We start from the raw sequence: 72,089 nt of genomic DNA, 5'->3' as shown, positions 1-72,089 counted from the left end.
TTAGGGCAGAATCAAAAGTTCATCCATATTCCTTATCACGAAGTACCTCAGTTTTGAGAAATTTAACCTACGGAAATGTTGCGTATGGTGTAACATAATCATTAACAATGTGTATTTTTTTTTTTTATATTGTAATTTTAAAGTTCTTCAAATGCATTTTTAAACAATACTCATTCTAAGTATTATATTTTTTCTTCTGTACCACCTCAGATGCGAGATGTCTTTACTTATCAACAGATTTCTTGTTATAGTTTTACTAAATGTGATTTCTTTCACCATAACACATGTTCCATGTTTTCAAAATAATGAGTGATTCGCAATGACTTTTGAGTCCATTTGTGGAACTCTCATATTTAGCGATTTCGACAAAATGTTTTTATACAGCCAGAAATTACATATAAAGTTAAAATCAACACGTCAGACACATCTCACGTCGACGCTCCAACAACCCGATATTTTTAAGGCCCATCCTAGACAATACATCTGCATATATGGGGAACTAAGTACTATTTATAATATCATCTTACGACTTTGTATTTCCTTTTCCTAATAATATATATCTGATGACCAATGCATAATGAATTTTCTCGTATTATGGATAATGATATCACACGAAACGTCATACTGCGAAAAATTGTTTCTTAAATTTGATCAAAAAGCGTAAGAAGCCACTTAAATGCCCTAGTTATGGATATAAAAAGAATATGTTCTATCTTTAATTTCAAGTTTTTTATGTTTGTTCAGTAAAAACAAAACTCTTTTAACTTACACCCCCTGAATGCCATCCTTCTTTACCAGTGAGTCATTCAGAGTTCTTACTTTTTTCTTTTTTTTTTAAGGAATTTCTTCACCCTCAGAAATGTTTTTGATTTCCATATACAATTGGGTGTGTTTCTCAGCTGATTTAAAGTACAATTCATATTTGTTTTTTGACATGTTTTTTCAGGATAATTATAATAGTTCGATTTATTCCTAGAACGGATGCTCTAACCCAGACAACAACTGGACATTATCTGAAATTACCACTACAAATGAAGAAAGTCAGTGACGACCGTCTTTGTTTAGTAACAATCCGAACAATTTCCAGAATGTATGAGGAGCTAAGTATTGATTATAATTTGTATATCTCAATACGGCTATGTATTTACTTTTTCTTATAATTTGTATCTGATAACCAAAAACATTAAAAATGTTCTCGTAAATTATTTATTGCCCCTCAGTTTGATTTTACAAATTTAAATATGGATAATGATATCACACGAAACGTCATACTGCGAGATAGTCCATGTCTTTTTCTAAATTGGATCACGAGGGTCAAGACGCCACTTTATACAGAAAAAATATGCCTTTTGTCCCTGAATTTCCAATATTTTAAACGTCTCCATTAAAAAAAAAAGAACTTTAAGCTTACATGTCCTTACTTCTCCTTATTTAACCTTTTATGTTACCTCATTTTAACGATACTTTTATTTTTTAAGAATTTAGTCTGCCTCAGAAATGTTTTCTGATTTCTATAGACAATTGGGAATGTTTACCATATTATTTAGAGTACATTTGTTCAAGATGAATATTTTGTGTTTCTATGATCACTCAAGATTAATCTCTATCTATCTATCTATAGCCCGACGCCCTAATCCCGCAAAGGGTGGCCGCAGACAAAACGCCTCCAAGTCGCTCTGTCACCCACCATTTGACTACCCTCCCTCTAACTCACCCCCCCTCCCTCATATACCTCTCAATTCCATCCCTCCACCTCATCCTCGGTCTACCTCTCCCTCTCCCTCCCTCCACCTCACCTACATTCACGCTCTTAGTCTTTCATTCTCCATTCTCTTCACATGTCCAAACCACCTCAGTGTATTTCTCCTAATCTTCTCAACCACATCCACATCCACCCCACAGCGTTCCTTCACTTCTTCATTCGTCAACCTGTCCCTCCATGTCACTCCACATGCTCCTCTCAAGTAACTCATTTCCACTGCTCTCACTCTTGACTTGTTCCCCTTTTGTAAGGACCATGCCTCGCTTCCATACGTCAGGGTAGGGATCACAATGCTATCATGCAGTGACTTTTTAACTTCCATACTCACCTCCCTATTTCTCATCACTGCTTTCAGTGTACCAACAACCTTCCTTCCCTGCTGTACCCTTTCACGCACTTCATCCCACAAAGTTCCATCCTTACTCATCACACTACCCAAGTACTTGAATGCACTTACATTCTCCATATCCTCACCATCCAACCTCACTGCACACTCTGTGACTTCATTCCTCTCAAACACCATTACTTTTGTTTACATTAACTTTCATATTCCTCCTCCTACACAGTCCCAAATTCATTCACCAAACCTTGCAACTCCCATTCATCTTCACTCATCAGCAAACAGCAACACCGGAAGCTTCGAAATCTCACCCTCGTTCATTAGAGCCACCCCCACATCCACTGCCCTACCCTGCACCTCCTTTACAACCCCATCCATGTATATATTAAACAGCCATGGAGACATCACACAACCCTGTTTCAGTCCCACATTGAGATCAAAGAACTCAGCTCACCATCCACTCGCACCGTATCCCTAGCTCCCTCGTACATACTCTTCACAGCACTCAACAATTTTCCCTCCATATATTCTTAATACCTTTTACATACCTTGCCTATCTATTCTGTCATAAGCTTTCTCCAAGTCCATGAAGGCAGCATACACTTTCCTTCCCTTCTCTAGATACTTCTCCACTAAAGATCTTAGAACAAATATCTGCTCTACACACCCTTTTCCCTACTTTGAATTATTTCTAAACCGGATGGAATTACCAAAACAAAACATCTGGACCATTTGTTATCTTCAGTTACCACTGCAAATGAAAAAAAGTCACGAGCGACCGTATCCGGCAAGTATAAATCCAAATAATATCCAGACGACATTAATACAGTTCATTCATTGTTCCTTCAACCTGAACTTTTTGTAGTTGTCATGCACAATATATCCACAGACATTAGGAATTCATTATGTTTTTTACAAGAATAGTTTATTCTTTCCCCTATAAAGTTTTAGATGAGAGTCAGAAGTTCATAAATATCCTTCTCACGAGGAATCACAGTTTTTAGAAATTTTACCTAAGGAAATGTGGCTTATGGTGCAACACGTACTTTCTTAATGTACAAGTTTTCTTTATTTTTTTATTTTTTTTTTTTACATTGTCAGGCTGCTCATTGTAATTTTTAAGTGCGTCTACTGCAGATAATAAAGAATACTCAATCGATGTTACCCGTTTGTTTTGGAGACCCCCCAAATCTGTTAGAAATTATTGTTTTAAAAACATGAGATTCCAGCTCTCTTGACGTGTCAATCGATTTCTTATGTTTCCTAAAGGTAATTTTTTCACCCTTCAATAAGTCTTCTGAGTTTCTCAAATAATGTTTTTTTTTCCAATCATTTTTGAGTAAATTTGATGAAGCCCCATATGTAGCAATTTCGACAGTAAGTATGTTTATAGAACGATTCCTCCAGTAAAATAGACCTAATCTAATATTATGCTGAAGCTATCGGCCGTAAGTATTAAACATTTGGAAATACCTTTTATCAGTTGTTAGTGGAAAGATTAGTAAAGAAAAAAAAAAATTGACACCGGAAATGATCTATCTATCTATCTATCTATAGCCCGACGCCCTAATCCCGCAAAGGGTGGCCTCAGACAAAACGCCTCCAAGTCACTCTGTCACCCACCAATTGACTACCCTCCCCCCAACTCACTCCCCCCTCCCTCATATACCTCTCAACTCCATCCCTCCACCTCATCCTCGGTCTACCCCTCCCTCTCCCTCCCTCCACCTCACCTACATACACCCTCTTAGTCAGTCTTTCATTCTCCATTCTCTCCACATGTCCAAACCACCTCAGTGTATTTCTCCTAATCTTCTCAACCACATCCACATCTACCCCACAACGTTCCTTCACTTCTTCATTCGTCAACCTGTCCCTCCAGCGTTTATCACTTCCTAAGTCGATGCTATTAACGAAAAAAGAACAATTGGATTTTTTTTTTTTTTTTATGTATCCACTACAAATGAAGAAAGTCACAAACGACGCTCCTCGTAACGTAAAAATTCAACCTAATTCCAGACGTCGATAATACAGTTCACTCACTTTTGATTCAACCTGCGCTTTTTATAGCTGTCATGCACTGTCTACGAAGACGAGGAGTAAATGGTAATTCATTATATTTCTTGATATAAATTTTTAAGTGAAAGTTAAAGGTTCATCAGTATTTTTTATCACGAAGCACCTCAGTTTTGAGATATTTTACCTACGGATTTTTTTTTTTTTTTTTTATTCAATCATGACCCGTTCTGTAATTTTTAAGTGCTTCTAATGCATCAAAAAACAATACTCATCCGGTTTCTCGTTTTTCTTGGTGACCCCAATATTAAATAATTTATTATTCTAAACCACCTTAGATGCGAGAAGTCTTTACGTGTCAACCGGTTTCTGTAACTTTGATTTTTTTTCACCCTCAAACATGTCCCATGAGTTTTGGAAATAATATGGAGTGCTTCGCAATCACTTTTGATTACATTTGTGGAAGTCGAATATTTAACTATTTCGACCGAGAATATGTATAAACAGCCATTCCGCCAGCAAAATAGTTCTGAACTATCCATAAGCGGATGCTATCAGCAGTAACCAGTTAACAGTTAGAACTACCTTTTCCTCGTGGCGTGAGAAGTAAGATCTATCTATCTATCTATATACCTAGGCTGCTTCCCCCAAGGAAAGGGAGGTAGCCGAGACAGGACGACACACTCCCCGTTTACTCATCCATTCAAACACATTCATTCGTATCTTAGCCCCAAAGGGGAGAACGGACAGATCCTCACCGCACCATATCGCATAAGGGTCAACTGCGCAATGCAATCAGTGACATCCGCAGCAGGGCCCGACAGCAGAACTGGTTTACCCCTGCCACATCATAACAGACCCATCCCCTTACCCGCACCTGACCTGACTAGCTGATCAGACCAAATGCCGGAGAATATCCCCTCAGGGCTGCGTCATCATTTATTCATTCACAATTTCTTTACATTTATTTCTGTCACGCACAGCCACTCTTCCTTGGTCAACAGACATCCCTCTCGCATCCAGCGCTCTCTTCACACTGTCCATCCATCCTATTCGTGGTCTTCCTCTCAGTCTTACACCTCTCACATCAGATCTAGTTATCTTTTTCACTAATCGCTCATTATCCATCCTCTCTATATGCCCAAGCCATCGTAACCCTCTGCTCAACTCTACCAGCCATCTCCCGAACAACTCCAGTTCTCCTTCGCACTTCATCATTTCGCACCCGATCCATACGCGTCACTCCACACATACTCAGACACCTCATCTCCATTACATTCAAATTTTTCCTCTCTGCTACATCCATATTCCATGTTTCAGCCTCATATAACGCAGTCGGTACCACAACACCCTCATACAGCCTTCTCTTTACATCCATTCTAAGCGAACGACATTTAAACGCTTTTTTCATTCCTCCCAGCACCTTTCCTACTTCATTTATTCTAAACTTCACTTCTGCATCTATTCTTCCATCCACAGCAACATGTGACCCTAGATATTTAAAACAATCTACCTCCTCAAGCAACTCACCATTCAAAACTATATCCATCCCCCTACCATCTATCAACCTCGTACACTTCATCACTGTACTCTTATTCTCATTTACTTTCAATTTCCTCCTTTCACACACCCTTCCAAACTCCTCTACCAACTGTCTCAATCTCTCCTCTGAATCAGTCACCAGTGCAGTACCATCTGCAAACGGCAGCTGCTTCAGATTCCTTCAGATGGAAGGAAGTGGAAGTCAGGGTTAGAGAGAGGGCAGGTGAACGGACAACCGTGAGTGGTACTTTGGAACTGAGCTGCGAGGCGAAGAGTGAGAAACCTAATGACACTGGATTCGAAACATTTCCATGCTATTCACCTGCAAAACATTATGCGTTCGTAACATACATACCGTAACATATAACATAGACTACTGTGTTATCATGGTGTCCTGTGATACTGACCCACCCCATATGTGCATTATTTTCCTTCAGTCTCTGCCTCTTTTATTACTCTTACTTCCCGGTATCCTCTTACTGCGAGTCGCCATATTCCTTGGAGGGTTTCTTGTCGTCCGGTCCTATAACCCCTACTGTATTACATTATTGCTCGCATCATCACTCCCAAACAATCAACGTTAGCACAAGACGGCTGAATCTGTTAATACCATTATTGCCACTGCCACTACTATTCCCCCTTTCCCCATTGTGTCTACTGCAATTCCCCTCACAGTACTACTACTGCTACTCCTATTACTACTCCACTATAAATCTGTATAATAATAAATATGATTGTCCTTATGTCTGTGTATCTGTTAATCATAATTATTGTCCCTGTCCCACCGTCGACAACTCGTCACTGACCCGGCACCGCTACCCCAGTTCCCACCCACCATGGATTCTACTCCTCCCCCACTCCGACACCACATTACCCTTCACCTCATCCTTGGGCCAGAAGGCCTGTTGTTCACCCTTTACCGGTGAATATACGTGGCATCCATTAATAACAAAAAAGAGGGCATTTGAGAGCTAAACGGTAATCGCCCTCTAAAATATTCTGTTTGCCAAGTCCAAACTTTAGGCCATATTTTGATACCATGAAGGTTTTATGTTGATAGCTCAAGCCATTCATGAGATTTAATGGTGCTAAAGGCAGGCAATAAAAACTAGTTGACCTTTAGCAGTTAGTTTGGTGACCTTGACTCTGACCCTGAGTTGCCATTTTCGAACTCCTCCAAGATTTTGGTCATATCTTGATACGCTGAAGGCTTCATGTTGATAGCTCAAGCCGTTCATGAGATATAATAGGAACACACACACACACACACACACACACACACACACACACACACACACACACACACACACACACACACACACAGATGCAGTTAAAAACATGATTGCTCCGCCTTCTAAAGGTAGGCGATAATAATATAATAATAACAACAACATCGTAGATGTGTACTGTAGTGTTCCTAACATTACACTTAATAACTGCAGACCCAAACGTGCTTATATTACGGGGCACTGATATATTAACCACAAAACCGACCACAGACCGTTCTTATCATTACCACTGCACCTTCCCTATAGCACTTCACCATGGTAATACAACCCACTGTAGTCCTCTGTGAGATCGCTACATGTGTTTGGGAAAAATAACAGTGCACAACATGCCTACAAACCACTAAAACAAGCATATGATGTTTCACTGACATCCATCAAATAGCCTAGGAGAAGTTAGAGGACAAACAAACAAACGACTGGACACAGACAGACAGAAGCAGAATGTCTCGCATCGGTATGCAACGACCTGACAAAACTCTTGTGATCCTGCATTGCAGGTGTCATCACAGTAATAATAATAATAATAATAATAATTAATCACATGTTATTAGGCACGATACTGAGAAGGCCACACACCGGAATAGCATGCGTCGACGCAATGCAGAATCTGTTTGCCATGACAGAAGGATGGGTTGCGGTCAAACATTAATTTAGTATTACTATAACCCTACCATTACAGCATATTATGGCACTGTTTGATTTTATATGTCACAGCTGTTTTCACTTGTTTTATCAGGGAGATTATGGTGTTTGTCCTCCTCTGTATCATGGATATTAACATGTGATTGCTACTACTACTACTACGATTATTATTATTATTATTATTATTATTATTATTATTATTATTAATATTATTATTATAACTATGATGACACCTACAGAGCAGGATCGTAATAGTTTTGTCAGGTTGTCATATACCGATGCGAGACATTCGGCCTCAGTCTATGTCCAGCCGTGTGTTTGTTTGTCCGCTAACTTCTAGGCAATTTAATGGATGTCAGTGAACGTCACAGGTGTATTTTAATGTGTTGTAGGCATGTTGTGCGCTGTTATTTTTCCCAAACATGTGTAGTGATCCCACAAAGGACTGCAGTGGGTTGTATTACTATGGTGAAGTGCTACAGGTAAGGTCCAGTGGCAATGATAGGAACGGTCTGTGGTCGGTTCTGTGGTTAATATATCAGAGCTCCGTAATATAGGCACGTTTGGGTCTGCGACTTTTATAATTATGTAATGTTCGGAATACTAGAGATGTATGTTGTTGCAGTCAATTTTATAATTATTCTTATTAATGCATGCCACGTATATTCACCGGTAAAAGGTGAACAACAGGCCTGGTGGCCCAAGAAGGAGGTGAGGGGTAAAATGGTTCGTAGTGGGGGAGGAATAGAGCTCATGGCGGGTGGGAGAGAGGGGGGTGGGGTGCAACTGGGGTAGCGGTGCCGGGTCAGTGACGAGTTGTCGACGGTGGGACAGGGACAATATGATTAACAGATACACAGACATAAGGACAATCATATGCATTATTATACAGATTTATAGTGGAGTGGTAATAGGAGCAGCAGTAGTAGTACTGTGAGGGGAATTGCAGTAGACACAATGGGGAAAGGGGGAATAGTAGTGGCAGTGGCAATAATGGTATTAACAGATTCAGCCGTCTTGTGCTAACGTTGATTGTTTGGGAGTGATGATGCGAGCAATAATGTAATACAGTAGGGGTTATAGGACCGAACGACAAGAAACCCTCCAAGGAATATGACGACTCGCAGTAAGAGGATACCGGGAAGTAAGAGTATTAAAAGAGGCAGAGACTGAAGGAAAATAATGCACATATGAGGTGAAGCCACAGGTAAGGCCTGGATAACAAGGCGGAGCAGGATACCACAGCTGTGTCTTTGTTGTCTCATAATATTTTGTGTTGTTTGCACCTAATTTCATCTGGTTATAAATTATTGGCGAATGCTCTCCGCTGTCCATCACAATGTGGTTTAGTCGTCCACATAAAATAATTGCCACATTTATAACCATCCGCACAACTACTGTGAGAATCAACATTAAATTCACAATCATTCTATATTATAGCTATAGACAATCCAGGGATAACATCCACAAAAATTATAACTGCAGTTATAATGACAAGTTGCAACTTATATACAACTGGCTCGGTGCTTTATTTGTGTGATGAGGATTCGAAACAGATGGGTCAGTATCACAGGACACCATGATAACACAGTAGTCTATGTTATATGTTGCGGTATGTATGTTACGAACGCATAATGTTTTGCAGGTGAATAGCATGGAAATGTTTCGAATCCAGTGTCATTAGGTTTCTCACTATTCGCCTCGCAGCTCAGTTCCAAAGTACCACTCACGGTTGTCCGTTCACCTGCCCTCTCTCTAACCCTGACTTCCACTTCCTTCCATCGAGGGGGTTACCGAAACTTTGGTTCGCGGGTGTACTTAATTTTTCAAAATAATATATATATTGGATAACCAATACCTAAGCAGTTTTCTCGTAAACGATTTATTGCCTTTCGAAGTGATTTTACCTTGGCAAATATGGATAATGATCACACGAACCGTCATACTACGGGAATATTCCGTTTTTTAAATTTGATCATGAGGCTTAATATCCCACTTTAAAGCCCCAGTCATCCAGATAAAAATAATTTTCGTTTTATCTCAAAATATCCAAGATTTTTTAGTTTTCTAATCAAACAAAACTCTAAGGCCTTAACCCCCTGAATGCCAGCATTCTTTGCCAGTCAATCGATTCCATCCTACGTGTTACCTCATTAAGACTTGTTACTGATTTCTTTTTTTTTTTTTTTTAGATACGGAATTTTCTCACCATCAGAAAAGTTTTCTGATTTCTTGATGCAATTGAGAGTGTTTCCCAGCTAATTTAGAGTACATTTGTGGAAGTTGCATATTTGGTGTTTTCGCCCTCAATTATGCGTTTTTGAGGATCACTCAAGTATATTAACTTTGATTTATTTCTAAAGCGGATGCTATTACCGTAACAAAAAACCTGATCTCTTTTTTATCTTAAGTTACCAATACAAAGAAGAAAGTAAAGAATGATCCTCTTCGTAAAGTAAAAATTCAAAATATCTCTAGTGTTCATTCAGTGTTCCTTCAACCTAAACTTTGTACAGCTTTCATGCACTATATGCCTACGGAGATGAGGAGTATCACTGTATTACAATTGTTATACTTTCTCGTATAAAATTTTAGGTGAGTCAAAAGACCATCAATATTCCTTCTCAAAAGGTATCACAGTTTTGAGAGATTTTACCTAAGGAAATGTGGCTTATGGTGTGAAACGAACCTTCATAATGAGCAATTTTTTTCTTTTTACATTGAGTCATGAGGGTCCATGTAATTTATTGTGCCTCTATTACAGATAAAAAAAAAATGCTCGGAGTTTTTTGCTTCTTTCTGTGACACCCACATCAATTAAAGACCCAGTCACACTGCAGATACGACTTGTCGCAAACCTGAAAATCGCGAAACCAGTCCCCGACCACGGAGGTCTCCGAGCAGTCATGCCACCGATCGCCTACCGGTGGTCATCCAGTGTCCGTTCAGCGTCCGTCCAGTGGGCGACCGAACGGCCACCATGGCCAGGTACACACAGGTCAAGACACCGGCCGGTCGCCGGCAGGCCGCCGACAAACGGAGGCCGGTCCGCGCCCTGTTGCAGTTTAGAACGCGACCACTAGACCGACACCAGCTGCGGATTGGCAGGCGGCTGGTCTCGGTGCAGCCCACCACCTGTCGCTCGACCAATCGCCGCTGGACGGCGGCCAGACTTCAACCACCACCTCAGACAGGGGGCTTGTGGGCGGCGGCTGGCGCAGTCCAGTCGTCGCCTTGGCGGAGTGCAGACGGACACCGCACAGAGCGGGCGGTGACTGGCCTTCGGATGGCAACCAGCGCTTAAAAATCAGGTGTCGCCGACCAGTTGCAGTCTGTAAGCCGGCCAGACGCAGTCCAGCCGCCCACCGGGCGGCTTCCGTGCCACGACATCGGTGGTCGCGGGGAGGTTTTTCGTGCAGCACGAAAAACCTCGCGACGAGTTTTTGGTCGCCATGGTGGCCTGCAGCTAGACCGAGACATATGAAGGCCGGTCGTAAACCTCACCAAAACCACCCACGACTTGCAGGTCGCGGGTGGTTGGCAATAAGTCGTACCTGCAGTGTGACTGGGGCCTAAAACTTATTCTTAAACACATTAGATGTCAGCTCTTTTTACATGTCAACCAATTTCTTGTTATATGTTTCCTAGATGTGATTTTTTCACCTTTATAAATGTCTTCTGAGTTTTGGAAATACTTGGCAGGAGGTCTCAATCAGTTAGGAGTACATTTGTGAAAGTTGGATATTTAACCAAATTAAGTTTATACAGTTATCACTTAAGTAAAATAGTTCAGAACTACGCCAAAAACGGATGCTATTAGTCGACCCTAGTTCACCACTGGAATTACCTTTTATGCGTGAGATCACGGGTAAGAAGAGTAAAAGAAAAAAAAAGCGAATAAATGCCGTGTTGGTATTGTTGATCTTTAAGATGAACTTAATACCAACACGGCATGCACAACAGTTCAGACTGACGCTTCTGCAACCTGATGTTTTTGGACCCATCATGAACAGTAAAACTTTATAAATTGTATATCTGTACTGCTATGTATTTACTCTTTCGTAATAATATATATCGGATAACCAAACGATTTATTGCCTTTCGGAGTGATTTTTTCTTGGTAAATAGTGATAATTATATAACACGATCCGTCATACAGAGAAAATATTCTGTTTTTTAAACTTGACCAGGAGGTAACACATTTCTAATCAAACCAAACTCTTTGGGCTTAAACCCCCTGAATGCCAGCCTTCTTTGCCAGTGAATCGATTTCTTCGTACGTTTTGCCTCATTTAGACTTGATACTGGTTTTTGTTTTCAGATACGGACTTTTCTCACCCTCAGAAATGTTTCTGAATTCTAGATACAATTGCTTTTCCCTGCTAATTAAAAGCACATTTGTGGAAATTGCATGTCTGGTGTTTTCACCCTTAATGCGGCTTGTAGGATCACTCAAGTTTTGAATTATTCCTATACCTGATGTTATTAACCGTAACACAAAACCTGACCATTTTTTTTTATCTGAAGTTACCACTACAAATGAAGATAAACACAAATTACCCTTCTCATTACGTAGAAATCCAAACAATCTCCAGAGGACATTAATATAGTTCATTCAGTGTTCCGTCAACTTACACTTTCTGGAGCTCTCATGCAGTGTATGCTTACGGAGATGAGGAATAAAGTTATGAATGGTAATTGAATCTATACCTCGGTGTTGGAGTAGTTTATACTTTCTCGTAAAATTTTCAGGTGAGAGAAGCTAATCAATATTCCTTTTCACGAAGTATCACAGTTTTGAGAGATTTTACATAAGGAAATGTGGCGCATGGTGTAACACTAGCCTTCATAATGTGCAAATAAAAAAGAATAAATATTTGAAGTTTCTCGCTTGTTTCGGAGACCCACTTAATAATTCGATCTTATTGTTCTTAAACACCTCAAATACTAACTATCTAAGTATTGTTTGTAAATTCTGTATTTTAGTACGGCTCTGTATTTGCTTTTCCTAGCAATATATATCTGGTAACCAATACATAAACAATTTTCTCGTATACGATTTATTTTCATAGTGATTTTACCTTGGTAAATATGGATAATGACATCATACGAACCGTCGTAATGCGAGATTTTTTTTTTTTTTTTTTTTTGTGATCAGGAGACTCAAGATGACGCCTTACTGCCCTAGTTATGGAGATGAAAATAATATGCGTTTTATCCCTGAATTTCCATTTTTTTGTCTAATAAAAAAAAAAAATCTAGCTTGAAACCCCTGAGTGAGCCGAATTAGTCCTACGTGTTATCTCATTTACACGTTACCGATTTTTTTTTTTTTTTTGAAAAAGAATCTCCTCACCCTCAGAATTGTTTTTGATTTCTATACACTTGTAGAAGTTGCATATTTGGTGTTTTCGCCCTCAATCTGTATTTTTTAGGATCAATCAAGTATAATAGTTTCTAATTATTCCTAAAGCGGATGCAATTAACGTAACAGAACTGGACCATTTTTTAAAATCTGGTTACCACTAAAAATGAAGAAATTCACAAATGACCGTAATGTAAAAATCCAAACCATTTCCAGACGAGAATTATACAGTTCATTCAGTGTTCTTTCAACCTGAACTTTTTGTAGCTGTCATACACACTATGTCTATGGAGATGAGGAATAAAATTATAAATGGTAATTTTATATCTTGGTATAGCAATACTTTATACTTTCTCGTATAAATTTTTAAGTGATCAAAAGGTGATCAATATTCCTTACACTTCTCAAAGGTTTTACCTAAGGTAAACCTTCATAATGTTCAAATAATCTTTTATTTTTTTCCTTTTTGCGTTGTCAGGAGGCTCGATGTAATTTTAATGTCTTTTACTGCAGATAGTAAAGAATACTCGTTCGAAATTTCTCGTCCCACATCAATTAAAATTTATTATTCTCGAAGACCTCAGATGCCAGCTTTCTTGACGTGGCAATCGATTTCTTGTTATATATTTCATAAAAGTGATTTTTTCACCAGAAATTTCTTCTGAGTATTGTTTCTCAATCAGTTTTGAGCACATTTGTGGAAGTCGCATATTTAGCGATTTAGACCCAAAATATGTTTATACAGCCATCCCTCCAGTAAAATAGTTCTGAATTACCCATAAGCGGATATTATCACACGTAATGGATTCATAATTGGAACTACCTTTTATTCTTGAAGTCATGGGCAAGATGAAAAAAAAAAAAATATGGGAAATTAGAAATCAAGTCAATCTCAAGAGGAAAACACAACAGTTCCTATCCATGCTCCTGCAATCAATTTTTAACACCCATCCTGGACAATAAATCTGCGTATACGAGGATCTAAGGATTATTTATAATTTGCATGTTTTAGTATGGCCTTTCCTATTAACGTATATCTGATAAGCAATACATAAACAATTTTCTCGTAAATATGGATAATGATACCACACGAAGTCATACTGCGAAAATATTCCGTGTTTTAAATTTGATCAGGAGGCTCAACATGCCACTTTAATGCCCTGCTTACGGAGATAAAAATAATATGCGTTTTGTCTTTGAATTTCCAAGTATCTTACCCGGGTTCAATTAAAAAAAAATCATTTAGCTTACACCCCCTGAATGCCAGCCTTTTTTGCCAGAGAGTCGATTTAATTATACGTGTTACCTCATTCAAACTTTTTTTTTTTTTAAGGAATATCCTCACCCTAACGAACGTTTTCTGATTTCTATATACAATTGGGAGTGTTTCCCAACTATTTTCGAGTACTTTTAATATTTGGTGTTTTTGCCCTTAATTACGCGGTTTTTAGGATCACACAAGGATAATAGTTCGAATTATTCCTAAAGCACTTGCTATTACAGAAACAGAACAAATGAGCCTTTTTTTTTTTTAATCTGGTTTATCTACAAATGAATAAAGTCAAAAACGCCCGTCTTCGGAAAGTAAAAATCCAAAAATTTCCAGATGACATTAATACAGTTCATTGAGTGTTCCTTCAACCTGCACATTTTGTAGCTGTCATGCACTATATGTCTACGGAGATAAGGAATAAATTTAAAATGGTAATTAATTCTATGTCGTCGTATTGCAATAGTTTATTCTTTCTCGTAGAAATTTTAAGGTCAAAGTTAAAAGTTCATCAGTATTCCTTCTCACGAAGTATCACGATTTTGAGAAATTTTAACTAAGGAAATGTGTCATATGGTGTAAAACGAACATTAACAATGCGTAAATTTTCTTCTTTTTTTACATTCTTTCAGGACTCGCAATGTAATTTTACAGTGCTTATAATGCATATCAAAACAATACTCAATCGAAGTTTCTCGTTTCTCTCGGTTACCCCCACATCAACTCATATTGATTATTATAAAACACTTCAGAAGCCAGTTGTCTTTACGTGTCAATCGATTTGTTGTTATATGTTTCCTAAATGTTATTTATTCACCCTCAGAAATGACATCTGACTTTTGGAAATAATATGGACGCAACATTTCATGTCGACTTTGTATTTGCTTTTCCTAATAATGTATATTTGATTACCAGTACGTAAACAATGTTCTCGTAAATTATTTATTGCCCTTCATATTGATTTTACCATGGTAAATATAGATAATGATATCACAAGTACCGGCATACTGCGAAAAAATTCCGTTTCTTAAATTTGATCAGGGGACTCAAGATGCCACTTTGATGCCCTGTTTATGGACATAAAAATAATATGCGTTTTACTTTCTGAATTTCTATCTTTTTTACACCAATAAAAAGAAAAAACTTTTAGGTTACATATCCTGAATACGAGCCTTCTCCACCAATGAGTCGATTTCATAAGAGTTGTTCGTTTTTTTTTTTTTTTTAATGGAATTTCCTCTCCATTAGAAATGTTTTCTGATTTATATATAGTTCGGAATGATACCCAGCTAATTTAGCTGGGTATCATTCATTTGTTGAAGTTGCATATTTAATGTTCTTGCCCTCAATAATACAGCTTTTAGGATCACAATTAAAATAGTTCGAATTATTCCTAAAGTGGATGCTATTATCGAAACAGAACAACTGGACCATTTTTTTTTTTTTTTCTGGTTACCACTACAAATGAAGAAATTCACAAACGACCCTCTTCGTAAAGTAAAAATCCAAACAATATCCAGACGACATTAATGTAGATCATTGTGTCCCTTCAACCTGCACTTTTCGTAGCTGTCATACAGTATTTGTCTACGGAGATGAGGAATAAAGTTATAAATGGTAATTCATTATATGCCTTGGTATAGCAATAGTTTATACTTTCCCGTATAAATTTTTAGGTGTCAAAAGTTTATCAATATTCCTTCCATCGAGGTATCACAGTTTTGAGTTTTTAGCTAAGGAAATGTTCCTTATCTTGTAACACCAACATTAATAATTTGCAAATGTTTTCTTTTCTTTTCTTTTTTACATTCAGTCAGGAGGATTGATGTAATTTTAATGTGCTTCTACAGCAGTTAATAAACAATACTCATTCGAAGTTTCTCTCTGGTTTCTTTGACCACATCAATTAAAATTTAATATTCTAAAAGACCTCAGATGCCAGCTATATTGACGTGTCAATCAATTTCTTGTTATATGTTTACTAAATGGGATTTTTTCGCACTGAGAAAATTTTGAGCACATTTAGGGAAGTTGCATATTTAACAATATCGATCGATAATATGTTTATACAGCCGTCCGGCCAGAGAAGTAGCTCAGAACTACCCATAAGCGGATGGTATCAACAGTAATTAGTTCACAATTGAATCTATCTTTTATTCGTGAGGTCACTGGTATGATAGGTAAAGAAAAAAAGCCAAGATACTCATTGGAAAATGTAAATCGTTAAAATTAACACGGCGAACACAACATTCCACGTGGACGCTCCAGCAACCTGATATTTTTAAGACCCACCATGAACAATAAATCTACATATATGAGGAGCTAAGTATTTACTATAATTTGTACATCTTAGTACAGCTTCATATTTGTTTTTCCTAATAATTTGTATCTGATAACCAATGCATAAACAATTTTATCGTTAATTATATATTGCCTTTCATATTGATTTTACCATGGTAAATGTGGATAATGGTATCACACGAACCATCATACTGCGATAATATTCCGTTATTTAAAATTTTATTAGAAGGTTCAAGATGTCAAGAATGATTGTGAATTTATTGTTGATTTTCACAGTAGTTGTGCGGATGGTTATAAATGTGGCAATTATTTTATGTGGACGACTAAACCACATTGTGATGGACAGTGGAGAGCATTCGCCAATAATTTACTATAACCAGATGAAATTAGATGCAAACAACACAAAATATTATGAGACAACGAAGACACAGCTGTGGTATCCTGCTCCGCCTTGTTATCAAGGCCTTAACTGTGGCTTCACCTCATACGTGCATTATTTTCCTTCAGTCGCTGCCTCTTTTATTACTCTTACTTCCCGGTATCCTCTTACTGCGAATCGTCATATTCCTTGGAGGGTTTCTTGTCCTCCGGTCCTATAACCCCTACTGTATTACATTATTCCTCGCATCATCACTCCCAAACAAACAACGTTAGCCCAAGACTGCTGAATCTGCTAATACCATTATTGCCACTGCCACTACTACTGTAATCCCCCGTTTCCTATTGTGTCTAATTTCCCTCAAAGTACTACTACTGCTGCTCCTATTACTACTCCACTATAAATCTGTATAATAATACATATGATTGTCCTTATGTCTGTGTATCTGTTAATCATATTGTCCCTGTCCCACCGTCGACAACTCGTCACATACCCCGCACCGCTACCCCAGTTGCACCGCACCCCCCTCTCTCCCACCCGCCATGAGCTCTATTCCTCCCCCACTCCGAGCCATTTTACCCTTCACCTCCTTCTTGGGCCACCAGGCCTGTTGTTCATCTTTTACCGGTGAATATACGTGGCATGCATTAATAAGAATAATTATAAAACTGACAGCAACAACATACATCTCCAGTATTCCGAACATTACATAATTATAAAAGTCGCAGACCCAAACTTGCCTATATTATGAGCTCTGATATATTAACCACAGACCGTTCCTATCATTGCCACTGGACCTTACCTGTAGCACTTCACCATAGTAATACAACCCACTGAAGTCCTTTGTGGGATCACTACACATGTTTGGGAAAAATAACAGCGCACAACATGTCTACAACCCATTAAAATACACCTGTGACGTTTCACTGACATCCATTAAATTGCCTAGAAGTTAGCGGACAAACACATGGCTGGACATAGACTGAGGCCGAATGTCTCGCATCGGTATATGACAACCTGACAAAACTATTACGATCCTGCTTTGTAGGTGTCATCATAGTTATAATAATAATAATAATAATAATAATAATAATAATAATAATAATAATAATAATAATAATCGTAGTAGTAGTAGCAGTAGCAGTAATAGTAGTAGTAGTAGTGGTAATAATAGTAGTAGTAGTAGTAGTAGTAATCACATGTTATTATCCATGATACAGAGGAGGACAAACACCATAATCTCCCTGTTAAAACAAGTGAAAACAGCTGTGACATATAAAACCAAACATTGCCATAATATGCTGTAATGGTAGGGTTATAGTAACACTAAATTACTGTTTGACCGCAACTCAACCTTCTGTCATGGCAAACAGATTCTGCATTGCGTCGGCACATGCAATTCCAGTGTGTATCCTTCTCAGTACCGTGCCTAATAACATGTGATTAATTATTATTATTATTATTATTATTATTATTATTATTATTATTATTATTATTATTATTATTATTATTATTATTATTATTATTATTATTACTGTGATGACACCTGCAATGCAGGATCACAAAAGTTTTGTCAGGTCGTTACATACCGATGCGAGACATTCTGCTTCTGTCTGTCTGTGTCCAGTCGTTTGTTTGATTGTCCACTAACTTCTCCTAGGCTACTTGATGGATGTCAGTGAAACATCATATGCTTATTTTAGTGGTTTGTAGGCATGTTGTGCAGTGTTCTTTTTCCCAAACACGTGTAGCGATCTCACAGAGGACTACAGTGGGTAGTATTACCATGGTGATGTGCTATAGGGAAGGTGCAGTGGTAATGATAAGAACGGTCTGTGGTCGGTTTTTTGGTTAATATATCGGTGCTCCGTAATATAAGCACGTTTGGGTCTGCAGTTATTAAGTGTAATGTTAGGAACACTACAGTACACATCTACGATGTTGTGGTTATTATAATATTATTATCGCCTACCTTTAGAAGGCGGAGCGATCTTGTTTTTAACTGCATCTGTGTGTGTGTGTGTGTGTGTGTGTGTGTGTGTGTGTGTGTGTGTGTGTGTGTGTGTGTGTGTGTGTGTGTGTGTGTGTGTGTGTGTGTGTGTGTGTGTGTGTGTGTGTGTGTGTGTGTGTGTGTGTGTGTGTGTGTGTGTGTGTGTGTGTGTGTGTGTGTGTGTTCCTATTATATCTCATGAACGGCTTGAGCTATCAACATAAAACCTTCATGGTATCAAAATATGGCCTAAAGTTTGGACTTGGCAAACAGAATATTTTAGAGGCCGATTACCGTTTAGCTCTTAAATGCCTTCTTTTCTATCATTAATGCATGCCAAGTATATTCACCGGTAAAGGGTGAACAACAGGCCTTCTGGCCCAAGGATGAGGTGAAGGGTAATGTGGTGTCGGAGTGGGGGAGGAGTAGAATCCATGGTGGGTGGGAACTGGAGTAGCGGTGCCGGGTCAGTGACGAGTTGTCGACGGTGGGACAGGGACAATAATTATGATTAACAGATACACAGACATAAGGACAATCATATGTATTATTATACAGATTTATAGTGGAGTAGTAATAGGAGCAGCAGTAGTAGTACTTTGAGGGAAATTAGACACAATAGGAAACGGGGGATTACAGTAGTAGTGGCAGTGGCAATAATGGTATTAACAGATTCAGCAGTCTTGGGCTAACGTTGTTTGTCTGGGAGTGATGATGCGAGGAATAATGTAATACAGTAGGAGTTATAGGACCGGAGGACAAGAAACCCTCCAAGGAATATGACGATTCGCAGTAAGAGGATACCGGGAAGTAAGAGTAATAAATGAGGCAGCGACTGAAGGAAAATAATGCACGTATGAGGTGAAGCCACAGTTAAGGCCTTGATAACAAGGCGGAGCAGGATACCACAGCTGTGTCTTCGTTGTCTCATAATATTTTGTGTTGTTTGCATCTAATTTCATCTGGTTATAGTAAATTATTGGCGAATGCTCTCCACTGTCCATCACAATGTGGTTTAGTCGTCCACATAAAATAATTGCCACATTTATAACCATCCGCACAACTACTGTGAAAATCAACAATAAATTCACAATCATTCTTTATTATAACTATAGACAGTCCAGGGATAACATTCACAAAAATTATGACTGCAGTTATAATGACAAGTTGCAACTTATATACAACTGGCTCGGTGCTTTATTTGTGTGACGAGGATCCGAAACAGATGGGTCAGTATCACAGGACACCATGATAACACAGTAGTCTCTGTTATATGTTACAGTATGTATGTTACGAACGCATAATGTTTGGCAGGTGAATTGCATGGAAATGTTTCGAATCCAGTGTCATTAGGTTACTCACTATTCGCCTCGTAGCTCAGTTCCAAAGTACCACTCACGGTTGTCCGTTCACCTGCCCTCTCTCTAACCATGACTTCCACTTCCCTCCATCGAGGGGGGTACCGAAACTTTGGGTCGCGGGTGTACGTGTTACCTCATTTAAACGTTACTTTTTTTTTTTTTTCAGGAATTTCCTCTTCCTCAGAAATGTTTTCTGATTTCTACATACAATTGGGAGTTTCCCATCCAATTTAGAGTACATTTATTGAAAATGCATATTATGCTTTTTTCGAATCACTCAACTATAATAGTTCGAATTATTCCTAAAGCGGATGCTATTACCGAAACAGAACAACTGGACCATTTTCATTTTGTCTAAAGTTACCACTACAAATGAGGAAAGTCAGAAACGATCCTCTGTGTAAAGTAAAAATTCAAACAATATCCAGACGACATTAATACAGTTCACTGAGTGTTCCTTTAACCGGCACGTTTTGTAGCTGTCATGCACTATATATCTACTGAGTTAAGGAATAAAGTTATAAATGGTAATTCATTATGGGTCTTGGTATTGCAAGAGTTTATGCTTTCTCGTATAAATTTTTAAGTGAAAGTTAAAAGTTCATCAATATTCATTATCACGAAGTATCACGGTTTTGAGAAATTTTACCTATGCAAATGTGTCGTATGTGTAACACGACCATTCACAATTTTTTAATTTTCCTTTTTTCAGTCAGGACTCTCGATGTATTTCTAAAATGATTCTAATGCATGTAAAAACAATACTGATTGGAAGTATCTCGGTTTTATTGGTGACTCCCACATCAAATCATATTTATTTTGCAAAACACCTCAGATGCCAGTTGTCTTTACGTGTCAATCGATTTCTTGTTATGTGTTTCCTAAATGTGATTTTTTTTTCACCTTCAGATGTTTTCTGAGTATTAGAAATAATGAGTATCTCAATAAATTTTGAGTACGTTTGTGGAAGCAGCATATTTAGCCATTTCGACCGAAAATATGTTTCTACAGCCATCCCGCCAGTAAAATAATTCAGAACTACCCATAAGCGGATGCTATCGGCAGTAACTAATTCACAGTTGGATCTACCTTTTATTCGTGATGTCACGGGTAAGATGAGTAAGTTAAAAAATAAAAATAAAAGGCAATAGACTCATCGGAAAATATAAATCAAGTAACACGGCCAAACACAACATTCCACGTGGACGCTCTTGCAACCGTTTTAAGAACCATCCTGAACAACAAACCTGCATACATGAGGAGGTAGGTATTGATTTTATTTTGAATAAGTACGGCTCTGTATTTGCTTTTCCTAATCATTTGTATGATAACCAATACATAAACTCGTTAATGATTTAATGCCCTTCATAATGATTTTACCATGGAAAGTGTGGAGAATGGTATCACACGAACCGTCATACTGACAAAATGTTCCTTTTTTTTTTTTTTTTTTCAATTTGATTAGGAGGCTAAAGATGCCACTTTAGTGCCTAGTTATGAGGATAATAATAATAATATGCATTTTGTCTCTGAATTTCCAAGTTCTTTTTCACGCCTCCAATTAAAAAAAAAAAAAAAAAGCTTACACGTCTTGAATGCCAGCCTTCTTTACCAGAGAGTCGATTTCATCCTGCGAGTTACCTCATTTAGACTTGTTACTGTTTTTTTCTATATGCAAATGGGATTGTTTCCCATCTAATTCAGAGTACATTTGTTGAAGATGCATATTTGGTGTTTTTGCTCTCAATTATCTTTTTTTTTGGATCAGTCAAGTATAATAGATCGAATTATTCCTAAAGGGATGCAATTACCGAAACAGAACAACTGGACCATTTTTTAAATCTAAAGTTACCACTACAAATGAAGAAAGTCACAAGTGACCGTCATCGGAAAGTAAAAATTCAAACAATATCCAATTGACATTAATACAGTTCATTGAGTGTTCTTTCAACCGGCACGTTTTGTAGCTGTAATGCACTATAGGCCTACGGTGATGGGGAATAATGTTATAATAGGAAGAGTTTATATTATCCCGTATCAATTTCTAGGTGAGAGTCAAAAGCTCATCAATATTATTTATCACGAGGTGTTACAGTTTTGAGAAATTTTACCTAAGGATATGTGGCTTACGTTGTAACACGAACCGTCTTAATGTGCTAGATTTGTTTTTCTACGTTGTCAGGAGGCTAAAAGTACTTTTAAAGTAGTTATCTACAGATAGAAGAGAATACTCATTCGATGATTCTTGCTTGTTTCAGTGACCCCTACATAAATTAAAATTTATTATTCTAAAACGCCTCAGATGAAAGCTGCCTTTACGTTTCAATCGATTTCTTGTTATATGTTCCCTAAATGTGATTTTTCCACCCTCAGAAATGTCTTCTGAGTTTTAGAAATAATATGAAGTGTTTCGCAATTTTGATTACATTTTTGGAAGTCGCATATATAGCAATTTTAACCGAAAATATGTTTATACAGCCATCCCGCCAGTAAAATAGTTCTCCGTAACTCGATCACAATTGGAACAATCTTTTATTCGTTACGTCTCGGGTAAGATGATAAAAAAAAAAAAAAAAGGCAAATAGACTCTCGGGAAATTATAAATCAATTTAATCTCAACACTGCAGACACACAATTCTTGTCCATGCTCCTTCAACTTGATATGTTAAGGAACCATCCTGAACAATAAATTTGTATATATGAGGAGCTAAGTATTTTTTTTTTTCCTAATAAAACATATCTGATAAATACACAAAACAAATTTCTCGTAAATATGGATGCTGAGATCACACGATCCGTCACTCTGCGAAAAAATTCCTTTTTTTTTTTTTTTTTTTGATCAGAAGGCTCTAGATACCACTTATGGAGGCCAAAATAATATGCTATTTATCGTTGACATGCCAAGGTTTTTAACCGATGGTCAATCGAAAAAATAAAACTTTTAGCTGAATGCCAGCCTTCTTTACCAGTGAGCCGATTTCATCCTGTGTTACCTCATTTACAGTTTTTCCTTTTCTTTTTTTTGAAAAACATTTTCATCACCTTCAGAAATGATTTCTGATTTCTATATGCAACTGAGTATTTCCCAGCTAATTTCAAGTACATTTCCCTTTGGGTGTTTTTGTCCTCAATTATGCGGTATTTAGGATCAATCAAGCATGATAGTTCGAATTATTCCTAAAGCAGATGCCATTACCGATGTGACTCTCGATTCTTTTAATAGGTGTATCTTGAGTTTTTATTATTATTTTGATAAGTGAATAGCAGTAGGAGTTAAAGATGAATACAGGGAGTTGATCTTGATTTGTTATCTTCAGAGAAAATCTTAAGTTGAGCAGTGTATGTATTACAGAGACAATATACTAATTCTAGTTGGACCCCTCTTCTTGTTCACTCTCCACTACCTGCCGGTTCTATAGATAGCCTCCTTCTGAGCTCTGCTTCCTAAATTCTGGTGCAGCAGGGGTCGTTTCACGTGTGTTTGTTGTTGAAATGTTCTAGAAGCCTGTGTGTGAGTATGTGTGTGTATGGTCACTAGGCATTGTTCGTATGCTTATCTCGGTGACACACTACCTATATCATCCCCTGACTTGCTGCTTCCAGTGTATTGTCAACATTTCCTCACACTTGCAAGCTCATTTCCCATTCCCAGGCTTGCCTGGTGCTCTGTCTATCATCTATCTATCTATTGCCAGACGCCTCAATCCCGTTTGGGGTGGCCACAAACAAATCGCCTCCAAGTCGCCCTGTCCCCCGCCATTTCACTCCCCTGCTCCCAACTCACACCCCCCTCTCTCATATACCTCTCCACCCCATCTCTCCATCTCATCCTCGGCCTCCCCCTCCCTCTTTCCCCCTCCATGTTTTCTATAATTAATTGTATTTATAATATGGAGTCCTAACACCGAGACAGATCAACTGGACATTTTATTTATTTGAAGTTACCACTACAAATGAAGAAAGTAACAAGCGACCGTCTTCAGAAATAAAAATCCAAACAATTTCCAGACATCATTACTCCATTTCACTGACTGTTCCTTCAACCTGGAGATGAGGAATAAAGTTTGAAATTTTAATTCATTATGTCTTGGTATTGTAATAGTTTCTACTTTGACCTAAAAATTTGTACGAGAAAGTTAAAAGATCAATTCACCTTATCACGAAGTAACAGTTTTGAGAAATTTTACCTAATGAAATTTGGCATATTGCGTAACACGAACACATAATTTGCAAATGTTTTCTTTTCCTTTTTCTTTATTCAGGTTGGAGGCCCGATGTAATTTTAATGTGCTTCTACTTCATATAATAAAGAATGCTCATTCGAAGTTTCTCGCTTGATTCGTTGACCCCCACATCAATTAAAATTTGTTGTTCAGACATGTCAATCGATTTTTTGTTATATGTTTCCTAACTGTGATTTTTTTCACCCTCAGAAATGTCTTCTGAGTTTTGGAAATAATATGGGGTGTTTCGCAATCAATTTTGAGTACATTTGTGGATGTAGCATATTTAGCGACTTCGACCGAAAATATGTTTAAACAACCACCAGTCACGTAAGATAGTCCTGAACTACTCATAAGCGGATGCTATCAGCCGTAACTAATTAACAATTGGAAATATCTTTTATCCATGAAGTCAAGTGCAAGAAAAAAGCCAATATACTCATCGGAAATTATAAATCAAGTTAAGATCAACACTGCAGAAACAACATTTCACGTCGACGCTCCTACAAATATTTTATTATCCTTCCTGAACAATACATCTGCATATGTGGGGAGCTAAGTATTATTTACAGTTTTCATATCTTAGTACGGCTCTGCATTTCTTTTTCCTAATAATATATATCTCATAGCCAATACATAAACAATTTTCTAGTAAATATGAAAAATGATATTAAACGATCGGTTATACTGCGAAAATATCGTTTTTTTTAATTTGAAAAAGAGGCCCATGATGCCACTTAAACACCCTAGTTATGGATAAAGAAAGAATATGCTTTTTATCTTTGAATTTCCATAGTTTTTTACCCGAGCTCAGCAAAAAGAAAAAAACTCTTTTAGCTTACACCCACTGAATGCCAGCCTTCTTTACCAGTGAGTCCTACGTGTTACCTCATTTAGACATTTTTTTTTTTTTTATAAAGAACTTCCTCACCCTCAGAAATGTTTTCTGATTTCTATATACAATTGGGTGTGTTTCCCAGCTAATTTAGAGTACATATCATTTCCGGTGTGTTTGCTCTCATTTATGCGGTTTTTGTGATTGCCCAACTATAATAGTTCGAATAATTCCTAAAGCGGATGCTATTATCGAAACACAACAATTGGACCATTTTTTAAATCTGATGTTACCAGTACAAATTGAGAAAGTCACAAACGACCTTCTTCGGAATGAAAAAATTCAAACAATATCCAGACGACATTAATACCTTTAACCTGCACTTTTTATAGTTCTCATTCACTATATGTCTACTGAAATGAGGAAAAAATATATAAATGGAAATTCACTATAGGTCTTATTAGAGCAGTTCTTTACACTTTCCCGTATCACTTCTTAGGTGAGAGTCAAAAGCTCATCAATGTTACTTATCACGAAGTATCACAGTTTTAAGAAATTTTACCTATGGAAATGTGTCGTATATGTAACACGACCATTCATAATCCTTAGTTTTTTTTTTTTTTTTTTAACATTCAGTAAGGACTCTCGATGGCCTTCTGATGAATGTAAATACAATACTCATTCCAAATTTCTCTTTTTTCTCAGTGACCACATAAAATATTTATTATTCTAAACACCTCAGATGCCAGCTGTCTTTAGGTGTCAATCGATTTCTTGTTGTTTCCTAAATGTGATTTTTTCACCCTAAGAGAAGTATCGGAAATTTTATGAATTGTTTCGCAATCAAATTTGAGTACATTTGTGGAAGTCACATATTTAGCGATTTCGTCCGAAAATATGTTTATACAGCGATCCCGCCAGTATAATACCTCAGAGCACGCATAAGCAGATGCTATCAGCAGTAACTACTTCAGAATTGGATCTACCTTTTATTTATAAAGTCACGGGTAAGATGAGTAAATAAAAAAAAAAAAAAATACTAATCGGAAAATATAAATCAAGTTAATATTAACACAGCAAACACAACTTTCCACTTAGACGGTCCTGCAACCTGATATTTTTAGGACCCATCCTGAACAATAAATCTGCATACATGAGGAGCTGAGATTTTTTTTTCTTTATGTGTCCGACTCTGGGCATAGACTTCGATGCCTGCTCCCAAGGCGCAGTAGTCCACCTACAAACCATACACCTTTACACGTCACCACAGGCGCTAACACCCACCGTCCATAATGAATACATGCTAGGGGTGTCTCATACAAGACTGTATTGATAATGTGTTTATCTTACTACGGCTCTGTATTTGCTTTTCCTAATAATTCGTATCTGATAAACAATACATAAACAAGTTTCTCGTTAATGATTTATTGACCTTAATATTGATTTTACCATGGTAAATATGGTATCATGAACCGTCATACTGCGAAAATATTTCGTTTTTCTTATTTGATTCGGAGGCTCAAGATGCCACTTTAATGCCTTAGTTATGGAGATAATAATATGCGCTTTGTCTCTGAATTTCCAATTTTTTTACATATCTCCAATAAAAAAAGAAAAAAAAAAACAGTTTACATGACCTGAATGCCAACCCTCTTTATCAGTGAGTCGATTTCATCCTATGTGGGACCTCATTTGTTACTTTTTTTTTGGGGGGGAAAGGAATTTCCTCTCCCTCAGAAATATTTTCTGATTTCTACAAATAGTTTGGAGTGTTTCCCAACTCATTTAGAGTACATTTGTTGAAGATGCATATTTTAGTGTTTTTTCTCTCAATTATGGTTTTTGGGGGATCACTCAAGTATAATAGAAATATTCCTAAAGCGGATGCTATTACCGAAACAGAACAACTGGACCATTTTTTTTTTTTATCTCGTTTCCACTACTAATGAAGAAAGTCACAAACGACTATCGTCGGAAAGTAAAAATTCAAACAATATCCAGACGATATTTACAGTTAATTGTGTTCTTTCAACCTGCACTTTTTGTAGTTGTCTACGGAGATGAATAATAATGTTATAAATGGTAATTCATTATAGGTCTTGGTATTGCAATAGTTTTTACTTTCCCGTATCAATTTTTAGGTGAGTCCAAAGCTCATCAATATTATTTATCAAGAGGTATCACAGTTTTGACAAATTTTACCTAAGGAAATGTGGCTTACAATGTAACACGAAACTTCTTAATATGCAAGTATTTTTTTTTCTTCGTTCAGTCAAAAGGCTCTATATAATTTTAAAGTACTCATCTGCAGATAGAGAAAAATACTCATTAGAAGTTTCTCGCTTGTTTCGGTGACTCCTATATAAATTCAAATTTATTCTAAAACACCTATCTTTACGTTTCAATCGATTTCCTGTTATGTTTCTTAAATGTGATTTTTTCCATCCTCAGAAGTGTCATGAGTTTTGGAAATAATATGGAGTTTCGCAATTTTGATTACATTTGCTGAAGTCGCATATGTTGCAATTTCGACAGAAAATATGTTTATACAACCATCCCGCAAGTAAACTAGTTCTGAACTACTCTTAAGCGGACGCTATCAGCCGTCACTCGTTCATAATTGGAACAATTTTTATCCGTTAAGTCACGGGTAAGATTAGTTAAAAAAAACAAAAAGCCAATAGATTAATGTGAAATTATAAATCAAGTAAATCTCAACACTGCAGACGCACGGTTAATATCCATGCTCCTGCAATCTTATATTTTTAGGAACCATCCCGAACAATACATATGTATATATGAGGAGCTAAGTATTGTTTGTAAATTGTGTACCTTGGTACTGCTACGTATTTGCTTTTCCTAATAAAACGTATCTGATAACAGATACAAAAATCAATTTTCTCGTAAATATGGATGCTGATATCACACGATCCGTCATATTGCGAAAAAATTCCGCTTTTTTTTTATAATTTGATTAGGAGGCTCAAGATACCAATTTAATACCCTACTTATGGAGACCAAAATAATATGCCTTTTATCGTTGACTTTCCAAAGTCTTTAACCCGTGCTCAGTAGAAAAAAGAATATTCTTTTAGCTTACATGTCTTAAATGCCAGCCTTCTCCAGTGAACCTTATTTACAGTTATTCCTTCTTTGGAAAAAAAAAAAAAATACTGTCTGATTTCTATATACAACTCGGAGTATTTTCCAGCTAATTTCGGTTACATTTCACTTTGGGCGTTTTTTTGCTCAATTATGCGGTTTTATGATCACTCGACTATAATTATTCCTAAAGCGGATGTTATTACCAAAACAGATCAACTGTACATTTTATTTATTTGAAGTTACCAATGCAAATGAAAAGTCACGAACGACCTTATTCAGAAAGTAAAAAACCAAACAATTTCCAGACTGGTTTTAGCTGTGATGCACTGTATGTCTAAGATGAGGAATAAAGTTATAAATGGTAATTTATTATATGTCTTGGTATTGCAATAGTTTATACATTCTCGTATAAATTTCTAGGTCAAAGTTAAAAGATCATCAATATTCCTTATCATGAAGTAACATTATTGAGAAATTTTACCGAAGAAAATTTGGCATATTGTGTAACACGAAAATACATAATTTGCAAATGTTCTTTTCTTTTCTTTTCATTCAGTCTTAACGCCCGATGTAATTTCATTGTGCTTCTACTGCAGATAAAGAATGCTCATTTTATCCGTGAAGAAAAGGGTAATTTGAGTAAAAACAGCCGGAAATATATCGTTAAAATTAACACGACAAACATTTCACGTCAGCGCTCCTACAACCTGATATTTTTAAGACCCATCCAGAACAGTACATCTGCATTTATGGGGAGATAAGTATTTTTTTTTAATTCGTATATCTTAGTACGGATCTATATTTGCTTTTCCTACTTGCATATTCTCTCGTAAATGTGGAAAATTATATGACACGAACCGTCATAGTGTGAAAATATTCTGATTTTTAAATTTGATCAGAAAACTCGATACCACTTTAATGGCCTTGTTATGGATATTAAAAGAAAATGCGTTCCATCTTTGAATATCGTTTTTTAACGGTGTTCAATAAAAAAAAACTCTTTTAGCTCAAGCCCCCTGAATGCCAGCCTTATTTACTAGTGAGTTGATTTCATCCTACATGTTACCTCATTCAGAGTTTTTACTTTTTTTTTTTTTGAAAATGAATTCCTTCACCCTCAGAAATGTTTTCTGATTTTTATATACAGTTGGAAGTGTTTCTCAGTTAATTAAGAGTACGTTTGATTTTTTTCGTCTTTGCACTGAATTATATGGTTCTTAGGATTACTCATGTATGACAGATCGAATTCCTAAAGCGGATTCTACTATCGAAACAATAACTTTTTTTTTTTTTAGGTTACCACTACAAATCAAGAAAGTCAAAAACGACCGTTTTTTTTTTTTTTTTAGTAAAAATTCAAATATTTTTTACATGATGTATGAGGAGTTAAGTATGGCTTGTAATTTGTATATCTCAGAACGGCTCTGTATTTACTTTCACTAATAATTTGTATCTGATATCCAATACATAAACATTTTCCCGTAAATGATTTATTGCCCTTCATATGGATAACGATATCACGCGAACTTTCGTTCTACAAGAATATTTCTGAAAATATTAGGAGGCTCAAGATGCCACTTTAATGACTTAGATATGGACATAAAAATAATGTCTTTTGACCCTGGATTTCCAAGTTTTTTACGTAAAAAAAAAAAAAAAAAGCTTACATGTCCTTACATGTCCTTATCTCACCTTACGTGTCACCTTTTTTTTTTTTTTTTTTTCTTGAAAAGGAAATATGTTTTCTGATTTCTGTATAAAATTGGGAGTGTTTTCACTCTAATTTAGGGTACATTTTTTTTTTTAAGCGTGTTTGGCGTTTCTGCCCTCAACAATGAGGTTTTTAGGATCGCTCAAGAATAATAGTTTGATTTATTCATAAAGTGCATGCTATTACCGCAACAGAATATCTGGAAAGTCACGAACTACAGTCTTCGAAAAATAAAAATCCAAACAATATCCAGACAACATTAATACAGTTCATTGATTGTTCCTCCAACCTGCACTTTCTGTGTCTACGGAGTTTAGGAATAAAATTATAAAGGTATTTCATTATAGGTTTTGGTATAACAATAGTTAATACTTTCCCGCATAGGTTTTAGGTGAGTCAAAAGATCATCAATATTCCTTCTCACATATCACAGTTTTTAGAAATTTCACCTAAGGAAATGTAAATTATGGTGCAACACGAACCTTCTCAATGTGCAAGTATTTTTCATTTTATTTTTTAAATTGTCAGGAGGCTCAATATACTTTTACAGTGCTTCTACTTCAGATAATAATGAATAATTCGAAGTTTCACGCTTGTATTGTTTTAAAAACATGAGATTGCAGCTCTCGACTTGTCAATCGACTTCTTGTTATATGTTTCCTAAATGTGATTTTCCCACCGTCTGAATTTTGGAAATATGGAGTGTTTTGCAATCATGTTTATTGCTTTTGAGGAAGTCGCATGTTTAGCCATTTCGACCGAAATTATTTTTATACAACCATTCCTCCAGTAAAATAGTCCTGAACTACTCATACGCGGATGCCATCAGCCGTAAGTAATTAGCACTTGGAAATACCTTTTATCCGTGGTCAAGGGTAAGATGAGCAAAAGGAAAAAAAAGCATATAGACTCATCGGATAATTTAAATCGTTAAAATCAACCCGGAAGACACAACATCTCACGTCGACTTTCCTACAACCTGATATTACTAAGACCCATCCTCAACAATATATCTCCATATATTTGGACTTAAGTCCTATTTATAATTTGCATATCATTATATGGCTCTGTATTTGCTTTTCTTAATAACATATATCTGATATCCAATGCAATTTTCTCATAAATAAGGATAATGAAACCATACAACCCGTCATATTGCAAAAATATTCCCTTTTTTTAAGTTGATCAAGAGGATCAAGATGCCACTTTAATGCCTTAGTTATGGAGATAAAACGAATATGCGTTTTCTTTCAATTTCGAAAGTCTTTAATGCGTTAAAAAAAAAAAAATAAAGGAAAATTCATTTAGCTTGCAGTGAGAGGATTTCCTCGTACGCGTTTCCTCTTTTTTTTTTTTTTTTTTGTCCTAACCCTGAGGAATGTTGATTTCCATAAACAATATAGAATGTTTCCCAGCTGACTAAATTTTATTTTTGGTGTTTTTGCCTTCTTTTTTTTTGGGGGGGGTCACAATTATAATAGTTCGAATTATTCCTAAAGCGGATGCTATTACCGAAACAGAACAATTGGACATTTTTTTTTTTTTTATCCCAAGTTAACACTTCAAACGAAGAAAGTCACAAACGACCTCCTCGTAACGTAAAAATCAAAACTATTTCCAGGCGACGTTAATACATTTCATTCAGTGTTGATTAAACATGCACTTTCTGTAGCTGTCATGCACTATATGTCTACGGAGATGATGAAAATGGTAATTATGTCTTGTTGCAGTTGTTTATACTTTCATAAATTTTTAGGTGAAAGTTAAAGTCATCAATATTCCTTATCACGAAGTTCCTCAGTTTTGAGAAATTCTACTTACGGATATATGGCGTATGGTGTAACATGAATATTCAGTATTTTTTTTTTTTTTTTAGCATTCATTCATGGCCCATTATGTAATTTTAAGGTGCTTCTAATGCATATAAAAATTCTCATTCGAAGTTTATCGTTTTTCTTGGTGACCGCCACATCAAATCATTTATTATTCTAAACCACCTCACATGCGAGCTGTCTTTACGTCAATCGATTTCATCTTATATGTTTACTAAATTGTGATTTTTTTACCCCCAGACATGTCCCTTGAGTTTTGGAAATAATATGGAGTGTTTCGCAATCTCTTTTGAGTACATTTGTGGACGTCACATATTTAGCGATTTCGACCGAAAATATGTTTATACAGCCATCCCGTCAGTAAAATATTTCTGAACTACCCATAAGCGGATGCTATCATCAGTAAGTAGTTCACAATTGGAATTACCTTTTACTAGTGATGTCACTAGTAAGATGAGTAAACACACTATTGTTTATAAAAATCAGAAAACATTCCTGAGAATGAAATTCTTTATCAAAAATAAAACACATTGGAAATCGACTCACTGGTAAAGAAGGCTGCCATTAAAGGGGTATAAGCTAAAAGAATTTTTTTTTTTGAACGCGTAATAGAAGGTAATTTCAGAGAAAGAATGCATGTTAGCAGCATCTTGAGCCCCCTCATCAACTTGAGAAAACAGAATGTTTTTGCAGCATGACGGTTTGTATGATATCCATTTTTACGAGAATATTGTTTATGCATTATTCATCAGATATATTATTAGGAAAAACAAATACAGAGCCGTACGATTATATCCAATTACAAATAGGACTTAAGTCACCATATATGCAGATATTGTTCAGGAAGGGTCTTAAAAATATCAGGTTGTAGGAGCGTCGACGTGAAATGTGTCTGCGGTGTTGATTTTAACGATTTGTAATTTCCTATGAGTGTATTGGCTTTTTTTATTCATCTTATCCTTGATCACGGATAAAAGGTATTTCCGAGTGTTAATTAGTTACGCCTGATAGCATCCGCATATGAGTAGTTCAGGACTATTTTACTGGAGGAATACTTGTATAATCATATTTTCGGTCAAAATCGCTATATATGCAACTTTCACAAAAGTACTCAAAAGGGTGAAAAATCACATTTGGGAAACATAAGAAGAAATCGATTGACACGTCAAGGGAGCTGGAATCTCATGTTTTAAAACAATAATTTCTAACAGATGTGTGGGTCATAGAAACAAGCAAGATACTTCGAGTGGGTTTTCTTTAGTATCTGCAGTATAATCAATTCAAAATTATATTGAGCCTCCTGACAATGTAAAAAATAAAGGAAACAAAGAAAACTTGCATATTGATAAGGTTTGTGTATCATCATAAGCCACATTTAGTTAGGTATAATCTCAAAACTGTGATACCTCGTGAGAAGGAATATTGATGAACTTTTCACTCTTACCTAAACATATGCGGGAAAGTATAAACTATTGTTACACCAAAACCTGTAATGAATTACCATTTATAATTTTATTCATTCCCGTAGACATACAGTGCCTGACAACTAGAAAAAGATCAGGTTGAAGGAACAATCAATGAACTGTAATAATGTCTGGATTTTTTTTGGATCTTTACTTTCCGAAGACGGTCGTTCGTGACTTTCTTCATTTCTAGAGGGAATTTCAGATTTAAAAAAAAAATGGTCCAGAGATACACTGCGTTTCGAATAATTCCGAAAAATGATCCGGAAAAAAAAAAAAGCATTGTTGAGCAAAAAAAAAAAAAAGATGCAGCTTCAACAAATGTACAGTCCCCGACAAAACCGACGCCCCTCTCCTTGGGCTATTCTGAACCCGACACCACTGATACAGAGTTGATGAAGCATCGTGATCTGGTTCATGTGTGATCCAACAGATGGCGCAGCAGTCAAGTGGGACGGAGGGATAGGGACTGGTGGACAGAGACATTGTATTGCATTCTCCGTAAATACCGCAACACAGCGCCTACAAGGTATTCTAATGGGAGATTGTATATAACGTTAGTTCCACGCGTCTTGTGTGTTCGTTCCGTGATCAGCCAGTATCTTACAACTGGCGTTACACATCATATAGTCTATGGTAAAGTTATCGTAAGCAGTTCTTATCAAAGTTGATAAGGGGCGCACAAATGTTAATGAAGACCCTAGTAATATTAGTATGACATGAAAATGTTGATGAAAGTTATTACAGTGGCTGAATGCAAGGCCCATAACTGTCAACAGCTTACCGACAACTACCGAACGCACGTATGGTGACATGCTAATTGTGTGTGTGTGTGTGTGTGTGTGTGTGTGTGTGTCCTCGAGAACAAAAATCTTGCCAGCTAGATAATGAATATATTGTAGGGACAAGATAGTTTTGGAGGTGTCGCTAAGCAGTGATCGAATACTTACTGTAGCATATGTACTTATCAGTATCGGAGGTCTACATTTAAAACATTCTTTGCAGAGTAAGAGGTTTATTGCTTTCCCATATTATTTTATTCAGAAACGTAACATCGTAGTTTGTGATGAACCTAAGATTACTAGCAAAATTACAGCATTTTCCTTATAACAAAGTTAATGATCAGCACATTGTAAGCAGTCACCTAGAGAATAGCCTACATTACTGAAGGTAATGCAAGCATTTTACATGATTCCCTCCCAGTGACTTGCTGGGAGTGCGAATAGTGTAGTATACCTAGCTTCTATATCAAGCCATTTATCCTCTCTATACTAATACACTTTGCATATTTGCACATACACAATATAATAATGCGTAGTTGGCAGAAATTAACGCAACTTGAATGCCATTTACAAAAGCTGAAAAATTATATTTGCATTCCGCATTACATGTACACCTGTATGTTGACTGTTTACACAAACAAATAACATTTCAACACATTAATATTTGCTCCAGCCACCCATCACATCGACTACTTTATTCTCAGGCATTGATTCCACTAGATGACGACAAATAGTAAGCCGTCGCCTTATACTTTCCCACACCTCCAATGCATTCCTTTCAATAGCATGCATGTTTCTCTCCTCCACATCCCAATCCCTACTCATTATTCCCCACAGATTTTCTACGGGGTTTAAATCACACCCCTTCGCAGGCCAATTAATGTTCAGTTTCCACTCTGCTGGTATGAATGGGGCTCTTATCTTGAACCAGCCTATCTTGAACCTGTGGGTGTGGAATTCCCATTACCCGCACTGATGGTAACAATACCTCCTCTAGAATCTGTATGTAATCTATCCCTGTCAGTCTTCCATTTATGTTAACATGTTCCCCTGGACCATAAGCCCACATCCAGCCCGAAAATGAAACGCTTACTCTTCCGGTTCTTGCTCTCTCTTGGATGTTTTCAGGGTTGAACCGGGTGTTTTTATGTCTCCAGCACTGCCGTATACCTGCGTCAGTAGAGCAGAAACAGATCTCATCAGTAAAGATTACCGAATTCCAAAATTCGTTATCAGCGGGTAAATACTGCAATGCAAACCCGTCTCCCCTCCCGTTGAGCTTCGGTTAACCTTTCCTTTTTAGCTGGGACGTAACAGTGGAGCTGTCGCTCGTGTAGACGACGTTGCACTGTCCGAGAACTGCAGGGAAGTTGCAATTGTTGCACTAGCCTAACAGAGGTGTTCATCGGACGCTCTACAACTACCTCTACAATTTCATTGCTCTGCTCTTGGGTAGTGGCGAGTGGTCGACCTCTACGCGGACGAGAACGGAGATGCCCTTCCTCTTCCCACTTCCGAATCCATCTTCGCACTGTTTTGACCGACACTCCCGTGTGTTCTGCGATCTGCCTAACCGGCATCCTAGTCTGCCACATACCAACCATCCGTCCTCGCTGTGCCACTAGCTCTGGAGCATTGTCATGTCTTGCAGCCATATCTGTTAACAAATATAAGAAATGAACTAGGGGTGTCCTCATAGCACAACGAGTATTATTTATCAAAAGTATTAAACGTTATTTGATTTTTGATTTACATAGGATGCAAATCTTTACTTAATTGACAGTTTCATATTCTCACCAACTGTTTACCAATGGATGCCTTTAGAGGATAGAAGTATTCTCTTAATAACCAGGCATAGTGTTCAATTGCCATTACATTTATATCCTTAACAAATAACCACGAACGCAAGACAACAATATACTTACTCTGTAGCGGTGTCTGCAAACTTCTGAATACTGTGTGATGTGGTGCATCCCTCATCACCTCCGCCGCTTAGCACTAGCCAACCTCAAGCTGCTGCATTACCTAAACTGCTGACTAATACCAATATTCGTCTCCTCTGCTACGAGGTTAATGGTGCCATTAACACTGACAATTATCTTATCAGATACATCTTTCGTATGTAATTACGAATCAGGCAAATTTCGACCCACTAAAGATAATAATAATGAAATCACTCATTATTCACCTTGGCTCTCCCACTCCCTTATTCCCCCATTGTTCTACCCCTCAGTTCCTATCCTTCCCTCCCACTTAACTGCTGCGCCATTTGTTAGAACCAGATCACGATGCTTCATTGACTCTGTATCAGTGGTGTCGGGTTCTGTATAGCGCAGGGCGAGGGGCGTCGGTTTTGTCGGGGACTGTACTCCAAATTAGATGGGAAACACTGCCAATTCTATATAGAAATCAGAAAACATTTCTGATAGAGACAAAACTCCTTTCCAAGAAAAAAAAAAAAAAAAGTAAAATCAGGACATGTAAGCTAAAACTGTTTTTTTTTAAGGAGACGAGTAAGAACTTGGAAATTCTGAGTCAAAAGGCATACCTGGGTCATGAAAGGGGACTCTTGAGCTTCATGATCAAAATGAAAATTAAAAAAACGAATATTTTTTCAGTATGAAAATTCGTGATATCATAATCCATATCAGAAGGGTAATAAATATTTAACCAGAAAATTGGTTATGCATCGGATATTAGATACAAATCACTAGGAAATGCAAAGTATATATATATATATATATATATATATATATATATATATATATATATATATATATATATATATATATATATATATATATATATATATATATATATATATATATATATATATATATATATATATATATATATATATATATATATATATATATATATATATATGTTACCAACCAGAGAAAGATAATGTACACTTTAAGTGAGAATACTAAAAATCACTACTGTCCCGTAAAGTTCCAGGTTCAAAACAAAAGAGTTAGGTAAAATTACAAGTTAAAGTTTAATGCTCAAACTAACAACAAAACATTCAGGACAGAAGGATAATGTAATGGCAAAAAACAGGTTAAATATATGGTTAACTGCAATAGCCTCTATTAACATGAAATTTGCAAGGGTAAATTTATCTGTCAGCCCTGATAAAATGAAAATACACTGGGTAATGCTCAGTTAATGCAAGATAAATTATTACAGATACAAAATATTATCAAAAATGACTGATAGTAAAACCTTACACTAAGCACAAAAACCTCACTAAGCCTACAAATTAACACCTTATGTTATACAGAACAAGAACAAAATGTAATAACAATCATACTCAAATTACACAGCAGTTAGATGGCTGGAGACTTCCTGAGCACTCACAACAATAACTGTACAGGGGAGGACAGAGATGTGAACAAAATGAGGAGCAGATCTAAGTGGCAATAATGCAGAGACTGAGCTCATTATATAGGGGCCAGCAGAGCTTGATACAACTTGTAAGAAGGACGCGTAAATGAAGCCATGGGGACAAAGAGTTGACAATCCCGCTCTGAACAACAGAAAGGACGACCTACTCTACTATAACGGTAGAAGGGGGGAACTGAGACAGAACACGCTCGTGATCAAACATGCAGCATACTGTGCGTTAAAATTACACAAAGGATGATGAAATCATAGGCTATGTAACAATATATATAGATAAATAGATAGATACAGATATAGGTATTAATCATCTTACCCGTGACTTCTCGAATACAAGGTTGTTCGATTTTTGAACGAGTTACGGCTGATAGTATCCGCTAATGGGTAGTTTAGAACTATTTCTTATTTGGCGGGAATTCTGTATTTTTCTGTCGAAATAGATAAATATGAAACTTCCAAAAACATAATGAAAATAGATTGCGGAGCACTCCCTATCACTTCCAAAATTCAGGGCCCGTATTCTGCATAGTGCTTATGGTCGAGCCTAGCTAACCGTCATAGCTAACAGAATTTATGACCGTCAATCTTATGGCCGTCGGAAGTCGTCGGCCATACCTCAATAATCCAACAACACCGTCAGCTGCTAGAACGCACCGCTCACAATTTGTCAACTTTAAATTTATGGAATGAAATAGGTTCTTGGCATTATTTTCTTGGATTTAAATAGTTTTAACTTCATATGACGACTTTTGGGGAGGTTAGACATAGTAAAATAGGAATTCGTTTGAGAAAATGCGCTGAAACGTATTCCCGTTGAAAAGTGTGTAAACAAATGTACACTTAGCTGGCATTGTTTACGAAGGTCTTTAAGGCATGGAACCCCAAGCTAAGTGGCAAAGGAAAGCAACTGGAGAGAAGATGAATCTCTCCAGCTTGCAATGTTGTATAGGGACGAAGTCCATATACTGAGAAAGAATTTCAAAAATGTCGGTCTCAAATCAAAAGAAACATATTTCTTAACTGGTGGAATATATTGTTAACTATACCTGAATCAACATCAACTTATATCAATTGATGCAATCCTACCTTGATTCATAGTACTTCACAATTAATGTAAATCGACTCAAAGGTATGCAAGTCTTCTAAACCTTTTTAATTGTTTATTTAGTACGAAGTATGCCTTCCATTTCCATAACACTGTGCCATATTTACTCCCTAGTCTATGAAAGGAAAAAGATACAATCTGTCAGATCTGCATCGTTTAATAACCGCTGAAGAAGTCTGCCTTGTTCGCCTCAGTAACTTGTTGGGTGGTGGGAAAACTAATGAACTGCTTGATAATGTTTGTCTGCAAGGGCTTCAATAGTCTGGGTGATGGTTTTGCTGATGGCGGGTTGTGATGGGCCGAGGTCGTCGCTGCTGCACATTTGCATTTTTCTGGTAGCAAGATAACGTAGTGTTATGATGACCTTAAGCTCCTGCGTGAGTGGGTTTCTCCTCTTCTTGTCACTCGATAAGGCTTCCCTCAGAAGATTGGTGATATACAAAATACCGTCCCTGTCTAGCCGGTATTTCTTGATAAGCTCTGCATCACTGAGCTCGTTAAGCACGTCCCTTCTTCGGAAAATATTCCTCGGCTGGGGATCTTCTTGCTTTGGTGCGGCCATGTTGACACACTTCTGACGATCATAGGCGGCGTTAAGACAGGTGAACCCAAACATACCATCCCGCGTCTATTTATAGGAGTTTATGGTCGACCATAAGAGTTTCTGACGGAGTTATGTCTAAAATACGCCATTATGTTTAGATATGTACGACGGAATTAGCTATGACGGTTTGTAGAATACGGGCCCAGAAGATATCAATGCTGGTGTAAAAATAATTCAAGAATGAACGACACGTAAAGACCGCTGACATCTGCGGTGTTTTTGGACAACAAATTTGAATTTACCTAGGGGTCACCGAAACAAGCGACATACTTAGCATGAAGATTGGTTTCTATCTGCAGCAGAAGCACTTTAATATTAAATTAAGGCTCCTGACAATGTAAAAAAGAAAAAAAAGAAGAAAACTTGCACATTGAGAAGGTTCGTGTTACACTGTAAGCCACAAGTCATAAGATATAATTTCTCAAAACTGTGAAACCTCATGAGAAGGAATACGGAGGAACATTTGACTCTCCAAAAAATTTATACCAGAAGGTGTGAATTCTTGCTATAGCATGATCTACAGTGAATAACTATTTATAACTTTATTCCTAATCTCCATAGACTTATATTGCATTACAACCATAAAAAAGTGCAAACTGAAGGAGCATTGAATGAACTGTTTGGATTTTTACTTTCCGGAGAATCATTTGTGACTTTTTTCATTTGCTGTGGTAACTTCAGTTTTAAAATTGGTCCAGATATTTTTTCGTTAATAACATTCGCTTTGGGAATAATTCAAACTATTATTGTTAAGTGATCCTAAAAACCGCATAGTTGGGAGAAAAAACACAATATATTAATCTTCAACAAATGTACTCTAAATAAGATGGGAAACACTCCCAATTGTATATAGAAATTAGAAAACTTTTCTGATGGAGACTAAATTCCTTTTCCAAAAAAAAAAAAAAAAAGTTACGTCTCAGTGAGATGACATGCAGACATGTAAGATTTTTTTTTTTTTTAATAGATGTTTAAAATCCATATTTACCGTGGTAAAATCAATCTGAAGGGCAATAAATCATTTACGAGAAATTTGTTTATGTATTGGTTATTAGATACTAATTATTATGGAAAGCAAATACAGAGCCGTACTGAAACATACAAATTATAATCAATACTTAGCTCCTCATATATCATCTGAAAATTGTTTTGATTTTTATTAAACAAAGACGGTCGTTTCTGACTTTTTTCATTTGTAGTTATAACCAGATAAAAAAATGTCCAGTTGTTCTTTTTTGGTAATAGCATCCGCATTGGGAATAATTCAATCTACTATACTTGAATGATTCTAAAAGCCGCACAATTGAAAGCAAAAAAAAAAACAAAAATGAAATATATAAATTAGCTGGGAACCACTCCCAACTTTATATAGAAATTAGATAACATTTCTGTGGGTGCGGAAATTCTTTCTCAAAAAAAGAAGTAAAAACTCTGAATGAGGTAACACGTAGGATGATATTGACTCACTCGTAAAGAAGGCTGGCATTCAGGTGGTGTAAGCTAAAAGAGTTTTTTTGTTTTTATTTAACACGGGTAAAAACTTGATATTCAAAAATAGAACGCATATTCTTTTTATATCCAAAAGTAGGGTATTAAAATAGAATTTTGAGCTTTCTTATCAAATTTAAAAAACGGAATATTTTCACAGTATGACGGTTCATGTGATATTATTATCCATAATTAAGAGAAAATAGTTATGTATTGGTCGTCGGAAATATGCTATTAAGAATAGCAAATACATTGCCGTACTGAGATATATGAATTATAAACAATACTTAGCTCAACATATATGTAGATTTATTGTTTAGGATGGGTCTTAAATATATCAGGTTGAATGAGCACCGACGTGCAATGTTTCTGCCGTGTTGATTTTAATTTGATTTATAATTTTTGATGAGTCTATGGCTTTTTCTTCTTTTCAGTCATCTTGCCGTTGACTTCACTGATAAAAAGTATTTGCAACTGATTGCGTCCGCTTATGAGTTGTTCCGAACGTTTTTACTTGAGGGAAAGTTGTTTAAACATAATTTCCGTCGAAATCGCTACATATGCAACTTCCACAAAAGTACTTAAAAAAATTGCAAAACACCCCATATTATTGCCAAAACAGACGGCATTTCTGAGGGTGAAAAAATCACATTTAGGAAGCATATAACAAGATACTGATTGACACGACAAGAGAGCTGCAATCTCATTTTTTTAAAACAATAATTTCTAATAGATGTGGGGGTCACTGAAACAAGCGAGAATCCTCGAATGGGTATTCTTTATTATATGCACTAGAAGCACTTTAAAATTACATTGAACCTAATGACTGAATCTGGAAAAAAGAAGAAGAAAGCTTTCACAATGAGAAGGTTTGTGTTGAACTATAAACCACATTTCTATGGGTAAAATATATCAAAACTGTGATACCTCGTGAGAAGGAATACTGAAGAACCTCAAGAATAATAGTTTGAATTATTCCTAAATCGGATGATTGTACCGAAACACAATATCTGGACCATTTTTTTTGATCTGAAGTTACTACTAGAAATTAATAAAGTCACGAACGACCGTCTTCGGAAAGTTAAAATCCAAACAATATCCAGACGACATTAAAACAGTTCATTGAGTGTTCCTTCAACCTGCACTTTTTATGGTCTACGGAGATTAGGAATAAATATATAATTGCTAATTCATTATTTGTTTATGAAAAAGAATTTCCTCACTCATCAGGTATGTTTTCTGATTTCTTTAACAATACTAAGTGATTCGCAGCTGATTTAGAGGAAATTCATTTTGGTTTTTATTGTCTTCAATTATGCGGTTTCTAGGATCACTCAAGCATAATAGTTCAAATTATTCCTAAAGCGGATGCTATTACAGAAACAGAACAACAGGATATCTTTTTTATCTGAAGAAAGTCACACACGACCCTCCTCGTAACGTTAAAATCCAATTTATTTCCAGACCACGTTAATACAGTTCTTTCCGTGTTGATTCAACCTGTATGTTTTGTAGATGTCATACGGAGATGAGGAATAAAGTTATAAATGGTAATTGATTATAAGTATTGGTATTGCGGTAGTTTATACTTTCTCATACATTTTTAGGAGAAAGTTAAAAGTTCATCAATATTCATTATCATGAAGTACCTCAGCTTTGAGAAATTTTACTTACGGAAATGTGGAGTATGGTATAAAATGAACTTTCGCGATGCGTAAATTTCCTTCTGCTTTTTTTTTTTTTGTCACGACCCGCGATGTAATTTTAAAGTGCTTTTGATGCACCTAAGAAAAAAAAATACTGATTTTCAGCTTCTCGATTTTCTTGGTGACCCAAACATCAACTCAAATTTATTATTCTAAACCACCTCAGATGCGAGCTTTCTGTACGTGTCACCTTATTTCTTGTTATATGTTTTCCAAATGCGATTTTTTTCACCCTCAGACATGTCCCCTGAGTTTGGAAATTACATTTGTGGATGTCGAATGTTTCGCAATTTTTACCGAAAATGTCTAAACAACTTTCCCTCCATTAAAAATGTTCGGAACTACTCATAAACGGATTCTATCAGCAGTAACTAATTAACAATCCCAAATAGGTTGTTTCCGTGGTCATGGGTAAGATGAGTAAAAAGAAGAAAAAGCCAATAGACACATCAAGTTTAGGTCAAAACAGCAGAAACATTTAACGTCGGCGCTCCTACAACCTAATATTTTCAAAATCCATCCTGAACAGTTCATCTGCATATATGGAAAGCTAAAGATTATTTAAAATTGTATATCTTATGACGGCTATGTATTTGCTTTTCCTAATAATATACATCTGAAGACCAATAGATAAACAATTTTCTCGTAAATATGGATAATGATATCACACGAAGTCATACTGCGAAAATATTCCGTTTTCTAAATGTTTTTAGAAAGCTCAGGATGCCACTTTAATGCCATAGTTATGGATATAAAAAGAATATGCGTTCTATCTATGAATTTCAAGATTTTTACAGGCGTTCAATAAAAAAAAAAAAAAAATAGTTTTCACCCCCTGAATGCCAGCCTTCTTTACAAGTGAGTCGATTTCATCCTACGTGTTACCTGATTCAGAGTTTTATTTATTTTTTTTTTTTTGACAATTTCCTCACAATCAGAAATGTTTTTTTATTTCTATATACAATTGGGAGTGTTTATCAGCTAAATCAAACTAAATTTCCCTTCTTGTGTTTTTGCCTTCAATTATGCGGTTTTCAGGATCACTGAAGTATAATACTGCGAATTATTCCCAATGCGCATGCTATTACCGAAACAGAAAAACTGAACAATTTATTTTAAATGAAGTTACCGCTACAAATGAAGAAAGAATCAACCGCCTTCGTTTAGTAAAAATCCAAACAATATCGAGATTATGTATGAGGAGCTAAGTATTGAGTATGATTTGTATATCAGTACGGCTTTGTATTTGCTTTTCCTAATAATTTGTATCTGATAACCAATACATCAATAATTTTCTCGTAAATTATTTATTGCCTTTCAGATTGTTTTTTCTATGGTAAATATGGATGATAATACCACGCGAAACGCCAGTCTGCAAAAATATTTAGCTTTTTTTTTTCTATCGGGATTCTGTAGATTCCACTTTAATGACCCAGATATGGAGAGAAAAATAATTTACCTTTTGTCTCCGATTTTCCAGGTTTTTTACACGTCTCCATTTAAAAAAAAAAAAAAAAAAAAAAAGTCCTTACATGTTCTGATTTCACTCACCGTGTCACCTCATTGAGACGTTACTTTTTTTTTTCTTTTTTTCTTGAAAAGGAATTTAGTCTCCCTCAGAAATGTTTTCTGACTTCTATATACAATTGTAAGTCTTCCAGATCTAATTTAGAGTACATTTGTTGAAGATGCGTATTTGATGTTTGTGCCCTCAACTATGCGGTTTTTAGGATCACTCAAGAATAATAGTTTGAATTATTCCTAAAGCGGATGATATTACCGAAACAGAATATTTGGACAAATTTTTAATCTGAAGTTACCACCACAAATGAAGAAAGCAACGAACGACCGTCTTCGGAAAGGAAAAATTCAAACAATATCCAGATGACATTAATACAGTTCATTAATTGGTCCTTCAAACTGCACTTTTTGTAGTTGTAATGCACTATATGTCTAAGGAGATTAGGAAGAATTATATTATGAATGATAATTCATTATAGTTTTTGGTATGAGAATACTTTATACTTTCCCGTATAAGTTTTTAGGTGAAAGCCAAAAGTTCATCAATATTCCTTCTCATGAGGTAACACAGTTTTTAGATATTTTACCTAAGGAAATGTAGCTTAAGGTGCAAGACGAACCTTCTCAATGTGCAAGTTTTCTTTGTTTCTTTCTTTCATTTTTTAGACTGTCAGGAGGCCCAATATATTTTTATGGTACTTCTACGGCAGATAATAAAGAATACCCATTTGAAGTTTCTCGCTTGTTTCAGTGACCTTAAAACTGTTAGAAATTCTTGTTTTAAAAAAAACATAGGATTCCAGCTCTCTTGACGTGTCAATCGATTTCTTGTTATATGTTTCCTAAATGTGATTTTCTCACCCTCAGAAGTATCTTTTCTTACGAAATAATATAGCGTGTTTTGCAATCTTTTTTAGTACTTTTGTGGAAGGTGCATATCTAGTGATTTTGACCTGAAATATGTTTATAGAACCATTCCTCCAGTAAAATAGTCCTGAACTACTCATATGCGGATGCTATCACCCGTAACTAATTAATACTTGGAAATATGTTTTATCCGTGAAGTCAAAGGTAAGATGAGTAAAAAGAAAAAAAGCCAAGTGACTCATCGGAAATTATAAACCAAGTAAAAAATCAACACGGCAGACATAACATTTCACGTGGGCGCTCCTTCAACCTGATATTTTAAAGACCCACCCTCAACAATACATCTGCATATATGTTGAGAAAAGTATCGTTTATATCACGTATTTGCTTTTCCTAATACTATATTTCTGATGACCAATACATAATCAATTTTCTCTAAAATATGGATAATGATATCACATGAACCGTCATATTGCGAAAATATATATATTTTTTAAATTGATCAGAACGGTCATGATGGCACTTTAATGCCCTTGCTATGCATATAAAAATATGCATTCTACTTTTGAATTTCATGTTTTTAACCCGTGTTCAATAAAAACAAAACTCTTTTAGGTTACACTCCCTGGATGCCAGCCTTCTTTACCAGTGAGTCGATTTCATCCTGCGTGTTACCTCATTCAGAGTTTTTACTTTTTTTGAAAGAATTTCCTCACCCACATATGTTTTCTGATTTCTATACAATTTGGAGTGTATCCACTCTAATTTAGTGTAAATTTCATTTTTGGTGTTTTTGCTTTCAATTATGCGGTTTTTGGATCATTCAAGGATACTAGTTTGAATTATTCCCAATGAAGATGCTATTACCGAAGCAGAACAACAGGACCATTTTTTAACTTACGTTACCACTGCAAATGAAGAAAGTCACAAGCGTACTACTCGTAACTTAAAAATCCAAACTATTTCCAGACGGCTTAAATACAGTCCATTCAGTGTTGATTCAACCCGCAGTTTTTGTAGATGTCATGCACTATATCTCTACGGAGATGAGGAATAAAGGTAATAAAGGAAATAAACTCACCATGACAACGGTTGGATGAATAAGTTAATGTTAAGTAAACAAGTATAAGGCCACATGTAATCGCAGATTGTATGTGATTACAGTAGTAGTAGTATTTAGTTCAGTGCTGTGATCGGTATGACGTAGGGAATGAATCATGAAATGGAGAATTATTCACATATCAGTAGTATGATAAACACGATAAGATTGGTTCATCGTGGAGGGAGGGTGAAGGGTACGGGGCCATTCATGTGAGATATAAACAATTTAAAATAGAGGTGCAAGATTTGCAGAAAATGTATCGAAAAAGCTGGTATCGGGAGTGGTTCAACTGCAATGAGCAAAGCATGCAATGAAGCAGTAGGGGGTGTATTGGTGCTTTTAAATCCCACCAGATATAAGAGCTGTGATGAAAACTTCAGAGAAGACACGTGCAGCTATCGTCGCAATACACGGAGTGGGCCTCAGCAATGGCGAAATTGTCAGGCAGCTTAACGTTTCAAAGAACACCGTAGCCCGATGGATACAACGCCACAACGAAACTGGGAACGTCTTGCATAAGCGTAGACCGGGCAGACCTCGGTGCACAACGCCAAATCAGGACACAGCGATTGCAGATATCGTCGACAGTAACCCGTTCACCGCTGCCACAGCCATCCGTCGACGACTTTCAACGTTTTTACCCGTGTTCAACAAAAAATCAGCTTTCAACCCTTGAATACCCGCCTTCATTACCAGTGAGTCTATTTCATCCTACGTGTTACCTCATTCATGATTTTTACTTCTTTTTTTGCGAAAGAATTTCTTTATTAAAATTCTTTCTGATTTCTATATACAATTGGGAGTGTTTCCCAGCTAATTTAAAGTACAGTTGGCCGCACTCCCGAGTTCCCTGAACTTCACCTCTAGTCAGCGATGTGCACCACTGTGTTTGGATCTTTGGACTCATACTGTAGCAACATGAAGAGCTGGGACCTCGTAATAGTGACCTGGCACTGACAGTAACGGAATTCTCCTTTCAGCTTCTGTGCATTATCGAACCTATGTATCAAATAGCGATAAGCATTAGGATATAACTGGACCCTATATCGGGTGTCTAATTTGTTGGGGAGGAAGCGTGGCTAGTGGGGAGAGGAGGTAATGGACTGGGGAGAGTCGGGCTCTCTTGTTTCTTGATGAGTCGTATACTGAGTCGTAAGCTGAACCAAATACTGTACAGGAAACGAGCGAGACAACCGACATTCACATGGTTAGGGACACACACACACGGCATGCTTTCACCTCTATGAGTGCTAAATAATATATGTATTACTTGGCTCTGAATACAACTATGAACGCGACATACTGATACGTAAAACACAGCAGACCTCTGTTAAAGTGTTTGGCTTATCATATGATGTGGCGTACGGCTTGTGCCTCATACCACTTAGTTTGACCCGTCACCACAGTTACACTATTTTAGTCAATAACAGTATGCCTACATCGTAATTGCACTGTGTGCATACCTAACAGAATACCTTCATAGGTGATAGCATGATGCCAAAATGCTGCTCCCTGTTATGTCTACCTAGAATACCATATATATATATATATATATATATATATATATATATATATATATATATATATATATATATATATATATATATATACCGTCTGTGCGGCACCTGAAATTTGTAATAAAACAGCAGGATATGTTTATGTGGTTATTCACCATTTTTAGTTGATTCCAATATAGTGGTGTGCGACTCTTACATTTTTGGTGGTTTATTTGTTGATTTCTAATATAACCAGATTTATATGATAGTTGCTGGTGAACCTTCTTCCCGAAACCCTTTGCCAAGCTACCCAGACTGGGAGAGACCCCCCTTCCCCTCCTCACCCTCCCCTTCACCTCTAGCCATACCAGACTAGACACCCGATACAGGGTCCAGTTATAGTCTAATGCTCATCGCTATTCAATTGATACACAGGTTCGATAATGCACAGACGCTGAGAGGAAAATTGTTACTGTCAGTGCCAGGTCACTATTACGAAGTTCCAGCTCTTCATACTGCTACGGTACGTGTCCAAAGATCCAAACATACAATGGTGCCACATCGCTGAAAATGGGTGAAATTCAGGGAACGCGGGAGTGCTGCCAACTGTACATTTAATTTTTGGTGTTTTTGCCCTCAACTCTGCGATTTTTACGATCACTCAAGAATAGTAGTTTTAATTATTCCTAAAGCGGATGCTAATTGCGACACAGAATATCTGGACCATTTTTTAAATCTTGTTACCACTACAAATGAAGAAAGTCTTGAACGTCCGTCTTCGGAAAGTAAAAATCCAAACAATATCCAGACGACATTAATACAGTTCAATGATTGTTCCTTCAACCTGCACTTTTTGTAGTTGTCATGCAATATATGTCTATGTACATTAGGAATAAAATTGTAAGATGAAATCGTCTCGCTGGTAAAGAAGGCCGGAATCCAGTGAGTTGAAGCAAAAAGATTTTTTTTTTTTAAATAAATCAGACGTGTAAAAAACTAGGAAATTCAGAGATGAAATGTGTATTAATTTGATCTCCATAATTTGGGCATTGAAGTGTCATCTTGAGCCTCGTGATCAAATTAAAAAAAAATATATATAGTATGACGGTTCGTATTACTTCATTACCCATATTTATATAGGTAAAATCACTATGAAACTCAATAAATCGTATACGAGAAGATTGTTTATGTATTGGTTATCATATATATATATTTAGGAAAAGCAAATACGTAGCCGTATTAAGGTATGTAATTTATAAACAATACTTAGCTCATATATGCAGATGTATTGTTCAGGATGGTTTCGATAAATATCAGGTCGCAGGAGCGTGAACAGGAATTGCTGTGTCTTCAGTGTTGAGATTTTCATTTATAATTTACCAACAGTTTATTTATATATTTTTTTACTCATCTTACCCGTGACTTCTCGAATACAAGATTGTTCGAATTGTGAACGAATTACGGCTAACAGCATCCGCTAATGGGTAGTTCAGAACTATTTTACTGGCGTGATCGCTGTATAAACATATTTTCGGTCGAAATCCCTAAATATGACACTTCCACAAAAGTAATCAAAATTGAATGCGAAACACTCCATATTACTTCCAAAACTCAGAGGACATTTCTGAGGGTGGAAAAATCACATTTAAGACACATATAACAAGAAATTGATCGACACGTAAAGACAGCTGACATCTGAGGTATTTTTGGACAATAAATTTGAATTTGCTTGGGGGTCAACGAAACAAGCGAGAAACTTAGAATGAGAATTATTTTCTATCTCCCGTAGAAACATTTTAAAGTTACTATGTAAAAAAAAAAAAAAAAAAAAAAAGCATTTTTTGTAGTTGTCATGCACTATAGGTCTACGGAGATTAGGAATAAAATCATAAATGTTAATTCATTATAGGTTTTGGTAAAACAAAAGTTTATATTTTCCAGTATTAATTTTTAGGGCAGAATCAAAAGTTCATCCATATTCCTTATCACGAAGTACCTCAGTTTTGAGAAATTTAACCTACGGAAATGTTGCGTATGGTGTAACATAATCATTAACAATGTGTATTTTTTTTTTATATTGTAATTTTAAAGTTCTTCAAATGCATTTTTAAACAATACTCATTCTAAGTATTATATTTTTTCTTCTGTACCACCTCAGATGCGAGATGTCTTTACTTATCAACAGATTTCTTGTTATAGTTTTACTAAATGTGATTTCTTTCACCATAACACATGTTCCATGTTTTCAAAATAATGAGTGATTCGCAATGACTTTTGAGTCCATTTGTGGAACTCTCATATTTAGCGATTTCGACAAAATGTTTTTATACAGCCAGAAATTACATATAAAGTTAAAATCAACACGTCAGACACATCTCACGTCGACGCTCCAACAACCCGATATTTTTAAGGCCCATCCTAGACAATACATCTGCATATATGGGGAACTAAGTACTATTTATAATATCATCTTACGGCTTTGTATTTCCTTTTCCTAATAATATATATCTGATGACCAATGCATAATGAATTTTCTCGTATTATGGATAATGATATCACACGAAACGTCATACTGCGAAAAATTGTTTCTTAAATTTGATCAAAAAGCGTAAGAAGCCACTTAAATGCCCTAGTTATGGATATAAAAAGAATATGTTCTATCTTTAATTTCAAGTTTTTTATGTTTGTTCAGTAAAAACAAAACTCTTTTAACTTACACCCCCTGAATGCCATCCTTCTTTACCAGTGAGTCATTCAGAGTTCTTACTTTTTTTTTTTTTTTAAGGAATTTCTTCACCCTCAGAAATGTTTTTGATTTCCATATACAATTGGGTGTGTTTCTCAGCTGATTTAAAGTACAATTCATATTTGTTTTTTGACATGTTTTTTCAGGATAATTATAATAGTTCGATTTATTCCTAGAACGGATGCTCTAACCCAGACAACAACTGGACATTATCTGAAATTACCACTACAAATGAAGAAAGTCAGTGACGACCGTCTTTGTTTAGTAACAATCCGAACAATTTCCAGAATGTATGAGGAGCTAAGTATTGATTATAATTTGTATATCTCAATACGGCTATGTATTTACTTTTTCTTATAAATTGTATCTGATAACCAAAAACATTAAAAATGTTCTCGTAAATTATTTATTGCCCCTCAGTTTGATTTTACAAATTTAAATATGGATAATGATATCACACGAAACGTCATACTGCGAGATAGTCCATGTCTTTTTCTAAATTGGATCACGAGGGTCAAGACGCCACTTTATACAGAAAAAATATGCCTTTTGTCCCTGAATTTCCAATATTTTAAACGTCTCCATTAAAAAAAAGAACTTTAAGCTTACATGTCCTTACTTCTCCTTATTTAACCTTTTATGTTACCTCATTTTAACGATACTTTTATTTTTTAAGAATTTAGTCTGCCTCAGAAATGTTTTCTGATTTCTATAGACAATTGGGAATGTTTACCATATTATTTAGAGTACATTTGTTCAAGATGAATATTTTGTGTTTCTATGATCACTCAAGATTAATCTCTATCTATCTATCTATAGCCCGACGCCCTAATCCCGCAAAGGGTGGCCGCAGACAAAACGCCTCCAAGTCGCTCTGTCACCCACCATTTGACTACCCTCCCTCTAACTCACCCCCCCTCCCTCATATACCTCTCAATTCCATCCCTCCACCTCATCCTCGGTCTACCTCTCCCTCTCCCTCCCTCCACCTCACCTACATTCACGCTCTTAGTCTTTCATTCTCCATTCTCTTCACATGTCCAAACCACCTCAGTGTATTTCTCCTAATCTTCTCAACCACATCCACATCCACCCCACAGCGTTCCTTCACTTCTTCATTCGTCAACCTGTCCCTCCAGCGTTTATCACTTCCTAAGTCGATGCTATTAACGAAAAAAAACAATTGGATTTTTTTTTTTTTTTTATGTATCCACTACAAATGAAGAAAGTCACAGACGACGCTCCTCGTAACGTAAAAATTCAACCTAATTCCAGACGTCGATAATACAGTTCACTCACTTTTAATTCAACCTGCGCTTTTTATAGCTGTCATGCACTGTCTACGAAGACGAGGAGTAAATGGTAATTCATTATATTTCTTGATATAAATTTTTAAGTGAAAGTTAAAGGTTCATCAGTATTTTTTATCACGAAGCACCTCAGTTTTGAGATATTTTACCTACGGATTTTTTTTTGTTTTTTAATTCAATCATGACCCGTTCTGTAATTTTTAAGTGCTTCTAATGCATCAAAAAACAATACTCATCCGGTTTCTCGTTTTTCTTGGTGACCCCAATATTAAATAATTTATTATTCTAAACCACCTTAGATGCGAGAAGTCTTTACGTGTCAACCGGTTTCTGTAACTTTGATTTTTTTTCACCCTCAAACATGTCCCATGAGTTTTGGAAATAATATGGAGTGCTTCGCAATCACTTTTGATTACATTTGTGGAAGTCGAATATTTAACAATTTCGACCGAGAATATGTATAAACAGCCATTCCGCCAGCAAAATAGATCTGAACTATCCATAAGCGGATGCTATCAGCAGTAACCAGTTAACAGTTAGAACTACCTTTTCCTCGTGGCGTGAGAAGTAAGATCTATCTATCTATCTATATACCTAGGCTGCTTCCCCCAAGGAAAGGGAGGTAGCCGAGACAGGACGACACACTCCCCGTTTACTCATCCATTCAAACACATTCATTCGTATCTTAGCCCCAAAGGGGAGAACGGACAGATCCTCACCGCACCATATCGCATAAGGGTCAACTGCGCAATGCAATCAGTGACATCCGCAGCAGGGCCCGACAGCAGAACTGGTTTACCCCTGCCACATCATAACAGACCCATCCCCTTACCCGCACCTGACCTGACTAGCTGATCAGACCAAATGCCGGAGAATATCCCCTCAGGGCTGCGTCATCATTTATTCATTCACAATTTCTTTACATTTATTTCTGTCACGCACAGCCACTCTTCCTTGGTCAACAGACATCCCTCTCGCATCCAGCGCTCTCTTCACACTGTCCATCCATCCTATTCGTGGTCTTCCTCTCAGTCTTACACCTCTCACATCAGATCTAGTTATCTTTTTCACTAATCGCTCATTATCCATCCTCTCTATATGCCCAAGCCATCGTAACCCTCTGCTCAACTCTACCAGCCATCTCCCGAACAACTCCAGTTCTCCTTCGCACTTCATCATTTCGCACCCGATCCATACGCGTCACTCCACACATACTCAGACACCTCATCTCCATTACATTCAAATTTTTCCTCTCTGCTACATCCATATTCCATGTTTCAGCCTCATATAACGCAGTCGGTACCACAACACCCTCATACAGCCTTCTCTTTACATCCATTCTAAGCGAACGACATTTAAACGCTTTTTCATTCCTCCCAGCACCTTTCCTACTTCATTTATTCTAAACTTCACTTCTGCATCTATTCTTCCATCCACAGCAACATGTGACCCTAGATATTTAAAACAATCTACCTCCTCAAGCAACTCACCATTCAAAACTATATCCATCCCCCTACCATCTATCAACCTCGTACACTTCATCACTGTACTCTTATTCTCATTTACTTTCAATTTCCTCCTTTCACACACCCTTCCAAACTCCTCTACCAACTGTCTCAATCTCTCCTCTGAATCAGTCACCAGTGCAGTACCATCTGCAAACGGCAGCTGCTTCAGATTCCTTCAGATGGAAGGAAGTGGAAGTCAGGGTTAGAGAGAGGGCAGGTGAACGGACAACCGTGAGTGGTACTTTGGAACTGAGCTGCGAGGCGAAGAGTGAGAAACCTAATGACACTGGATTCGAAACATTTCCATGCTATTCACCTGCAAAACATTATGCGTTCGTAACATACATACCGTAACATATAACATAGACTACTGTGTTATCATGGTGTCCTGTGATACTGACCCACCCCATATGTGCATTATTTTCCTTCAGTCTCTGCCTCTTTTATTACTCTTACTTCCCGGTATCCTCTTACTGCGAGTCGCCATATTCCTTGGAGGGTTTCTTGTCGTCCGGTCCTATAACCCCTACTGTATTACATTATTGCTCGCATCATCACTCCCAAACAATCAACGTTAGCACAAGACGGCTGAATCTGTTAATACCATTATTGCCACTGCCACTACTATTCCCCCTTTCCCTATTGTGTCTACTGCAATTCCCCTCACAGTACTACTACTGCTACTCCTATTACTACTCCACTATAAATCTGTATAATAATAAATATGATTGTCCTTATGTCTGTGTATCTGTTAATCATAATTATTGTCCCTGTCCCACCGTCGACAACTCGTCACTGACCCGGCACCGCTACCCCAGTTCCCACCCACCATGGATTCTACTCCTCCCCCACTCCGACACCGCATTACCCTTCACCTCATCCTTGGGCCAGAAGGCCTGTTGTTCACCCTTTACCTGTGAATATACGTGGCATCCATTAATAACAAAAAGAGGGCATTTGAAAGCTAAACGGTAATCGCCCTCTAAAATATTCTGTTTGCCAAGTCCAAACTTTAGGCCATATTTTGATACCATGAAGGTTTTATGTTGATAGCTCAAGCCATTCATGAGATTTAATGGTGCTAAAGGCAGGCAATAAAAACTAGTTGACCTTTAGCAGTTAGTTTGGTGACCTTGACTCTGACCCCGAGTTGCCATTTTCGAACTCCTCCAAGATTTTGGTCATATTTTGATACGCTGAAGGCTTCATGTTGATAGCTCAAGCCGTTCATGAGATATAATAGGAACACACACACACACACACACACACACACACACACACACACACACAGATGCAGTTAAAAACATGATCGCTCCGCCTTCTAAAGGTAGGCGATAATAATATAATAATAACAACAACATCGTAGATGTGTACTGTAGTGTTCCTAACATTACACTTAATAACTGCAGACCCAAACGTGCTTATATTACGGGGCACTGATATATTAACCACAAAACCGACCACAGACCGTTCTTATCATTACCACTGCACCTTCCCTATAGCACTTCACCATGGTAATACAACCCACTGTAGTCCTCTGTGAGATCGCTACATGTGTTTGGGAAAAATAACAGTGCACAACATGCCTACAAACCACTAAAACAAGCATATGATGTTTCACTGACATCCATCAAATAGCCTAGGAGAAGTTAGAGGACAAACAAACAAACGACTGGACACAGACAGACAGAAGCAGAATGTCTCGCATCGGTATGTAACGACCTGACAAAACTCTTGTGATCCTGCATTGCAGGTGTCATCACAGTAATAATAATAATAATAATAATAATAATAATTAATCACATGTTATTAGGCACGATACTGAGAAGGCCACACACCGGAATAGCATGTGTCGACGCAATGCAGAATCTGTTTGCCATGACAGAAGGATGGGTTGCGGTCAAACATTAATTTAGTATTACTATAACCCTACCATTACAGCATATTATGGCACTGTTTGATTTTATATGTCACAGCTGTTTTCACTTGTTTTATCAGGGAGATTATGGTGTTTGTCCTCCTCTGTATCATGGATATTAACATGTGATTACTACTACTACTACTACTACTACGATTATTATTATTATTATTATTATTATTATTATTATTATTATTATTATTATTATAACTATGATGACACCTACAAAGCAGGATCGTAATAGTTTTGTCAGGTTGTCATATACCGATGCGAGACATTCGGCCTCAGTCCATGTCCAGCCGTGTGTTTGTTTGTCCGCTAACTTCTAGGCAATTTAATGGATGTCAGTGAACGTCACAGGTGTATTTTAATGTGTTGTAGGCATGTTGTGCGCTGTTATTTTTCCCAAACATGTGTAGTGATCCCACAAAGGACTGCAGTGGGTTGTATTACTATGGTGAAGTGCTACAGGTAAGGTCCAGTGGCAATGATAGGAACGGTCTGTGGTCGGTTCTGTGGTTAATATATCAGAGCTCCGTAATATAGGCACGTTTGGGTCTGCGACTTTTATAATTATGTAATGTTCGGAATACTAGAGATGTATGTTGTTGCAGTCAATTTTATAATTATTCTTATTAATGCATGCCACGTATATTCACCGGTAAAAGGTGAACAACAGGCCTGGTGGCCCAAGAAGGAGGTGAGGGGTAAAATGGTTCGTAGTGGGGGAGGAATAGAGCTCATGGCGGGTGGGAGAGAGGGGGGTGGGGTGCAACTGGGGTAGCGGTGCCGGGTCAGTGACGAGTTGTCGACGGTGGGACAGGGACAATATGATTAACAGATACACAGACATAAGGACAATCATATGCATTATTATACAGATTTATAGTGGAGTGGTAATAGGAGCAGCAGTAGTAGCACTGTGAGGGGAATTGCAGTAGACACAATGGGGAAAGGGGGAATAGTTGTGGCAGTGGCAATAATGGTATTAACACATTCAGCCGTCTTGTGCTAACGTTGTTTGTTTGGGAGTGATGATGCGAGCAATAATGAAATACAGTAGGGGTTATAGGACCGAACGACAAGAAACCCTCCAAGGAATATGACGACTCGCAGTAAGAGGATACCGGGAAGTAAGAGTATTAAAAGAGGCAGAGACTGAAGGAAAATAATGCACATATGAGGTGAAGCCACAGGTAAGGCCTGGATAACAAGGCGGAGCAGGATACCACAGCTGTGTCTTTGTTGTCTCATAATATTTTGTGTTGTTTGCACCTAATTTCATCTGGTTATAAATTATTGGCGAATGCTCTCCGCTGTCCATCACAATGTGGTTTAGTCGTCCACATAAAATAATTGCCACATTTATAACCATCCGCACAACTACTGTGAGAATCAACATTAAATTCACAATCATTCTATATTATAGCTATAGACAATCCAGGGATAACATCCACAAAAATTATAACTGCAGTTATAATGACAAGTTGCAACTTATATACAACTGGCTCGGTGCTTTATTTGTGTGATGAGGATTCGAAACAGATGGGTCAGTATCACAGGACACCATGATAACACAGTAGTCTATGTTATATGTTGCGGTATGTATGTTACGAACGCATAATGTTTTGCAGGTGAATAGCATGGAAATGTTTCGAATCCAGTGTCATTAGGTTTCTCACTATTCGCCTCGCAGCTCAGTTCCAAAGTACCACTCACGGTTGTCCGTTCACCTGCCCTCTCTCTAACCCTGACTTCCACTTCCTTCCATCGAGGGGGGTACCGAAACTTTGGTTCGCGGGTGTACTTAATTTTTCAAAATAATATATATATTGGATAACCAATACCTAAGCAGTTTTCTCGTAAACGATTTATTGCCTTTCGAAGTGATTTTACCTTGGCAAATATGGATAATGATCACACGAACCGTCATACTACGGGAATATTCCGTTTTTTAAATTTGATCATGAGGCTTAATATCCCACTTTAAAGCCCCAGTCATCCAGATAAAAATAATTTTCGTTTTATCTCAAAATATCCAAGATTTTTTAGTTTTCTAATCAAACAAAACTCTAAGGCCTTAACCCCCTGAATGCCAGCATTCTTTGCCAGTCAATCGATTCCATCCTACGTGTTACCTCATTAAGACTTGTTACTGATTTTTTTTTTTTTTTTAGATACGGAATTTTCTCACCATCAGAAAAGTTTTCTGATTTCTTGATGCAATTGAGAGTGTTTCCCAGCTAATTTAGAGTACATTTGTGGAAGTTGCATATTTGGTGTTTTCGCCCTCAATTATGCGTTTTTGAGGATCACTCAAGTATATTAACTTTGATTTATTTCTAAAGCGGATGCTATTACCGTAACAAAAAACCTGATCTCTTTTTTATCTTAAGTTACCAATACAAAGAAGAAAGTAAAGAATGATCCTCTTCGTAAAGTAAAAATCCAAAATATCTCTAGTGTTCATTCAGTGTTCCTTCAACCTAAACTTTGTACAGCTTTCATGCACTATATGCCTACGGAGATGAGGAGTATCACTGTATTACAATTGTTATACTTTCTCGTATAAAATTTTAGGTGAGTCAAAAGACCATCAATATTCCTTCTCAAAAGGTATCACAGTTTTGAGAGATTTTACCTAAGGAAATGTGGCTTATGGTGTGAAACGAACCTTCATAATGAGCAATTTTTTTCTCTTTTTACATTGAGTCATGAGGGTCCATGTAATTTATTGTGCCTCTATTACAGATAAAAAAAAATGCTCGGAGTTTTTTGCTTCTTTCTGTGACACCCACATCAATTAAAGACCCAGTCACACTGCAGATACGACTTGTCGCAAACCTGAAAATCGCGAAACCAGTCCCCGACCACGGAGGTCTCCGAGCAGTCATGCCACCGATCGCCTACCGGTGGTCATCCAGTGTCCGTTCAGCGTCCGTCCAGTGGGCGACCGAACGGCCACCATGGCCAGGTACACACAGGTCAAGACACCGGCCGGTCGCCGGCAGGCCGCCGACAAACGGAGGCCGGTCCGCGCCCTGTTGCAGTTTAGAACGCGACCACTAGACCGACACCAGCTGCGGATTGGCAGGCGGCTGGTCTCGGTGCAGCCCACCACCTGTCGCTCGACCAATCGCCGCTGGACGGCGGCCAGACTTCAACCACCACCTCAGACAGGGGGCTTGTGGGCGGCGGCTGGCGCAGTCCAGTCGTCGCCTTGGCGGAGTGCAGACGGACACCGCACAGAGCGGGCGGTGACTGGCCTTCGGATGGCAACCAGCGCTTAAAAATCAGGTGTCGCCGACCAGTTGCAGTCTGTAAGCCGGCCAGACGCAGTCCAGCCGCCCACCGGGCGGCTTCCGTGCCACGACATCGGTGGTCGCGGGGAGGTTTTTCGTGCAGCACGAAAAACCTCGCGACGAGTTTTTGGTCGCCATGGTGGCCTGCAGCTAGACCGAGACATATGAAGGCCGGTCGTAAACCTCACCAAAACCACCCACGACTTGCAGGTCGCGGGTGGTTGGCAATAAGTCGTACCTGCAGTGTGACTGGGGCCTAAAACTTATTCTTAAACACATTAGATGTCAGCTCTTTTTACATGTCAACCAATTTCTTGTTATATGTTTCCTAGATGTGATTTTTTCACCTTTATAAATGTCTTCTGAGTTTTGGAAATACTTGGCAGGAGGTCTCAATCAGTTAGGAGTACATTTGTGAAAGTTGGATATTTAACCAAATTAAGTTTATACAGTTATCACTTAAGTAAAATAGTTCAGAACTACGCCAAAAACGGATGCTATTAGTCGACCCTAGTTCACCACTGGAATTACCTTTTATGCGTGAGATCACGGGTAAGAAGAGTAAAAGAAAAAAAAAGCGAATAAATGCCGTGTTGGTATTGTTGATCTTTAAGATCAACTTAATACCAACACGGCATACACAACAGTTCAGACTGACGCTTCTGCAACCTGATGTTTTTTGGACCCATCATGAACAGTAAAACTGTTTATAAATTGTATATCTGTACTGCTATGTATTTACTCTTTCGTAATAATATATATCGGATAACCAAACGATTTATTGCCTTTCGGAGTGATTTTTTCTTGGTAAATAGTGATAATTATATAACACGATCCGTCATACAGAGAAAATATTCTGTTTTTTAAACTTGACCAGGAGGTAACACATTTCTAATCAAACCAAACTCTTTGGGCTTAAACCCCCTGAATGCCAGCCTTCTTTGCCAGTGAATCGATTTCTTCGTACGTTTTGCCTCATTTAGACTTGATACTGGTTTTTGTTTTCAGATACGGACTTTTCTCACCCTCAGAAATGTTTCTGAATTCTAGATACAATTGCTTTTCCCTGCTAATTAAAAGCACATTTGTGGAAATTGCATGTCTGGTGTTTTCACCCTTAATGCGGCTTGTAGGATCACTCAAGTTTTGAATTATTCCTATACCTGATGTTATTAACCGTAACACAAAACCTGACCATTTTTTTTTTTATCTGAAGTTACCACTACAAATGAAGATAAACACAAATTACCCTTCTCATTACGTAGAAATCCAAACAATCTCCAGAGGACATTAATATAGTTCATTCAGTGTTCCGTCAACTTACACTTTCTGGAGCTCTCATGCAGTGTATGCTTACGGAGATGAGGAATAAAGTTATGAATGGTAATTGAATCTATACCTCGGTGTTGGAGTAGTTTATACTTTCTCGTAAAATTTTCAGGTGAGAGAAGCTAATCAATATTCCTTTTCACGAAGTATCACAGTTTTGAGAGATTTTACATAAGGAAATGTGGCGCATGGTGTAACACTAGCCTTCATAATGTGCAAATAAAAAAGAATAAATATTTGAAGTTTCTCGCTTGTTTCGGAGACCCACTTAATAATTCGATCTTATTGTTCTTAAACACCTCAAATACTAACGAGCTAAGTATTGTTTGTAAATTCTGTATTTTAGTACGGCTCTGTATTTGCTTTTCCTAGCAATATATATCTGGTAACCAATACATAAACAATTTTCTCGTATACGATTTATTTTCATAGTGATTTTACCTTGGTAAATATGGATAATGACATCATACGAACCGTCGTAATGCGAGATTTATTTTTTTTTTTGTGATCAGGAGACTCAAGATGACGCCTTACTGCCCTAGTTATGGAGATGAAAATAATATGCGTTTTATCCCTGAATTTCCATTTTTTGTCTAATAAAAAAAAAAATCTAGCTTGAAACCCCTGAGTGAGTCGAATTAGTCCTACGTGTTATCTCATTTAGACTTGTTACCGATTTTTTTTTTTTTTTGAAAAAGAATCTCCTCACCCTCAGAATTGTTTTTGATTTCTATACACTTGTAGAAGTTGCATATTTGGTGTTTTCGCCCTCAATCTGTATTTTTTAGGATCAATTAAGTATAATAGTTTCGAATTATTCCTAAAGCGGATGCAATTAACGTAACAGAACTGGACCATTTTTTAAAATCTGGTTACCACTAAAAATGAAGAAATTCACAAATGACCGTAATGTAAAAATCCAAACCATTTCCAGACGAGAATTATACAGTTCATTCAGTGTTCTTTCAACCTGAACTTTTTGTAGCTGTCATACACACTATGTCTATGGAGATGAGGAATAAAATTATAAATGGTAATTTTATATCTTGGTATAGCAATACTTTATACTTTCTCGTATAAATTTTTAAGTGATCAAAAGGTGATCAATATTCCTTACACTTCTCAAAGGTTTTACCTAAGGTAAACCTTCATAATGTTCAAATAATCTTTTATTTTTTTCCTTTTTGCGTTGTCAGGAGGCTCGATGTAATTTTAATGTCTTTTACTGCAGATAGTAAAGAATACTCATTCGAAATTTCTCGTCCCACATCAATTAAAATTTATTATTCTCGAAGACCTCAGATGCCAGCTTTCTTGACGTGGCAATCGATTTCTTGTTATATATTTCATAAAAGTGATTTTTTCACCAGAAATTTCTTCTGAGTATTGTTTCTCAATCAGTTTTGAGCACATTTGTGGAAGTCGCATATTTAGCGATTTAGACCCAAAATATGTTTATACAGCCATCCCTCCAGTAAAATAGTTCTGAATTACCCATAAGCGGATATTATCACACGTAATGGATTCATAATTGGAACTACCTTTTATTCTTGAAGTCATGGGCAAGATGAAAAAAAAAAAATATGGGAAATTAGAAATCAAGTCAATCTCAAGAGGAAAACACAACAGTTCCTATCCATGCTCCTGCAATCAATTTTTAACACCCATCCTGGACAATAAATCTGCGTATACGAGGATCTAAGGATTATTTATAATTTGCATGTTTTAGTATGGCCTTTCCTATTAACGTATATCTGATAAGCAATACATAAACAATTTTCTCGTAAATATGGATAATGATACCACACGAAGTCATACTGCGAAAATATTCCGTGTTTTAAATTTGATCAGGAGGCTCAACATGCCACTTTAATGCCCTGCTTACGGAGATAAAAATAATATGCGTTTTGTCTTTGAATTTCCAAGTATCTTACCCGGGTTCAATTAAAAAAAAAATCATTTAGCTTACACCCCCTGAATGCCAGCCTTTTTTGCCAGAGAGTCGATTTAATTATACGTGTTACCTCATTCAAACTTTTTTTTTTTTTTTTAAGGAATATCCTCACCCTAACGAACGTTTTCTGATTTCTATATACAATTGGGAGTGTTTCCCAACTATTTTCGAGTACTTTTAATATTTGGTGTTTTTGCCCTTAATTACGCGGTTTTTAGGATCACACAAGGATAATAGTTCGAATTATTCCTAAAGCACTTGCTATTACAGAAACAGAACAAATGAGCCTTTTTTTTTTTTTTAATCTGGTTTATCTACAAATGAATAAAGTCAAAAACGCCCGTCTTCGGAAAGTAAAAATCCAAAAATTTCCAGATGACATTAATACAGTTCATTGAGTGTTCCTTCAACCTGCACATTTTGTAGCTGTCATGCACTATATGTCTACGGAGATAAGGAATAAATTTAAAATGGTAATTAATTCTATGTCGTCGTATTGCAATAGTTTATTCTTTCTCGTAGAAATTTTAAGGTCAAAGTTAAAAGTTCATCAGTATTCCTTCTCACGAAGTATCACGATTTTGAGAAATTTTAACTAAGGAAATGTGTCATATGGTGTAAAACGAACATTAACAATGCGTAAATTTTCTTCTTTTTTTACATTCTTTCAGGACTCGCAATGTAATTTTACAGTGCTTCTAATGCATATCAAAACAATACTCAATCGAAGTTTCTCGTTTTTCTCGGTTACCCCCACATCAACTCATATTGATTATTATAAAACACTTCAGAAGCCAGTTGTCTTTACGTGTCAATCGATTTGTTGTTATATGTTTCCTAAATGTTATTTATTCACCCTCAGAAATGACATCTGACTTTTGGAAATAATATGGACGCAACATTTCATGTCGACTCTGTATTTGCTTTTCCTAATAATGTATATTTGATTACCAGTACGTAAACAATGTTCTCGTAAATTATTTATTGCCCTTCATATTGATTTTACCATGGTAAATATAGATAATGATATCACAAGTACCGGCATACTGCGAAAAAATTCCGTTTCTTAAATTTGATCAGGGGACTCAAGATGCCACTTTGATGCCCTGTTTATGGACATAAAAATAATATGCGTTTTACTTTCTGAATTTCTATCTTTTTTACACCAATAAAAAGAAAAAACTTTTAGGTTACATATCCTGAATACGAGCCTTCTCCACCAATGAGTCGATTTCATAAGAGTTGTTCGTTTTTTTTTTTTTTTTTTTGAAATGGAATTTCCTCTCCATTAGAAATGTTTTCTGATTTATATATAGTTCGGAATGATACCCAGCTAATTTAGCTGGGTATCATTCATTTGTTGAAGTTGCATATTTAATGTTCTTGCCCTCAATAATACAGTTTATAGGATCACAATTAAAATAGTTCGAATTATTCCTAAAGTGGATGCTATTATCGAAACAGAACAACTGGACCATTTTTTTTTTTTCTGGTTACCACTACAAATGAAGAAATTCACAAACGACCCTCTTCGTAAAGTAAAAATCCAAACAATATCCAGACGACATTAATGTAGATCATTGTGTCCCTTCAACCTGCACTTTTCGTAGCTGTCATACAGTATTTGTCTACGGAGATGAGGAATAAAGTTATAAATGGTAATTCATTATATGCCTTGGTATAGCAATAGTTTATACTTTCCCGTATAAATTTTTAGGTGTCAAAAGTTTATCAATATTCCTTCCATCGAGGTATCACAGTTTTGAGTTTTTAGCTAAGGAAATGTTCCTTATCTTGTAACACCAACATTAATAATTTGCAAATGTTTTCTTTTCTTTTCTTTTTTACATTCAGTCAGGAGGATTGATGTAATTTTAATGTGCTTCTACAGCAGTTAATAAAGAATACTCATTCGAAGTTTCTCTCTGGTTTCTTTGACCACATCAATTAAAATTTAATATTCTAAAAGACCTCAGATGCCAGCTATATTGACGTGTCAATCAATTTCTTGTTATATGTTTACTAAATGGGATTTTTTCGCACTCAGAAAATTTTGAGCACATTTAGGGAAGTTGCATATTTAACAATATCGATCGATAATATGTTTATACAGCCGTCCGGCCAGAGAAGTAGCTCAGAACTACCCATAAGCGGATGGTATCAACAGTAATTAGTTCACAATTGAATCTATCTTTTATTCGTGAGGTCACTGGTATGATAGGTAAAGAAAAAAAGCCAAGATACTCATTGGAAAATGTAAATCGTTAAAATTAACACGGCGAACACAACATTCCACGTGGACGCTCCAGCAACCTGATATTTTTAAGACCCACCATGAACAATAAATCTACATATATGAGGAGCTAAGTATTTACTATAATTTGTACATCTTAGTACAGCTTCATATTTGTTTTTCCTAATAATTTGTATCTGATAACCAATGCATAAACAATTTTATCGTTAATTATATATTGCCTTTCATATTGATTTTAGCATGGTAAATGTGGATAATGGTATCACACGAACCATCATACTGCGATAATATTCCGTTATTTAAAATTTTATTAGAAGGTTCAAGATGTCAAGAATGATTGTGAATTTATTGTTGATTTTCACAGTAGTTGTGCGGATGGTTATAAATGTGGCAATTATTTTATGTGGACGACTAAACCACATTGTGATGGACAGTGGAGAGCATTCGCCAATAATTTACTATAACCAGATGAAATTAGATGCAAACAACACAAAATATTATGAGACAACGAAGACACAGCTGTGGTATCCTGCTCCGCCTTGTTATCAAGGCCTTAACTGTGGCTTCACCTCATACGTGCATTATTTTCCTTCAGTCGCTGCCTCTTTTATTACTCTTACTTCCCGGTATCCTCTTACTGCGAATCGTCATATTCCTTGGAGGGTTTCTTGTCCTCCGGTCCTATAACCCCTACTGTATTACATTATTCCTCGCATCATCACTCCCAAACAAACAACGTTAGCCCAAGACTGCTGAATCTGCTAATACCATTATTGCCACTGCCACTACTACTGTAATCCCCCGTTTCCTATTGTGTCTAATTTCCCTCAAAGTACTACTACTGCTGCTCCTATTACTACTCCACTATAAATCTGTATAATAATACATATGATTGTCCTTATGTCTGTGTATCTGTTAATCATATTGTCCCTGTCCCACCGTCGACAACTCGTCACATACCCCGCACCGCTACCCCAGTTGCACCGCACCCCCCTCTCTCCCACCCGCCATGAGCTCTATTCCTCCCCCACTCCGAGCCATTTTACCCTTCACCTCCTTCTTGGGCCACCAGGCCTGTTGTTCATCTTTTACCGGTGAATATACGTGGCATGCATTAATAAGAATAATTATAAAACTGACAGCAACAACATACATCTCCAGTATTCCGAACATTACATAATTATAAAAGTCGCAGACCCAAACTTGCCTATATTATGAGCTCTGATATATTAACCACAGACCGTTCCTATCATTGCCACTGGACCTTACCTGTAGCACTTCACCATAGTAATACAACCCACTGAAGTCCTTTGTGGGATCACTACACATGTTTGGGAAAAATAACAGCGCACAACATGTCTACAACCCATTAAAATACACCTGTGACGTTTCACTGACATCCATTAAATTGCCTAGAAGTTAGCGGACAAACACATGGCTGGACATAGACTGAGGCCGAATGTCTCGCATCGGTATATGACAACCTGACAAAACTATTACGATCCTGCTTTGTAGGTGTCATCATAGTTATAATAATAATAATAATAATAATAATAATAATAATAATCGTAGTAGTAGTAGCAGTAGCAGTAGTAGTAGTAGTAGTAGTGGTAATAATAGTAGTAGTAGTAGTAGTAGTAGTAATCACATGTTAATATCCATGATACAGAGGAGGACAAACACCATAATCTCCCTGTTAAAACAAGTGAAAACAGCTGTGACATATAAAACCAAACATTGCCATAATATGCTGTAATGGTAGGGTTATAGTAACACTAAATTACTGTTTGACCGCAACTCAACCTTCTGTCATGGCAAACAGATTCTGCATTGCGTCGGCACATGCAATTCCAGTGTGTATCCTTCTCAGTACCGTGCCTAATAACATGTGATTAATTATTATTATTATTATTATTATTATTATTATTATTATTATTATTATTATTATTATTATTATTACTGTGATGACACCTGCAATGCAGGATCACAAAAGTTTTGTCAGGTCGTTACATACCGATGCGAGACATTCTGCTTCTGTCTGTCTGTGTCCAGTCGTTTGTTTGATTGTCCACTAACTTCTCCTAGGCTACTTGATGGATGTCAGTGAAACATCATATGCTTATTTTAGTGGTTTGTAGGCATGTTGTGCAGTGTTCTTTTTCCCAAACACGTGTAGCGATCTCACAGAGGACTACAGTGGGTAGTATTACCATGGTGATGTGCTATAGGGAAGGTGCAGTGGTAATGATAAGAACGGTCTGTGGTCGGTTTTTTGGTTAATATATCGGTGCTCCGTAATATAAGCACGTTTGGGTCTGCAGTTATTAAGTGTAATGTTAGGAACACTACAGTACACATCTACGATGTTGTGGTTATTATAATATTATTATCGCCTACCTTTAGAAGGCGGAGCGATCTTGTTTTTAACTGCATCTGTGTGTGTGTGTGTGTGTGTGTGTGTGTGTGTGTGTGTGTGTGTGTGTGTGTGTGTGTGTGTGTGTGTGTGTGTGTGTGTGTGTGTGTGTGTGTGTGTTCCTATTATATCTCATGAACGGCTTGAGCTATCAACATAAAACCTTCATGGTATCAAAATATGGCCTAAAGTTTGGACTTGGCAAACAGAATATTTTAGAGGCCGATTACCGTTTAGCTCTTAAATGCCTTCTTTTCTATCATTAATGCATGCCAAGTATATTCACCGGTAAAGGGTGAACAACAGGCCTTCTGGCCCAAGGATGAGGTGAAGGGTAATGTGGTGTCGGAGTGGGGGAGGAGTAGAATCCATGGTGGGTGGGAACTGGAGTAGCGGTGCCGGGTCAGTGACGAGTTGTCGACGGTGGGACAGGGACAATAATTATGATTAACAGATACACAGACATAAGGACAATCATATGTATTATTATACAGATTTATAGTGGAGTAGTAATAGGAGCAGCAGTAGTAGTACTGTGAGGGAAATTAGACACAATAGGAAACGGGGGATTACAGTAGTAGTGGCAGTGGCAATAATGGTATTAACAGATTCAGCAGTCTTGGGCTAACGTTGTTTGTCTGGGAGTGATGATGCGAGGAATAATGTAATACAGTAGGAGTTATAGGACCGGAGGACAAGAAACCCTCCAAGGAATATGACGATTCGCAGTAAGAGGATACCGGGAAGTAAGAGTAATAAATGAGGCAGCGACTGAAGGAAAATAATGCACGTATGAGGTGAAGCCACAGTTAAGGCCTTGATAACAAGGCGGAGCAGGATACCACAGCTGTGTCTTCGTTGTCTCATAATATTTTGTGTTGTTTGCATCTAATTTCATCTGGTTATAGTAAATTATTGGCGAATGCTCTCCACTGTCCATCACAATGTGGTTTAGTCGTCCACATAAAATAATTGCCACATTTATAACCATCCGCACAACTACTGTGAAAATCAACAATAAATTCACAATCATTCTTTATTATAACTATAGACAGTCCAGGGATAACATTCACAAAAATTATGACTGCAGTTATAATGACAAGTTGCAACTTATATACAACTGGCTCGGTGCTTTATTTGTGTGACGAGGATCCGAAACAGATGGGTCAGTATCACAGGACACCATGATAACACAGTAGTCTCTGTTATATGTTACAGTATGTATGTTACGTTACGAACGCATAATGTTTTGCAGGTGAATTGCATGGAAATGTTTCGAATCCAGTGTCATTAGGTTACTCACTATTCGCCTCGTAGCTCAGTTCCAAAGTACCACTCACGGTTGTCCGTTCACCTGCCCTCTCTCTAACCATGACTTCCACTTCCCTCCATCGAGGGGGGTACCGAAACTTTGGGTCGCGGGTGTACGTGTTACCTCATTTAAACGTTACTTTTTTTTTTTCAGGAATTTCCTCTTCCTCAGAAATGTTTTCTGATTTCTACATACAATTGGGAGTTTCCCATCCAATTTAGAGTACATTTATTGAAAATGCATATTATGCTTTTTTCGAATCACTCAACTATAATAGTTCGAATTATTCCTAAAGCGGATGCTATTACCGAAACAGAACAACTGGACCATTTTCATTTTGTCTAAAGTTACCACTACAAATGAGGAAAGTCAGAAACGATCCTCTGTGTAAAGTAAAAATTCAAACAATATCCAGACGACATTAATACAGTTCACTGAGTGTTCCTTTAACCGGCACGTTTTGTAGCTGTCATGCACTATATATCTACTGAGTTAAGGAATAAAGTTATAAATGGTAATTCATTATGGGTCTTGGTATTGCAAGAGTTTATGCTTTCTCGTATAAATTTTTAAGTGAAAGTTAAAAGTTCATCAATATTCATTATCACGAAGTATCACGGTTTTGAGAAATTTTACCTATGCAAATGTGTCGTATGTGTAACACGACCATTCACAATTTTTTAATTTTCCTTTTTTCAGTCAGGACTCTCGATGTATTTCTAAAATGATTCTAATGCATGTAAAAACAATACTGATTGGAAGTATCTCGGTTTTATTGGTGACTCCCACATCAAATCATATTTATTTTGCAAAACACCTCAGATGCCAGTTGTCTTTACGTGTCAATCGATTTCTTGTTATGTGTTTCCTAAATGTGATTTTTTTTTCACCTTCAGATGTTTTCTGAGTATTAGAAATAATGAGTATCTCAATAAATTTTGAGTACGTTTGTGGAAGCAGCATATTTAGCCATTTCGACCGAAAATATGTTTCTACAGCCATCCCGCCAGTAAAATAATTCAGAACTACCCATAAGCGGATGCTATCGGCAGTAACTAATTCACAGTTGGATCTACCTTTTATTCGTGATGTCACGGGTAAGATGAGTAAGTTAAAAAATAAAAATAAAAGGCAATAGACTCATCGGAAAATATAAATCAAGTAACACGGCCAAACACAACATTCCACGTGGACGCTCTTGCAACCGTTTTAAGAACCATCCTGAACAACAAACCTGCATACATGAGGAGGTAGGTATTGATTTTATTTTGAATAAGTACGGCTCTGTATTTGCTTTTCCTAATCATTTGTATGATAACCAATACATAAACTCGTTAATGATTTAATGCCCTTCATAATGATTTTACCATGGAAAATGTGGAGAATGGTATCACACGAACCGTCATACTGACAAAATGTTCCTTTTTTTTTTTTTTTCAATTTGATTAGGAGGCTAAAGATGCCACTTTAGTGCCTAGTTATGAGGATAATAATAATAATATGCATTTTGTCTCTGAATTTCCAAGTTCTTTTTCACGCCTCCAATTAAAAAAAAAAAAAAAAGCTTACACGTCTTGAATGCCAGCCTTCTTTACCAGAGAGTCGATTTCATCCTGCGAGTTACCTCATTTAGACTTGTTACTGTTTTTTTCTATATGCAAATGGGATTGTTTCCCATCTAATTCAGAGTACATTTGTTGAAGATGCATATTTGGTGTTTTTGCTCTCAATTATCTTTTTTTTGGATCAGTCAAGTATAATAGATCGAATTATTCCTAAAGGGATGCAATTACCGAAACAGAACAACTGGACCATTTTTTAAATCTAAAGTTACCACTACAAATGAAGAAAGTCACAAGTGACCGTCATCGGAAAGTAAAAATTCAAACAATATCCAATTGACATTAATACAGTTCATTGAGTGTTCTTTCAACCGGCACGTTTTGTAGCTGTAATGCACTATAGGCCTACGGTGATGGGGAATAATGTTATAATAGGAAGAGTTTATATTATCCCGTATCAATTTCTAGGTGAGAGTCAAAAGCTCATCAATATTATTTATCACGAGGTGTTACAGTTTTGAGAAATTTTACCTAAGGATATGTGGCTTACGTTGTAACACGAACCGTCTTAATGTGCTAGAAGTTTTTTTCTACGTTGTCAGGAGGCTAAAAGTACTTTTAAAGTAGTTATCTACAGATAGAAGAGAATACTCATTCGATGATTCTTGCTTGTTTCAGTGACCCCTACATAAATTAAAATTTATTATTCTAAAACGCCTCAGATGAAAGCTGCCTTTACGTTTCAATCGATTTCTTGTTATATGTTCCCTAAATGTGATTTTTCCACCCTCAGAAATGTCTTCTGAGTTTTAGAAATAATATGAAGTGTTTCGCAATTTTGATTACATTTTTGGAAGTCGCATATATAGCAATTTTAACCGAAAATATGTTTATACAGCCATCCCGCCAGTAAAATAGTTCTCCGTAACTCGATCACAATTGGAACAATCTTTTATTCGTTACGTCTCGGGTAAGATGATTAAAAAAAAAAAAAAAGGCAAATAGACTCTCGGGAAATTATAAATCAATTTAATCTCAACACTGCAGACACACAATTCTTGTCCATGCTCCTTCAACTTGATATGTTAAGGAACCATCCTGAACAATAAATCTGTATATATGAGGAGCTAAGTATTTTTTTTTCCTAATAAAACATATCTGATAAATACACAAAACAAATTTCTCGTAAATATGGATGCTGAGATCACACGATCCGTCACTCTGCGAAAAAATTCCTTTTTTTTTTTTTTTTTTTTTTGATCAGAAGGCTCTAGATACCACTTATGGAGGCCAAAATAATACGCTATTTATCGTTGACATGCCAAGGTTTTTAACCGATGGTCAATCGAAAAAATAAAACTTTTAGCTGAATGCCAGCCTTCTTTACCAGTGAGCCGATTTCATCCTGTGTTACCTCATTTACAGTTTTTCCTTTTCTTTTTTTTGAAAAACATTTTCATCACCTTCAGAAATGATTTCTGATTTCTATATGCAACTGAGTATTTCCCAGCTAATTTCAAGTACATTTCCCTTTGGGTGTTTTTGTCCTCAATTATGCGGTATTTAGGATCAATCAAGAATGATAGTTCGAATTATTCCTAAAGCAGATGCCATTACCGATGTGACTCTCGATTCTTTTAATAGGTGTATCTTGAGTTTTTATTATTATTTTGATAATTGAATAGCAGTAGGAGTTAAAGATGAATACAGGGAGTTGATCTTGATTTGTTATCTTCAGAGAAAATCTTAAGTTGAGCAGTGTATGTATTACAGAGACAATATACTAAGTCTAGTTGGACCCCTCTTCTTGTTCACTCTCCACTACCTGCCGGTTCTATAGATAGCCTCCTTCTGAGCTCTGCTTCCTAAATTCTGGTGCAGCAGGGGTCGTTTCACGTGTGTTTGTTGTTGAAATGTTCTAGAAGCCTGTGTGTGAGTATGTGTGTGTATGGTCACTAGGCATTGTTCGTATGCTTATCTCGGTGACACACTACCTATATCATCCCCTGACTTGCTGCTTCCAGTGTATTGTCAACATTTCCTCACACTTGCAAGCTCATTTCCCATTCCCAGGCTTGCCTGGTGCTCTGTCTATCATCTATCTATCTATTGCCAGACGCCTCAATCCCGTTTGGGGTGGCCACAAACAAATCGCCTCCAAGTCGCCCTGTCCCCCGCCATTTCACTCCCCTGCTCCCAACTCACACCCCCCTCTCTCATATACCTCTCCACCCCATCTCTCCATCTCATCCTCGGCCTCCCCCTCCCTCTTTCCCCCTCCATGTTTTCTATAATTAATTGTATTTATAATATGGAGTCCTAACACCGAGACAGATCAACTGGACATTTTATTTATTTGAAGTTACCACTACAAATGAAGAAAGTAACAAGCGACCGTCTTCAGAAATAAAAATCCAAACAATTTCCAGACATCATTACTCCATTTCACTGACTGTTCCTTCAACCTGGAGATGAGGAATAAAGTTTGAAATTTTAATTCATTATGTCTTGGTATTGTAATAGTTTCTACTTTCTCGTACAAATTTTTAGGTCAAAGTTAAAAGATCAATACACCTTATCACGAAGTAACAGTTTTGAGAAATTTTACCTAATGAAATGTGGCATATTGCGTAACACGAACACATAATTTGCAAATGTTTTCTTTTCCTTTTTTTTTATTCAGGTTGGAGGCCCGATGTAATTTTAATGTGCTTCTACTTCATATAATAAAGAATGCTCATTCGAAGTTTCTCGCTTGATTCGTTGACCCCCACATCAATTAAAATTTGTTGTTCAGACATGTCAATCGATTTTTTGTTATATGTTTCCTAACTGTGATTTTTTTCACCCTCAGAAATGTCTTCTGAGTTTTGGAAATAATATGGGGTGTTTCGCAATCAATTTTGAGTACATTTGTGGATGTAGCATATTTAGCGACTTCGACCGAAAATATGTTTAAACAACCACCAGTCACGTAAG

The sequence above is a fragment of the Coenobita brevimanus genome, chromosome 29 (assembly GCF_032717465.1).
Source record: "Coenobita brevimanus isolate Jiangsu-jjx chromosome 29, ASM3271746v2, whole genome shotgun sequence".
Classification (NCBI taxonomy): domain Eukaryota; kingdom Metazoa; phylum Arthropoda; class Malacostraca; order Decapoda; family Coenobitidae; genus Coenobita; species Coenobita brevimanus.
Note: the sequence above shows the minus strand (reverse complement) of the source record.